The 72,089-nt window shown below is 42.8% G+C and overlaps 2 long non-coding RNA genes across 2 annotated transcripts; one reads left to right on the top strand and one right to left on the bottom strand.

The window, feature by feature from the left end:
• Positions 1–23,787: 23,787 nt before the first annotated feature.
• On the bottom strand, positions 23,788–28,722 carry LOC129628946 (uncharacterized). Its single transcript, XR_008703015.1, has 2 exons — positions 28,585–28,722; positions 23,788–24,013 (listed from the first exon to the last, which is right to left on the bottom strand). It is a non-coding gene; the product is annotated as an uncharacterized LOC129628946 (long non-coding RNA).
• LOC129628947 (uncharacterized) lies at positions 26,298–64,522 on the top strand. Its single transcript, XR_008703016.1, has 4 exons — positions 26,298–26,422; positions 29,839–29,877; positions 54,821–54,951; positions 62,716–64,522. It is a non-coding gene; the product is annotated as an uncharacterized LOC129628947 (long non-coding RNA).
• Positions 64,523–72,089: the final 7,567 nt, after the last annotated feature.

The raw sequence follows: 72,089 nt of genomic DNA, 5'->3' as shown, positions 1-72,089 counted from the left end.
AATAAAAATGAGAAATGGGGGTAATTATGTAGGCAACTAAGATGATGTGTTACTGGTTAGGATTGTTAGCTATTTTCCAGTTGTCCCAGGATGCATAATTCCATCAGTGACATGCTTTTTAAAATTTCAAATTAAACCCCAATTAACATATGAAAAGCAATTAATTTTATCACTCTCCTAATAAACTATATTGAATATTTTTTGAAAGTGAAGTCATTTCACTGATAATTTTAGTAGAATAAAATTTGTGTTTTTAGAATTATTGAAACATTATAGATTTGCTGAAATGCTTTACCTTGTCACTGATTTAGTAATACTTTGTCTTCTAGACTGAGAATAACAAATCATTTCTAAAAAAAAGAGAAAATTTGCAATAGTGTGAAGGAGAGTATATCTGGCAACAGATCTGTATATATCTACTTTTAAAAAAATCCAATACCAAGTTTTTCTTGGTTGTAAATGCACCAAGCCTTGATTAATACTATTAGCTCTTGGCCTGACCTTGGAATTCCTAGAGGAAGAAAGTGCTTACCATAGCATACAAACTTGTAGTATGTTCACCTGAAGGTGGGGAGTCATCAACTGAAATCAGATGATTTTTTCTTCTTATAGTTTATTTGTTTGGTTGCCTCACTTTTCTCAAATCTGAATGGGACCAGGCAAGCAGGTCTATGTATGAGTGGCTTATATGGAAACCCTTTCATTTACTTTTCCAAACCTTCTCTCAAGCTGTCACTTTTCCAGCATCTACTGATGTATCTCAGGGTGTCTGTGCTCCTGTAGGATTTTAAGCCTATGAGGAAATGTATCCAAATAGCAGATAAAATTAAAGGGCTTCACTGCTGTCATCCTGCCTTCCACCCTGGTTGCAACTGGGACTCTACCTGTGTTCACTCTTCCCCCACTCTTTTTCTCTTGGCTCAGAAAGTAGAAACCAACTATGCAACCATGAGAATGAATACAGCACCGATTCTCCAAAATTTTGGTGTCAAGAGTGCTTTACACTCTCTGTGATGGTTTTCTTTTTCTTTTTTTTTGGCTGTGGGTGTTACAGGATCCTAGTTCCCCGAACAAGTATTGAACTCCAGTCCATGGCAGTGAAAGTGCAGAGTCCTAACCACTGAACAACCAGGAATTCCTAAAATATATTGTTTTGATTGAAGCAGATGAAGAAAACCCATCATCACACAGATGTGTAATTGGAAAAGGGAAGAGAATTTTAATAACTTTTTTCAGAGAAATGTAGATTGTAACCTTTGATACTGCACTGAAACTTGACCAGTGCAAATTTCTTAAAGATGGTTCAAATGTGGAATCTGAAAATTTAGCAGTGAATGCTTTTTATTCTATTACATTAAAATCAAAGGATCTACTTTGCACTTTGAAACTTTTAATTGCCCACGCATGATTTTGTAACATCATTCTTTGATAATTTGGACAATACTGGTTCCCTGAATTATGAAGATCTTTCAAGCGTTGATACATTTAGTCATACAACATCAAAAAATTATGTTTTAAAACCACTGATATCATAAAAGAGTCTTAAATTATATTGGAATGATGTCATGCTTATGCTGATGAAAACTTGAGTAAGTTTAAAAAAATTCTGATATTTGCTATTGAAAGTTAGAATGTTATTGTTGGCAACAAATACTGTCAGCTGTTTACTTTGCAGTGACAGGCTCACTTCATTCATTTTTGAGACAGTGTCTGCCAGATATGTAATGGTTTGCCTATTATTCTTTTAAGAAATAATGATGTTCCATGAAAAAAAGCAGCTAAGTCAGCTTGCAACTCAAACTATTGAAATACAAGTGCTTTTTCTCGAGACGATCACCATCATATTTCCGTATTCAATAGAAGTGCTTTATATATACTTCCCATTTTGTCAGACAGAATATTAAAAAGATATAAAGGTTGATATTTTAATAACATTAATAATGTTTACTGCTTCATTAAGGCTATTATGTGAAACTGACTCCACCCTGCCCCCCACCTCCGATCTGTGTCTGGTGATGAAGAATATAATGGATGCAAGTAGCAAGTAGGTGCCTAAGGCATCAGGAGTGTCATCCACAATGCAAATGTCAACACAGTAAAAAAGGCAAACAGCCTGTCAGTATTATTTGGAAAATAGTTTTTATCTCACAGACCTCAAATGAAAACAGCTAGTCCAAGATATGAGACAGTGACATAAATCTAGAGTTTAAGTCTTTGTGGCATCTGGGATCCTAGTTTGCCAACCAGGGATCGAACCCTGCCCCTCTGCTGTAGGAATGCAGGGTCCTAACCACTGGACTGCTAGGGAATTCCCTTAAGTCTTTTAATATAATTATCTTGAATTCCCCCAGCCTACTCTTCTTTATGTCCTTGTTGTGCTGAACTTGATTTTTTTTTTCTACTATATATATATATATTTTTTTTTTTTTCCCCTACTCTTATATCCCCATCCTCTTCTGCCTGTGTTGGGTGCTCAGCTTTGTCATTAACTGCCTTATCAGTTTGATCAGTAAGGCAAATGTTTATCATTAGATACAAATTTTTAAATGTACATCGAGTTATACTTATCCTATCTGCTTCATATCTTTCAGGAATCAACATTTCTTTGGTGGTAACAGTATTCCTCTTGATTTTTCTAGTACTCCTGTTTGTGTGTGTGTGTGGCTTAGTCGGTAAAGAATCTACCTGCAATGCAGGAGACCCAGGTTCTATGCAAAGATCCTCTGGAAAGGAAGTGCAACCCACTCCAGTATTCCTGCCTGGGAAATCCTGTGAACAGAGGAGCTTGGCAGGCTACAGTCCATGTGGCAGTAAGAGTTGGACACAACTTAGTGACTAAAACCACTACCACCTTTTTCTAGTACTGCTGTTTGTTTGCTTGTTTGTTTTTTCTTTTTATATCTTTGTTATTTCAATGGCATTTTTGGAAGGAGAAGTGGAAAAAACTTTGATTCCATTTATCAATGTTTTAAATCTAGAGCTATTCCTTGTATTTGGAAATACTGGGAATTTGGATTTTCCACTAATTTAGATGGATCTTTCTCCCAACTCAGTTCACTCAGCTCAGTTGTGTCCAATTCTTTGTGACCCCATGGACTGCAGCACACAAGGCCTCCCTGTTCATCACCAACTCCCGGAATTTACTCAAACTCATGTCCATTGAGTCGGTGATGCCATCCAACCATCTCATCTTCTGTTGTCCCCTTCTTCTTCCACCTTCTATCTTTTCCAGCATCAGGGTCTTTTCCAATGAGTCAGTTCTTTGCATCAGGTGGCCAAAGTACTGGAGTTTCAGCTTCAACATTAGACCTTCCAATGAATATTCAGGACTGATTTCCTTTAGGATGGACTGGTTGGATTTCCTTGCAGTCCAAGGGACTCTCAAGAGACTTCTCCAACACTATAGTTCAAAAGCATCAATTCTTCAGTGCTCAGCTTTCTTTATAGTCCAACTCTCACATCCATACATGACTACTGGGAAAACCATAGCTTTGACTAAATGGACCTTTGTTGGCAACGTAATGTCTCTGCTTTTTAATATGCTGTCTAGGTTGGTCATAACTTTTCTTTTGAGGAGTAAGCGTTTCTTAATTTCATGGTTGCAGTCACCATCTGCAGTGATTTTGGAACCCAAGAAAAAAAAGTTTGCCACTGTTTCCACTCTTTCCCCATCTATTTGCCATGAAGTGATGGGACCAGATGCCATGATCTTAGTTTTCTGAATGTTGAGTTTTAAGCCAACTTTTCCACTCTCTTTTACTTTCATCAAGAGGATCTTTAGTTCTTCACTTTCTGCCATAAGGGTGGTATCATCTGCTTATCTGACGTTATTGATATTTCTCCCAGCAATCCTGATTCCAGCTTGTGCTTCATCCAGCCCAGCGTTTCTCATGATGTACTCTGCATATAAGTTAAATAAGCAAGGTGACAATAAACAGCCTTGAAGTACTCCTTTTCCTATTTGGAACCAGTCTGTTGTTCCATGTCCAGTTCTAACTGTTGCTTCCTGACCTGCATACAGATTTCTCAAGGGGCAGGTGAGGTGGTCTGGTGTTCCCATTTCTTTCAGAATTTTCCAGAGTTTCCTGTGGTCCACACAATCAAAGGCTTTGGCATAGTCAATAAAGCAGAAGTAGATATTTTTCTGAAACTCTCTTTCTTTTGTGATGATCCAATGGATGTTGGCAATTTGATCTCTGGTTCCTCTGCCTTTTCTAAATCTAGCTTGAACATCTGGAAGTTCACGGTTCACGTACTGTTGAAACCTGGCTTGGAGAATTTTGAGCATTACTTTACTAGCGTGTGAGATGAGTGCAATTGTAGTTTGAGCATTCTTTGGCATTGTCTTTCTTTGGGATTGGAATGAAAACTGACCTTTTCCAGTCCTGTGGCCACTGCTGAGTTTTCCAAATTTGCTGGCATATTGAGTGCAGCACTTTCACAGCATCATCTTTTAGGATTTGAAATAGCTCAACTGGAATTCTATCACTTCTACTAGCTTTGTTCATAGTGATGCTTCCTAAGGCCCACTTGACTTCACATTCCAGAATATCTGCCTCTAGGTTGGTGGTCACACCATCGTGATTATCTGGGTCATGAAGATCTTTTTTGTATAGTTCTTCTGTGTATTCTTTCCACCTCTTCTTAATATCTTCTGCTTCTGTTAGGTCCATACCATTTCTGTTCTTAATCGAGCCCATCTTTGCATGAAATGTTCCCTTGGGATCTCTAATTTTCTTGAAGAGATCTCTAGTCTTTCCCATTCTATTGTTTTCCTCTATTTCTTTGCATTAATCACTGAGGAAGGCTTTCTTATCTCTCCTTGCTATTGTTTGGAACTCTGCATTCAAATGGGTATATCTTTCCTTTTCTCCTTTGCCTTTCTTTTCTCTTCTATTCACAGCTATTTGTAAGGCCTCCTCAGACAACCATTTTGCCTTTTTGCATTTCTTTTTCTTGGGGATGGGTTGATCCCTGTCTCCTGTACAATGTCACGAACCTCTGTCCATAGTTCTTTAGGCACTCTGTCTATCAGATCTAATTCCTTGAATCTATTTCTCACTTCCACTGTATAATTGTAAGGGATTTGATTTAGGTCATACCTGAATGGTCTAGTGGGTTTTTTCCCTAGTTTCTTCAATTTAAGTCTGAATTTGGCAATCAGGAGTTCATGATCTGAGCCACAGTCAGCTCCCAACTAGGTGGGTTTAAATAGTGAGGTTTGGGGAGCTTTGTGACTTAGAGATGGACTTTTCACCTCATTGTCAACTTTGGACATGCTATTCCCTTCTAGAGTTTATTTCAAGGTCAGGGAGGGTATATGAGTCAGAGATGTCGTGGTGTATCAGCCTTTCTAGTTGGTTCAATCCCAGAGCAATGTTCTGTTCTTACTCCAAACAATTCTTCATTGAGTTTGGCAACAGGCACTGGGCCTGGCTCTTAAGGTCCCATTAAAAAATGTCTATGCTCTTCAGTAAGTTTTCATGACTTCATATTTTCTGGCATGAAATTAAAATAAAAATATCTTTTTTTTTTTTTTTACTAAGTTCTAAATCAAACAAAAGAATGGAAATCTTTGTGGGAGAGATATTTATTGGAAAGGGGATTACAAAAGGAGAGGAGGCTATGTATCATCAGTTGACTGAATAATGCAGAGTCCAGGATAATGTCATCATTCATAACCAGTTTTTTCCTTGTGTGAAGATACTAGCAACACACCTAAGTCTGTAGGCCAGGGAAGATTAGGCTCTGTATTGGATATTTTTTACTTTAGCAGAAATAAAGTTCTCTAAGATTCCATCTGAGGTTTGAAGTTTTCTACCATAAGTCAAAAATTCAGATGTCAAGGGATTTTTCTTTTAGGAAGATTTTCAGGAAATTTCTGTTAATTCAGTCTGTTAGTGGTGACAGATTCACTTTTTGTGCTTTTGTACATCATGCAGACATTTAAAAAAGTTCCTAATCCAATACAGTATATTAATGCATATATATGGAATTTAGAAAGATGGTAACGATGACCCTATATGCGAGACAGACTTTTGGACTCTGTGGGAGAAGGTGGGGGTGGGATGATTTGAGAGAATAGCATTGAAACATGTATATTATCATATGTGAAATAGATTGCCAGTCCAGATTCGATGCATGAGACAGGGTGCTCAGGGCTGATGCACTGGGATGACCGTGAGGGATGAGATGGGGAGGGAGGTGGGAGGGGGTTTCAGGATGGGAAACACATGTACACCCATGGCGGATTCATGTCAATGTATGGTAAAAACCACCACAATATTGTAAAGTAATTAGCCTCCAATTAAAAAAAAATAAAAAGTTCCTACTCAGCACTTGAATAGAGATGGTGTCTAAGCAAAAGTTCTTCTTGAGGTGATAATGTTGCTCGGCTAAGAATAAATTAATAAATCAACACTTGTTGACTAGGTAAAATAGTTTTAAAGAATTTACATTTCTGTATGGCTTTTAATAATTATAAACACAGTGAGAAGATTAGTCTCATTCATTTGTAATACAATGAGCATGGTTAATAAGAAGACATTATTGTTCAGCATCCACAGTAGTAATAACAGCACCATTATTCAAAGTTCTTCTCCAAGGGGGCTGGGGAAAGTAGATTATTGTTGGGCAAATATTCATTCCCTCCCCTCCAATCCTTATGGTTTGGGTGAGTATTCTTCCCTTTCCCATTGATGTTGGACTTGGCTGTGTGATTTGCTTTGGCCAGTGGTATATGGGCAGAAGGGATAACATACAATGTGTGAGCCTAGGCCTTAAGAGGAACTGTGTACATCCCTTCATTGCTCTTAACAGCTTTTGTCCTCTGGCATGAGAAGAAAATGCTCTCCTTGTTCCTTCTGCCTGAACATCTCAGCTTCCCTGCAGACCTGCAGCCTAAAGCAGGATGTCCCACTCAATTTGAAGATCTGTGAGCATGAGAATAAATGCTTATTGATATGTTGATTGTTAATTGCAAGATATGTTAATGGCTTGACCAGAGGGATAATAGTGGAAATGGAAAGAGATGTAGACTTTTGAGATATATTTTAGATTTAGAGTGGACTTACTGATGGGCTTATGTAGGGAATGGGAGAGAGGACTCAAGGATAATTTTTTTTTATTTTTTGCTTGCATACCTGGATAGCCTTTCCTGAGACAAGGAGAGGAGTAGAAGGTCTTTTTTGTTTGGTTGGTTGCTTGGAGTGAAGAATAAATCAAGAGTTTTTTTGTTTGGCTTTGTTATTTTGAAATGCCTATTTTAGGCAACCTTTCAAGAAGGAAGGAGTGGGCAGTTGGGTTAAATGTATGACACCAAATAAGATAAGGATCAAGATATGATCACTGGATTGGCATTGTGGGAGTCCTTGATAATTCCGAAAAGAGCAGTCTCTGGGAGGGGGAGGGGGCAGAAATGTGATTGGAGTGGGTGGATGAGAGATTGTGAGATGAAGAAGTGAAGACAGTGTATATAGCTAACTCTACCAAGAACTTTCTCTGTGGAGGGTTTGAGATTTGGTTGGTAACGATTGATGGAAATTGGGAGTTTTAAGGACGTTTTCCTGTTTAAATATGATAGAACATAATTAGCTTCCCTAACCACTACTAAATACCACTAGGGCTCCCCAGTGACGGTGACAGTCAAAATGTATCCTCATTCATTTCCTAAATCTTCCTGGAAGGGAAAATCCTGCCTTCCTCCTTGCCCAACTACAACTTGTATAACTATGCAAATGATTTAGAAGGGAGGGAAAATGCAGAAGAGAAAAAGGATAATTGTTAAAGTGAAGACAATACAAGAGGGGATGGAATCGAGAGGTTGCCCATATAGCAATGAGGAAACAGTGAGAGACCATGTGCTGAATAGGTCGGTGGTGTGAGGGGAGGTTACATGTTGTCTACAGGGGCAGGAGTGTTGGGGTAATGGATTTAAAGAGGGAGAAGAGGGAAATAGTTGTTTTGGACGGTAGACAGTGAACATGCTAGGGAAGTGTTATCAGATTGAAAAGAACATTGAGTATCCATGTGAAACTCCATTGCTGTTGAAATTCCAATGGTCTGTTTCTGCCATTCGACTCTGAGCTCGGTGAGTGCAGAAACTGTATCTCTTTTGTTGTGCACCAATGTACCTGTAGCACGTGGTGTAGGACCCAGTGCTTAGTAAATACTCAGTAAATATTCAATGATTTAATGTTGTTTGACTCTGTTGAAATGGCTACCTTATATGACAACTGTATTCTTTACCAGTATTCCATAACCCTTGCTATTCAGATATCTTTAACATTCATTCATCCATCCATTCATTCATTCCATCCCTCCATCCCCCAATTTTGAGAGCTCTGTGCCTTCTACTGGTCTTGAGCAGATCGGCTTTTCCAAGTGGCACATCCTAGGCATGACTTCACTTGCTCATCAGCTTGTTGTTGGCACTTTTCTAGGGCTTCCATCATGGATGTACTTGTCATCTAAATACTTCCCTTGCCATCTCCTCCTTTAAACTCACACATTCTTTGATGAGCTCCTTGATTTTTGCATTCTTCTCTCCCCCAATTTCCTTCAACATACCTGCTCTCCTCTTTCTAAGTATCAGATTGCTTCCTCCTCAAGGATTCCAAAATCTACAAGATACATTAGCATTTTTCAACTTTTCATTTTTAAAATTACATATGTATCATAGAAAAAATTAAGAAAACAGCCATAGTATCTTAATATTGAAAGTATCTTTCTCAAACACTATCTGGTAGATTGCATTGATTGCAGTTTTTCACTTCCTCCTTTCCTGTAAGAAAATTATATGCTATGCTATGCTAAGTCGCTTCAGTCGTGTCCGACTCTGTGCGACCCCATAGACGGCAGCCCACCAGGCTCCGTCATCCCTGGGATTCTCCAGGCAAGAATACTGGAGTGGGTTGCCATTTCCTTCTCCAGTGCATGAAAAGAGAAAAGTGAAAGTGAAGTCGCTCAGTCGTGTCCGACTCTTAGCGACCCCATGGACTGCAGCCTACCAGGCTCCTCCGTCCATGGGATTTTCCAGGCAAGAGTACTGGAGTGGGGTGCCATTGCCTTCTCCAAGAAAATTATATATCCCTTCCTTATTAACTTGGGACTTTGCCATGTGGCTGATTTTGGCCAATGAAATGTGAATGATATGACATGCTATGCTTAAGCAGAAGTTTTAACATGAATGTCTAATTTGGCTTGGCCATTTGAGTTTCTGCTCTTTGCTCTGAGCATAGCATGTCCAAAATAAGGGCTGTTCCTTCTGTCTGAGTACTAATTTGAGAAGAAATGTGGAGTAGGCCCAATCCAACCCATAGTCTGACCCTCTGTGTAGTGAGAAATAAGTGTTTATGTTTATAAGCTACTGAAAGCATGTTTTTTGTTGTTTGTTATTGAAGTAAGAACTAATACACATTTCTTCCACTAAGATTTGACTTTCAAGCTCAGTCTTCTCAGTCACTACAATAGAGATGTCACACATGGTAACAGATCCTCCTCTTGTATCACTGATACAAGATCATTGGATCATTGATCCTCAATGATCTGGGAGTTCTTTCCCACTGAACCCAGATATGACCTCAGAGTGCTTTTGAATACAGTGTTCCAGAGAGCTACGATGAATCATGCAGAGACAGCTGGTGAGATGAAACCTTTTTGGCATGCTTCTACTACTCTATTCTGTCCTCTAAGTTTATTGATAGCTTTTGCTTAGATGAGTCTTTAAAAGCAGGAATGCCCTTGGAAATACTGATCAGAGATGCCTGCCTCTCAGAATCATTTTTTCTTTTTAATGCTTATCGTATCATCAATGTCTTGGAAACAGTAATACTAGATGAGAAGGAAATGCAAACTCATAAAGGTGTGACTTGCTCAAGGTCATACACTAAGACTTGGACTGTTTGTCTCTGATGCTCATAATCTTTCCATTTTGCCCATAGGGTCCAGGTGTGGCTGAAGTATTCCAGTGGCTAGAGCCTTTGGATTTCTTCTCTTGCTGGGCCTCAGATTTTTCATTTTTCAGACTTTAGAGGCACTGAAGCAAATGGCTACTTTAGATCTCTCTTTCTCCCATCAAGTTGGTATCCAAGTATCTTCTTTGCGAATAAAGAGAACTATGGTGGAATTGTATACCAAGGAGTTATTAGTAGGATTAGGAGAGGCACACAGCTGTCTCAAGAAACCTGTCTTCCTGTTGCCAAATCCTTAGTCCTGAACTTCACCCAAAGCAGTAGCTGAGGCATTATGGAGGAAGCCAACAGAAAAGCCAGATATCCTTAGCAAGTCATTGAAAGGCAATCTGTTAATTAAAAAAGCATAGTGGAGACTCCACTGAAACATGGGGTTGGTCCTATCTTCACAGCGACACCATTTACAATAGCCAAGACATGGAAGCAACCTAAATGTCCATTGATAGATGACTGGATAAAGGCGATATATACAATGGAATATTACTCAGTCATAAAAAGAATGAAATAATGCCATCTGCAGCAACATGGATGGACCTAGAGATCATCATGCTAAGCAAAGTAAGTCAGAAAGAGAAAGAGAAATACCATATGATATCACTTATATGTGGAATCTAAAATACAACACAAATGAATATATTTATGAAACAGATTCACAGATATAGAAAACAGACTTGCGACTGGCCAAGGGTGGGGGAGGAAGGGTTGAGATTAGCTGATGCAAGCTATTATATATATAATGGATAAACAACAAAGTCCGGCTGTATAGCAGAGGGAACTATATTTAATATTCTGTGAAAAACTATAAAGGAAAAGAATGTGAATAAGAATATATATATATGTATAACTGAAGCACTTTGCTGTACAGCAGAAATTAACACAACAATATAAATCAACTATATGTCAATATAATTAAAAAACTAAACAAAAATCCACATGGGGTTGGGGAATGAGGTGACTAAAATCTGTACTAATAGAAAACTATTTGTTTTCTCAGTAATGGTTTTGGGCTGAGATTCACTGGGGTCCATGGTTTTGCCTGCAAGGTGACTCATCCATGGCAAAGCCAGTCATTATCATGGGGGTTAGCCAAATACAAAAAAAAAATTCTCTGCTAAGATATAAGGACATCAGCTTCAGTGTTCTTCTAAAGCACTTATAGTTCTGCGATGAGGTTGCTATCGTCCCATTTTATGTTTACCCTTCAACTGATGTCATTTCTTTCAAAGTGGTTATGATTTTAGCCTTGTCATTTCTGCCACTAGGCGGCTTCCAAATTGTCCATTCTTGGCGATGTTTAATGCCTTGTCCCTTGTCTTACTGTCAGGGGCAGCTCATTTCAGCTGCCAAGAGGGCCTGCTTTACTGCTCAGCCAGCCGAGGCCTAAGTGGCTTTATGACATTTCGAAGTGAATTGATGATAGAAATTTCAATTTGTTTCAGTAGAGAGTTGTCAACAGGCCCAGAGCTCAGAAAATGAGCAGCCAGTTCTTCTGGAGGCATTGAGCGTCCATGGGTGAAAGTCAGTCTTATTGCTATTTTAGCAAAGGGTGAAGAAACTTATCCTTCTTTATGTGGTAAATGCTGCTTCTGAAGAATGTTTGGCAGTCTAACACTTAGTGATGATTAAAACTGATTAAAATTCCTTCTTATCTACTTTGCTAAAAACACTGATCAGAGGCTGTTTTTGTCTATTCTTGGCTGTTGACCACCTCTTCCACTCTCAGTACTTGTGGTTTAGATGGAGCTGATTTCACACCTTTGCTTCAGGGGTAGGCATGTGACCCAGGCCTGTCCAACGAGAAACATGGATTTGGTTTAGGGATGGGTATGTTAGCTGTGTCAGTCAGGATCACGGGAACAGATGAAACTCTCAAATAACCTTCCCATAGAAGTAAGGCAGAGAATAGGAAGACCTTAAGAGGCAATGTAGTTCCTGGGGTTACTCATAGTGGGTCATTGGTACCACCAACAGCTTGTAGAGGCAAGACTGAGGAAACACTCCTGGATCTCAAAGAGGGAAAGATGGATGAAGAGAGCAGGGTAGGACCTCTGACTATTGGCCAAGAGACATAGCTACCCCATGCTGGTCCTTGCAAAGGGATCTGGGGGAAAATGAACATTCTGGCCTTACTCTTCTCTCTTCCTCTAGTCTCCCGCTGGTCTTCCCACTGACAATACCCAAAGGAAGGAGCCATTGGAACATCTGTACAGGCTAGTCTCCCAGTTACTGAGCAGGAAGAAGGATGGAGAGTGGATTTGAAGATCAAGCTGAAGATATTCCCCACGTGAGCCAATTTTGGCCAGTGGAGAGTCAGTCCTGGGACTTTTAATGGAATAGTTGGGTAATACATATTCATCCACTGGAATCTGTGTGAAAAACAAGCCTAGATCTACTGGTGGTCATCTTGTCACCCCTCTGAAGAGAGGAAAGCAGAGCAAAGAGATGGGGATGAATTCCTAGTGACATTAAGCACTTGGATCTAGTTACACTTGAAGACCACCCTCAGAATTTTCAGCAAAGTGTTAAATTCCCTCTGCTTCCACTAGTGAGGTTTCCATCATTTGTACCTGAAAGAGGCCTGAGGTCTGCATGGTGTGCACAGGTCAGCATACTGCAGCACTCAGCTCCTGGAACCACCTGGATGATCCCTGCCACCCAAAGCAGTGGCTCCTTAACCCATTTGTTTCACTGAATATGAGCTTCTTGATCTGTGTGAGTCCCAGCCCCTCTCTTTCCATAAATTCTACCCAGCTGCAGCTTGTTCCTAGGTAGTCCTAACTATGACAGCCAGAATATCAGTGACCCAGAGGCATCACTCATTGAGCAACATCTGGAATTTCATGAATTCAATGTGTTTGGGAGAGACAGTGTTCTAAAATATGAAGGAAAAATAACATGGCCCCTCCCCACCTCCAGGTAGGGGAGGAAAAGGCTGGAATTAATATATTCTGAGGTTAGATGACTTAATTCAGATATTAAAATGCAGGCAAAGTTGGCAAATGTTGGGGTAGATCAAGTAATTCCATTGGAGAGCTATTGTAACAAGGATAGGCCCAATCCCTAGTCCATGTGCTCAGGCTCAGTAATTCCTGTTCTGAGAGATACTTAGCCTCAAAGGACATTTGATAAGTCCTTTTTCAGCATCTTTGATAAGTGGTTGATCCTCTCTATATAGTGAGCCCTCCTTGGAGTCAGAGAAGGCAATGACACCCCACTCCAGTACTCTTGCCTGGAAAATCCCATGGATGGAGGAGCCTGGTAGGCTGCTGTCCATGGGGTCGCGAAGAGTCGGACACGACTGAGCGACTTCACTTTCACTTTTCACTTTCCTGCCTTGGAGAAGGAAATGGCAACCCACTCCAGTGTTCTTGCCTGGAGAATCCCAGGGACGGGGGAGCCTGGTGGCTGCCGTCTGTGGGGTCACACCGAGTCGGACACGACTGAAGTGATTTAGAAGCAGTAGCAGCTCCTTGGAGTGTGTGTGTATGTATGTGTGTGTATAAAACAAAGTCACCTATAATATCATGCTTTTCCCCAGCAAGAAAGAAAAGGGAAAGAGTTTGTGGGCAGAAGGCCAAAAGGTTTCGGTCCTCTGCAGAGAAGCCCTGTAGCTCACCCTCCCCGCCAACACCCATCTCTACCTTTCACCCTGCAGAGGGTGGAAATCCCATCTGCAATTTCAGGGCTGGGGGAAGGGCTGGAACACGGTGTGGTGGAGCAGACAGAGTGTAAGGTTGGACCCAGTTTCTCCCATTTGTTAGCTGTGCGAACTTGGATGAATCTCTCTGAGTTCCTACTTCTTCATTTGTAAAATGGGGATAATAATATCTTCCTCAGAGCATGGCTGTGAGGATTAAATGAGATCAAGTGAACAAAGCTTCTAGTGTACTGCTTGGTGAGTGTTTTCACAAACGGCCAAAACAACATCAACGACAACAAAATGGGACCAGCTGGATCACAGCCCGTCAAGGATTCAGTTTCAAGTTAGCATCATGCCTAACACTCAATGGCATATGCTAATTCCTTTCTCTTTCTTCCTGCTCCCCTCTCACCTCCATCCCGGGAAACAATAAGAAAACAATTTATGATTTAATGTTAAATCAAAAGATACATACAGAATTACAGTGCCTAGACTGTGGCACACTATGGCTCGTATCCATACGAGGGGCACCGTTGGGAGTCTCTGACCTCTAGGTGCTTTGTTTTTGTTGGGGTGAAATAGTGTTTCACGTAGTGTATCATCTGGGTAGTCAGAATATCGTCGTGGTATTCCAGATGGGCCTAGGAAGCGTTGGGTTTTTGTTCAGATGGGGAGAATTCTCTAGCCTCTTACAACTTAGTTTTTGACCAGATGTGAATATTTATTACACACAAACCTTACCAAGACTAGTAGAGAGGGCATTACAAAATAAAAACAATATGATTCTTTGGAGAAACAGGAGTGTGCATTTCAACTCCTGTTGATGGGCACAAGAAATGTTAGGGATAATTTAAATTGGAATTATGGAATGATCCTCCATTCTTGTTTTACTTTGCTTAGGAAAAAGGAATCATTGGAATGTCACGTATTTAGAATAAGGCCTGACATAGAGTAATCAATAAATGTGAGCTTGTAGCAGCAACATTTTTGACACAAATGGCACCATTCCTGCAGAATAAACTCATAGAATCCTCCTAACAATGCAGTGAGGGAGGGGCTATTAGCACCCCGGTTTTGGAGATGGGAAAACAGGCGTTGAGAAGTTAAATCACTTGTCTGGGCTCATGTCACTAGTAAGTGGCAGAGCTGAGGGCACCCGGGGTGGCATCTTGCTCCTCAACATTCACCCATGTGTGTGCTCATGAAGCAGAGATGCTACTTGTAGGGCTCGTGGAAAGGAAAACTGAGTGGCTGGCAGACCTTTTAGTGGAAGATGGTCTTTGGGTTCCTGGGCTTCCAGGGAAGGGGATGATGAAGGCTGGAGAGGAGAAGGAGGGGAGCAAGGGCTGGTTCGTGGTTTCTGCACCTTCTGGAGTGGAGGGAATGGAGAGGTTGCAAGTGGAGGAGACTGGGTGGACTCCTTTGTTCTTTGGTGGAGAAGCTGGAGGATCAGATATGTCCCTAAAGTCAAGGATGGGATCTGGCAGACAAAGAAAAGGAATGAACCACATGGGACCACTGTTAGCTTCCAGGATCTTACAACCAGAAGGCTAAGATATCATCTGGAACAACACACTCCCCCACCCCCGGTGCACAATTTAGAGGATAGGAAGCAAGGGCCTGAGATGGCAAGGGCCTTGCATTCTACTGCCCCATTAGGCTTCTCTTATGGGTAACCCTCAATCTGTAAATGGAAGTGTTCCCAGAGAGAGGAGACAGAGGCAAAACTCTCCCCAGGCTCTGCACCCCGTCCGGGATCCACTTGAGGCAGCGCTTCCCTCTCCTCTCAGACCCTCACTCCCACCAAGAACCTCCCCTACTATGGTCTCAATGAGATTGTGGGTGGCGGTTGGGGGTGCCTGGTGGAGCCCCGGCAAGGCCAGGATGAAATCAGATGCTGAGCTCAGGGTAGAGCTATCTCTGGTGAGGGACCTAAGTGGGGCCAGCAGCCAGAGGCGTGACTGGGGAGCTCTCCCAAGTGCTGGAATTGGAGGGCAAAGCAAGGCCGAGGGCAGGGAAGCAGGCAGGGACCTTAGGAACAAATCCTGACCCTCTGCCTTTCCTGGGAGCCATCCTAGCTGAGGGGGTACCCGGAGGCTGGGGCTGAATCATGGGTGCTCACCTGAGACCAAGAGTGAAGCCAGCACTGCAGAAGCAAGTTGAGTCAGAAACATGTGAGAGGCTGTGGTCTAAAAAGGGAAATCCGAAGGGTCACCAAAGTGAAGGGACCAGAGGCAGCCATGGTAGCCGGGGTAGGGAGCCAGGAATCTGAGAACCAGAGAGGTGAGAACAAAAATAGTATGTCCAGAGTAAACAGGATTGGCCTAGAACAGGTGCTGCTGGTAGCTCACTACGGTGGGCCAGCTGGGCACGGTGGGAGCGTGGGCTGCTAAATTTAAAGGGCCGGAATGGACACCAGTGTCCAGGAGATCTTGAACCCATCTCAGCCTAGGAGCCTCTTATGATATTGATCTCAGCCTGGGTCTGAGATGGTCTAGGCAATTTGCCCTGGCCCAGGAGCTGGTGGACCTGGATGAGGGTCTGAGGCAGAGGAAGGCAACCTGCAGATAAGGACTGATCTTGATACGATGGGCCCTCAGCACCCTGGGGCCTGCATGCTTAGGCCTGCATGAGAATGTAGGGCTGCAAGAGAGTGTGATGAGTCACAAGTCCCAGACATGGAGCAGATGCTGCGGCGGGCAGCTTGGGGCTGCTTGTCAGCAAATTTGACCATGCCTGGACCAGCTGCCGGGCTCAGGCCACTGGTCCCGTTCCTAGCACAGAAAGCCTAAGAACTTTCTCCTTTGTTAGCGTTCCCTCTTGGAAATGTCCTGAAGCCGCACAGAACCATGTTTGGGTGAGCAAGTGTATTCTCAGAGCTAGGCTTTACAAGTTGATTTTATGACGCATCCAGGCAGAAGGCGGAACGCCCCAGTCATTAACTCATTTCCCTTTGTGGGTGAATTCCGCAATGAGTCGTTCATCTGAGCTGCGGAACGGGCTTCTCCAGTGCACACAGACCTGTCTGTCTGTGTGCATTTGGCTGCTCAGATAAATCCTTGGCACCTCACAGGGTGTCCCTGGTTCACCTCTGAGACCATGTGGTCTCTCTAGTAGGCAACTTCCCAGGCCGCTTTCTGGAACAGGCCAGGACGCAGGGATGGTGTGCTGTGGATAAGTTTACGCCATCTCAGGCCAGGCCCAGCCTCACATCTGGATGCTTAACCCTTAGCATACCATGGCAGCCAGATGGCTTAACCCATCCTCTGCTTGGGTCTGTCCCTTTGTTATTGTATTGTTGTTATTGTTTTTTAGTTCTTTCTTTTTAAAAACTGAAGTATAGTTGATTTCCCAGGTGGTTCAGTGATAAAGAATCTGCCCGCAATGCAGGAGACAAGGGTTACACGAGTTCAATCCTTAGGTCAGGAAGATTCCCCTGGAGAAGGAAATGGCAACCCACTCCAGTATTCTTGTTTGGGAAATCCTATGGACAGAGGAGTCTGGTGGGCTACAGTCCATGGGGTCACAAAAGAGTCAGACATGACCTAGTGACTAACAGCAAACAATATAGTCAGTTTACAATATTGTGTTAGTTTCAGGTGTACAACAAAATGATTTAGCTTACATATGTACAGATATATATTCAGATTCTTTTACATTATGTTATTACAAGATAATGCATACAGTTCCCTGTGCTACAGAGTAAATCTTTGCTGTCCATCTATATCATATATAGTAGTGTGTATCTGCTAGTCTCGTACTTCTATTTTATCCCTCTTTCCCCACCCCCATTTTCCCTTTGGTAACCATAAGTTTGTATTCTTTGTCTGTGAGTCTGCTTTTGTTTTGTAAATAAAAACATTTGTATTACTTTTTAGATTTCACATGTAGGTGATATCATATAATATTTGCCTTTCTCTGTCTGACACTTCACTCAATATCATACCCTCTAGGTCCATCCGTGTTGTTGTAAATGGCAATAATTCATGTCCTTTTAAATTCTAGCTGAAAGGCCACAGGTTTTAGGCTACTTCTGTTGTCTTAAAATAGGGCTCTGACCGTGTCTCTGAAGGAGGGCCCCCGGAGCAAATGTGGTGGGCCAGCTGCCAAGGCTGGCAGAACGAGAGGCAGAGCTGGAAATAAACGCAGGGTGTTTGCTTACAGATTCTTCTCCACCACATCATGGGTGAGTCAGATGACTTCTCACCCCAGATTCTGTTTTTACCCACTTTCCTACTCAGAGGCAGGGTGGGAGGATTGGATAAAGCTTAAAATATATCCCCCAATTATCTCCTTTTGTCTTTTGGTTTTAATGCAGAATCAGGATTCTTTCATTCTTTGATGCAGTCAGGAATTATTTTTGACTTTCTTACTGGCATTCTGTTTGAATTCATACTTGGTTGCAGAGAGAGCACTGTGGAGTGAGTCAAGAGGCTTCAGTCAAATGTCTGCTCTGAGCGCCCATCACTGGGATTTGGGGCAAGTCAGTCTGCCTCCCTGAGCTGCAGTTCCCTTGTTGGAAACATGAGGTGTCAGTTCCCCCAGGAAGCTATGTGCATCCCTCAGGCAGGACCAGTTCCCCATCTCTGTAGCCCTGGAGTCCGAACCCCACTCTTCGCTCTTTACCTCCCAGCTTGTTATGACAGCAAGTTAGATCACTCCTGGAAGTGCTTGGAAAACTAAGATGCTACATTCCTGACAGCAATAATTATTACTTTACACCATGTTAAAAAAAAAAAGAGAGAGAGTTTCTCTTCCCTTTAGTCCTCAGTATCTCAGGCAAATCACTTTACTTTGGTCACTCGAGGCTGGACCAGCCTCTTCCCCTCCTTTATGATACTTCTGAATCATTTTTGTTTTAAGAGTGATCTATGAGTTCTTCTATTTGTATTGTGGTGAAATAGATGTAACATCAACCTACCATTCTAACCATTTTTAGCTGTAGAGTTCAGTGGCATTAAGTATGTTCCTACTGTTGCGTCATCCTCTGCCTCCAGAACGTCTTTCACCTTCCCAAACTGAAACTCTGTTCTTGTTAAGCTGCTGCTGCTAAGTCGCTTCAGTCGTGTCCGACTCTCTGCGACCCCATAGACGGCAGCCCACCAGGCTCCCCCGTCCCTGGGATTCTCCAGGCAAGAACACTGGAGTGGGTTGCCATTTCCTTCTCCAATGCATGAAAGTGAAAAGTGAAAGTGAAGTCGCTCAGTCGTGTCCGACTCTTAGCGACCCCATGGACTGCAGCCCGTCCATGGGATTTTCCAGGCAAGAGTACTGGAATGGGGTGCCATTGAAGCAACACCTCCTATTTCCCTTCCCTAGCCCCTGGCAACCACCATTCAACTTTCTGTCTCAATGAGTCTGACTACTGTAGGGACTCACACAGTATTTGTCCTTTTGTGGCTGACTTCTTTCATTTAACATAATGTCCTGCAGATTCATCCACGTCTGTTTCTTTGTGTATAGAGAGATCAAATTTTAAGCAAGAGAAAAAAATTTTTTTTTCTCCCAGAAACAATTGTAAATTAGGGGGGAAAGGCTGAATGGACATATGCACTTATTTGTTTGTTTGTTTTGTAGCTGTGAAGTTACTTTCTTAAACAGGGAATAAAATACATTGTGAATGGGGGCTTCCCAGGTGGCTCAGTGGTAAAGAATCCACCTGCCAATGCAGGAAACTCGGGTTCAGTCCCTGGGGTGGGAACATTCCCTGGAGTAGGATATGGAAACCCGCTCTAGTGTTCTTGCCTGGGAAATCCCATGGACAGAGGAGCATGGCAGGCTACAGTCCATGGGATGGCAAGAGAGTTGGATCCTACTGAGCAACTGAACGCGCATCTGTACCTGAGTCTCAACTAGGGTGGGGCTCAGTGAGAGGGCAACACTTGGTATGTGTTTCTGGGCAATGCCCTTCCTCCTGAGTGTTAGTTTGTATTGGATGATTCATCTGGGAAGGGAAGAACTCCTGAGAAAGAACACTTAACCCATGCCCACTAAAGGATTTCAGGCATATGGTGTCACAGCTGATAGTTTGCAGGGTTCTGATTGAAGCCTTGTTTCAGAAAGGTTTCTCCCCTCCAGGGAGAATTTGCTGAAAGAGAAGAACACAGGCTGGCATGGTGAGCCAGATCCAACAGTGGGGCCTGAGCATCTGCGGGGAATGGCTTGGAGACTCCTGAATACTCTGGGAGGTGCAGAGATGTGAAAATTAGAAGGCCCATTTAACTAAACTCTGTAATGCTTTGGGACCTAAAGCAAACCTTCTGGGGGGAGTTATAGCAGCTTGAAGAGGACCATTTTCTTCCTTATGGAAAACACAGAAGCACCTCATGGGCATCAGTGGTTCAGCAATCTGGGCTCAGAGATAGGGTCTCCATCCAGGTTGGCAGAGCCAGCGCCGTGACAGTAGTGGGCTAAATCTGTGACGATGGGATGGGGGCAGGAATCCTAGATGTCAGGTCAGGTGCAGGGCGCATTAGCAGCTGTCTTTTGCATGAACAGAGGCTGCAGCCTGGGGAGGCCAAGCTGTTTCATGTTCGTATGCCAGCCCCCTTAGAGACTCTGGAAAGTTCTGGAGAGAACTTTGTGCTGTGCTGTGCTTGTAGCTCAGTCACGTCGGACTTTTTGCGACACTATGGACTGTAGCCTGCCAGGCTCCTCTTCATGGGATTCTCCAGGCAAGAATACTGGAGTGGGTTGCCATGCCCCTTTCCAGGGGATCTTCCCAACCCAGGGATTGAACCCAGGTCTCCTACATTGCAGGCTGATTCTTTACCGTGTGAGTAAGACATTGCAATTCTCCACTGGGATTCAGATATTAACACAAGTGCAACCATAGCTGTACCTCCTGGCTGGTGAGACTTTGGGTTACATATGTTTTGATTTGTTAATAGCACAATGATGATGTGGTTTATTCCAACAGATTACGTATTTAACAATCTCATCTAATTTAAAATGTTTGTTTTAAATTATGGATGGATAAAAATATGGACGGACAATGCCTCTTAACTTTTGGCTCATTTATGAAACAGGGACTTTGAGAACAGATGAAATCATCATTATTATAAACTGATTTTGGAATTAGTCACATTTTCAGAAAACAAAAAGACACTGAGAAAGTAGGAGGCAAAAGAGTCTTGAAACCTATGGAATATAGTTTTCCGTGTGGAAGTTTGTCAAATCTTTCTCTGCTTCTGAGTGGCTGTGCCATCAGCAGTTTCTGATTCTTCCAAAGTCCCATTTATCATTTTCTTGGACTGCTGGGATCTGGAGGGTGTTTGCTCAGAAGTGATAAGGTGTTTTTTTTTTTTTTTTTTTTTAGCTAATATAGGTTAGTTTCCTTCAGGAATGTGTGGGGATTTCTTTATGTCATGTGGGTGGGTTTTTAACAACTCCTGATCCCAGAAGAAATCGAGAAATGGTTCTATTCAGTTCGACCCAAGCACAGGCACTGGAGGCCAGGATGTTTTAAATCCCCATTGTCCCCTCAGTGGGGTTCATAAGTGTCCTGAGCCACTGAAAATAGGATCTTTCTCATTAAAGAAAATACCAAGGCATGGGTGGGCATTGTCCCTGTTGGACCATGAAGAGCCGCACAAAGGCAACTCCTAGGGGGATGCCCTCCCTTGGGGACAATGAGTGCAGCAAAAGGGGCTCATTGGCATAGGCAACAAATGTTGGCTGAATTCTGGTCATTGGCTGAGCATGTGGCACGTTGCGCTCGCCACTGACAGTGCTCACTTGGGCCCAGGTAATGTGACTCTTACCTTCAAGTGGCTCCTCCAGTCTTGGAGGCTCCACTGGCTTTCATTCCGGTGCTCCCCCTGTACCCCAACAGCAACTCCAATTCCACCTCTTGGGGCTGGATGGTCTAGGTCTTCATATGACTGTTCTCTTTTCAAGCTATTTTTTTCAACTGTCTGTTCCAGAAAATTTCAAGCATAAGGAAGAACAGAACCATGACATTTGCATATACGATATCTTGATTAAACTTTTGTTAACATTTTGCCATATTTACTTTAAATAGAAAGTTTTATATATGAAGCACTTTAAGTGGTAAACTCTTCACTCCTAAATACCTCAGTATTCAATATGCATCTCCTAAGTAGAAAGTTATTCTTCTATATAATGATACCATTATCATACCTAAGAAAATAAATAATAATTTGCTAATATAATCGAATTTAAGTTACATATTCAAATTCTCCCAATATGAATTTTTAAAATGGATACTTTAGAACCAGGATCTAATCAGAGTAAATGCATTGCATTACTTTTTGTTACGGTTTTTTAATCTTTTTGTAAAACAATCCCCTTACTTTTTTCTTTTATATTACATTGGTATTTGATTTGTCATGTAGAATGTCTCATCTTCTGATTTGCCCAATCATTTCCTTGTGGTGTCATTAAACTTTTTTTTAATATACTTTTTTCCCTTATAAGCTGGAAATTAATTTTAAAGGCTTGATTACATTTGGTTAGCGATTTTAGTAGAAGGCTCACATTTTTTTCATTAACAGACAAACACCATGCCTTATTGCCTTAATAGTTTGCCCTTTGAATTTCAACAATTTCTCTTCTCTTTTTCTATCAAATAGCTTAGCTTTGGCAAAATGCTTTTTTTGTTATTTTTGTTCCTGCAGCTATGACTACCGAATGATTTCATCAACCCATTTTGGAGTCTTTCTTTTTGTATTTCAGTACAACAATCTTAATCTTCCCTGCGGGCAGTGAACAAGTCTCTTGGGGAGAGGTGGAGAACACGGAAATGCAAATGAGAAAAGCATCTTGATGACAGTTTAAGGATGACTGTGCCATACCCTTAAGGACGCTGTGGAGGATGAAGCTTCTGGAGCAGGTGAGAAGTAAGAAGCAAGCAGAAGTCTTGCCCCCAAAGGTCTTGCTCCACAGAGCCGGAGGGGCACTCTGTGTAGGATCCCAGGCTTCACTCTTGGATCTGTGTCATGTTGAAACATGGGAACTTTTTCAGCACCAGGTCCCAGGGATAAGGCTCCTTTAGTAGTCATTCACACTTTTTTCACAGCACCATCATCCTTAGCATTAAAAAAAATGATTTATTTATTTTGGCTGTGCTGGGTCTTTGTTGCTGCATGGGCTTCTCTCTAGCTGTGGTGCACAGGCTTCTTACTGTGTGGCCTCTCTTGTTGTGGAGCACAGGCTGCAAGGCACGTGGGCTTCAGTAGTTGTGCCTCCCAGCTTTGAGAGCACAGGCTCAATAATTGTGCAGGGGTTTAGTTTTGGGACTCTTCTCAGACCAAGGATCAAACTCTCTCCCTGGTTTGGCAGGTGGATTCTTTGCCACTGAGCTTCCAGGGAAGCCCCATCCTTAGCATTGTTTTTCTGTTGACTTTGATCTCAGAGATTCATGGAAGGATCAATTAACTGTGAAATTCATCTTGATTCTGAATAGAGTCTTACAAATAGTTTCTATCCTGATGTGACTTTTCCAATAGTTTTGTAAAATCAACAGGGAATAGACTGTTTGTTTCCATTACAGAGAAAAAAGAATCAATCTTGAACTTTTCTTTTTCATTACAATAAATGTTTATTGAACCCTTACTGTAAACAGGAATTGTATTATACAAAGTTAGCTAGAGGTTACATGTTGCTAATAGTGGGGAAGATGACACAATCAGATACCTTTCCTTTAAATGTCAGAGATAAGTACAAAGTGTCAAGAAGTCAAAAATGAAGGGCATATCTCAGCCTTCCTGGAGGAGATGAGGCTGAGCTAAGCCTTGAAGGATGAGCAAAAGCCAGATCCAAGTGGTGAGAGGAGCCCTCTTGGCTTATTCGCTGTGGTATTTCTAGCACCTAGCACATGGTAGACATTCAATCCAGTGCGTTTATAAAAGAAATCTCAGCAGAGGAAATGTTATAAGCACACACACACACACACACACAAAACATGGGAAACTATAAATAAATCAGAATTACCAGAAGATTAATCCTTACCCTTTATGGGGTCACAAACCCCTTTGAAAAACTAGTGTGAATCATGGATATACTCTACAGTAAAATAAATATACACTCAAAAATTTATGGATAATTTTAGAAAATACAGATATTAAGAATCTCGGTTGTAGAAAAAAGAAAAGGAACAAAAAAAGAATCTCTGTGGTAGGGAATTGGGAGCATTGAGATTTTTAACAACATGCATTTGTTTTATTTTGTTCTATTGTAAACTAGGAAATTACATAACTGAAGATTTACTTTGGATGCATCATGAGGTGTTGGAGAATTCTATGGACGGAGGAGTCTGGCAGGCTCTAGTCCACAGCGTCTCAAAGAGTCGCACATGACTTGAGTGACTATCACTCACTCACTCATTCATCGTGAAAGGTAGGGTAGGGCTTCCCAGGTGGCTCAGTGGTAAAGAATTCGCCTGCAGTGCAGGAGACAAGGGTCATGTGGGTTTGATCCCTGGGTCAGGAAGATCCCCTGGAGAAGGAAATGGCAACCCACTGCAGTGTTCTTGCCAGGGAGATCCCATGGACAGAGGAGCCTGGCGGGTTACAGTCCATGGCGTTGTAAAGAGTCGGAGATGACTGAACACGCACCCACTACCACATCATGAGAGATTGGGTTAGGGAGAAAGGAATCTGAGAACCAGGGAGGTGAGATAAAAAAAATATGTCCAGGGTCACTTGGAGCAGTGCGTCTCAAGCTTTACTATGCATATGAAGCACTAGAGTGCAATGGACTGAATCTTAGAGTCCCCTTAAAATTCCTGTGTTGAAATCTTAACCCCTAAGATGATGATATTAGGTGAACTTCAGAGTTGCTTAGGCCTTGAGTGTGAAGCTCTCATGAATGGCGTTAATACTCCTTAGAAGAGATTCTACAGAGCTCCCTAACCCCTTCTAGTGTGTCAGGATACAGCAAAAAGACAACTGTCTGCGAACCAGGAAGAAGGCTCCACCAGACAACAAATCTGCTAGGACCTCGATTTAGATTTCCCAGCCTCCAAATCTGTGAAGATTTTCTGTTGTTTATAAGCCACTCAGTCTATGGCACTTTATTATAACAGTCTGAATGGACTAGGACACTATCATCTTTCTATTTAAAATAAAAAAAAATTTTTTTTTCAAGTGGACCGTTTTAAAAGTATTGAGTTTGTTACATCACTGCTTCTGTTTTCTGTTTTTGTTTTTTGAATGCAAGTTATGTGGGATCCTAGCTCCCTGATCAGAGATCAAACCTGTATCCCTGCATTGGAAGGTAAAGTCCTTAACCATTGGACTGCCAGGGAAGTCCCACTGTGTACATTTTTAAAATGCAAATTCTGATTCAGTAGAGCTAGGATGGGACTTGAGATTCAGCACTTCTAACAAGTTCCCAGGTGACATTGCTGCTGCTGGTCCAGAGACCAGCATGTAGGCGGAAGTGGCCTGTCGTCGGCTCTGCAAGCCCAGAGTAGTGTAGTCGAAACCTCTCATCAGTAGTTGTGAAATTCAGATGCTCTGAAAACCAAAAGCACTTTTGTAATTTCTTTGGAGGCAAACTTGAACTCACGTGAGACTATGTATAATCCTATTTTGTATGAATATTCATGTTTTCATTCTAAAAATATCAATGTGTTTGATTATGGGAAGCTGCTTTAGACTCTGTTGGGGGTGTGATGTTATATGAGGTACATGACCGTACTAGAATATAAAAATTCCAAATTTCGGGGAATGTAAATTGGCACAGCCACTATGGAAAACAGGGTGGAGGTTCTTTAAAAAGCTAAAAATAGAATTGCCATATGATCCAGCAATCCCATTCCTGCGTATGTATCTGGAGAGAACTCTAATTTGAAAAGATACATGCACCCCAATGTTCATAGCAGTGCTATTCACAACAGCCAAGACACAGAAGCAAGTTAAATGTCCATTGACAGATGAATGGATAAAGAAGACATGGAATATATATATGGTGGAATACTACTCAGCCGTAAAAAGATGAGATAATGCCATTTGCAGTAACATGAATGGACCTAGAAAGTACCATACTAAGTGAAATGTCAGACAGAGAAAGACAAATATCATGTTAGCACCTATATGTAGAATCTAAAATGATATAAATGAACTTATTTATGAAATAGAAGCAGACTCATAGACATAGAAAACAAATTTATGGTTACTAAAGGGGAAAGGGGGGGCAGGGAAAAATTAGGAGTTTGGGATTAACAAATGCAAAATACTATATATAAAATAAACAACAACACCCTACTGTATAGCACAGGGAACTATATTCAACATGCTGTAACAAACCATAATGGAAAAGAATATGAAAAAGAATATATGTATGTATGTATAACTGATTTACTTTGCTATACACTGGAGGCTAACACTATACATAAACTATACTTCAATAAAAGTAAACTCCAGAAAGTTCCAAAAAGAAAAAAATATTCCAAATTCTGAGACATCTCTGACTTGGAGTTTGTGGCAATCTGAGGGATGCTTTCCCCACCCATTCACATAATCTTCCTTCTCCTGGAATGGTTCTCCATTTCACAGAGCTGGGCCTAACCTGTCCTCCTTCTCCCAGCTCCCCCTACCAGTCACAGAGAATTTGATCAGGGTGGATACCTGACCCAGATTGGGCCAATTGGATTCGGTCTGTGGGAATTTAGAATTGGCACACACCAGTGCTTGTCTCCTTTGGTTGCTGGCACTGAGGCAGGTGAGAGGTAGCCTTTTCCAGCTGCATGTCTGAGAAGCAGAAAAAGCTAACCTGTAGAGAGGAAAAAGTGAAGAAGGTGTGGGACAGGAACGAGGTCCGTGCTGCCTTGCAGCGTGAGAAAAAGGTGGGTAGCCTTGGGAATGTGAGATGCAGACGATGAGCAAGGGCGGCAGATTTGGTCCTCGGTGCTTTCTGGTCTCTGGTTCTAGTTCTAATTGCCCTTTCTGCCCTTGAGTTCTCTGACACCCCATTACCATCTTGTAGTAAATTCCTACTTGTGTTAATGCTACCTGAAGTGGGTTTCACTGAATTGCCTTAACTAAGACACTAACAGAATTATTTGTTAGTGCAGTAAAAAATTATTTTAGACTCTAAGAATGGACCTGCAAATCAAATTCCCAAGAGAAGTTTGATTAATTAATTTCCATACAGACTGATTGCCAGTGGGACCAGAATCCTCCCACTTACAGGTCAGCCTGTTCTCTCCCGGTGGGAAAATCTACATGGAAAGCCACATTATAATGAGAAGGCAGCTTGATGAGTACAGACAGAGCCAGATAATTAGGGGATCTGAGCGGGCTGTCTGCACGCGAGGATGGTCGGAGGCACTTTCCTGGTAGGTCCAGGACGTGCTGAACCTGCCATGTGGTGTACATGAGTACGTGTGCTAGGGCATGCTTGGAAAACAGACCAACTCACAAAAACCAGTTCACCCATAAGTCAGGTCAGCATATGAGCCATTAACCTAGAATGAGTATTCGTTAAAAAACATTTCATATGTGATGGAATGGTTTCCACAGCTTTCTGAGTATTTTCCTCCTAAGATGACTGGCAACTCTTTTATGTTGTACAGTTCTGTTCCATCTTTTTTCCTTCCCTTTTCCCTTTCTCTTCCCCTGCCTCCTTCCCTCTCTTCCTTCCTTTCTGCTTTTATCCCCACCTCTCCCTTCTTTCCTCTCTTTTCTACCCCTATTTAAGATCACCTCTATCCACTCCCTCCCACATCAACCCTGTCCCCATCATCTCCTAGAGCCTGAGACTGGAGATTGGGTCTTCAGGGGTGAGCTAGTTAAGACCAGGAATAATGTCCAATGGAGAAAATGGGTGGATGATGAGAATGATGGGTGGGGATTTTGGAGGAGGAGCTGAAGGTCAAGAATCAGACCCTCCAGGTGACTTGAAACACCAAGATCAAAGCAGCAGGTACAGGACCTGATAACAAGAAGTCAAACCAGGAGTTGAGGATGGGACAAGACACTGAACTGAAGGGAGAACAGGCTGAAAGCAAGTGAAGCGATAATAACAGTTGGTCTGTATTTCCATTGCTCATGAACTATCTTAGAGTCCCCTGTTTCTTTAAAATCATATTATGTATCTTTTGGAAAATTTTGTACAATGTTGAATTTGCATAAATCTGGAGTTGCTCAACTAAGGGAGTGTTTTACTTATGATTCATCGTCTTGGTCCCTTTTTAAAAACTTCTCCTTCATGCTGTTTGTTGCCTGTTTCTCAGACATTTGTGTACTAGATTTCAGTATTAAGGAAATTATCCCAAATTAAATGTTTATTGCTGTGTAGTGAGACATTTCTGTGTTGATAGGGAGAGTGGAAAGATGAGACAAATTCATCAGAAACGTATTAAGCTCTACTGCAGTTTCTGACGTCTAAATGATGAAGTAATGTTACTGGACTGCAAATATTACCCCACACATTATTTTAAAAGCTTTAAGAAAAAAACTGATTTTTAACCAAGACAATTTGTTTTCACCATAAACACGGTATATACTTGTATCTGTTTCCTGTTGCTGCTGTAAGTTATTACCATCACTTAGTGGCTTATTTTCACTTTTCACTTTCATGCATTGGAGATGGAAATGGCAACCCACTCCAGTGTTCTTGCCTGGAGAATCCCAGGGATGGCAGAGCCTGGTGGGTTGCCATCTCTGGGGTCACACAGAGTCGGACACGACTGAAGTGACTTAGCAGCAGCAGTGGCTTAAGATAATGCATATTTATTATTTTATAGTTCTAGAGGTCAGAAGTCCTAAAATCAAGGTGTAAGAAACTTCCCTGGGGGTCCAGTGGTTAGGACTCCATGCTTCCACTGCATGGAGCATGGGTACGATCCTTGGTTGGGGAACTAAGATCCTGCATGTCACGCAGCGTGGCCAAAAAAAGAATAATACTTAGAAATAAGTTTAACAATGTGCAAAACATAAAAATAAAATAAAATCAAGGTAGGACTGTGTTTCTCCTGGAGGCTCTCAGGCAAAATCTATTTCCTACCTTTTCCAGCTTCCAGAGGTGGCCTGCATTCTTTGGCTCATAGTCCCTCCCTCTGTCTCCAATGTCAGCAGTGAAAAATCTTCAAATCTCTCTGGCCTCAGCCGCTGCTACTGTTACCATATCTTTCTTTCTCTAACACTCCTGACTTCCTCTTATGTGATTATATCGGACCAGATAATCCAAGATAATCTCTCTCTTGAGATCCTTAATTTAATCACATCTACATTGTCTTTTTTACTGGGTAAAGTAACATGTTCACCGGCTCTGTGGATAAGGATATGGATATCTTTGAGGAGTCTACAATAATACTCATTTATCCTATTTGGCCTACCATAATAATCACTCATAGGTATTAATAAAATACAGTCATAAAAGTAGAAAGAAAAATATAATTCATGGTTCAACTACTGAAAGGTAAACATAATGAACATTCGTTCCATCTTTTTAAAATGAACAGTTTTACATAATTATGATTATACAATGTATATGTATGTACACAATTTGGAACTGCTCTTTCACAAAATATTATATCATAGTACATTTTCCATGTTTGTGTACAGCCTGACCACATAGCTTTATTGACTACATGGTATTCCATTGAATGAATATACCATATTTCACTTAAGCCTTTTCTTATTGTTTTAATTTTAAGTTGTTTTTAATTTTTTAATATTATAAATATCTCTGTGACAAGTATTTTTGCTTTAAAGATTTTTTGCTTATATTTTCCCTTAGGGATAGATTCCAGACATGGAGTTACTTTATCAAAGTCTTTTTACAGCAAATGTTTTTCCAAGAGTTTATGTAAATTTTCAGAACCATCAAGATATATGTTAGTACCCATTTTACTACATTCTCACCAGCACCAAATAAAACAGAAATCACAAAAATAACTTTGCCAATCAGGTAGGTAGAATAGATAATTTCTTTTTGTTTTAATTTGCATTCATTTGTTTACAAGCAAAAGCGAACATTTTCTCATGGGATCATTTGCTAGTTATAGTTCTTTGATGAATTATTGATTCATGCCTTTTACATTTGGGAGTCAAAATAGTTTTTAACTTAATTTGTCTATCTAATAGCTATACATTTTAAAAGTTTATTTAATATTTGTGATATTTGCTATAATATTTTCTCTTGTCTCTCATTTATATCTTTTATGTCTAGAAGTTTTAAATTTGTACATTGTCTAACCTATCCATCTTTTCTCCCCTCATTTTCTTTGCTACTTTAAAAATCCTCCTGTTTCTGCAGCAACATGGATGGACCCTAGAAATTACCAGACTAAGTGAAGTAAGTCAGACAGAGAAAGATGAATATCATAGGATATCACTTATATGTGGAATTTAAAAAGATACAAATGAACTTATTTACAAAATAGAAAGAGACTCACATACATAGAAAACAAACTTATGGTCATCAAAGGGGAAAGGTGAGGGAGGGATAAATTAGGAGTATAGGATTAACAGAAACATACTACTAAATATAAAATAGATAAAAAATAAGGACCTACGTATAGCACAAAGAACTATACTCAATACTTTGTAACAACCTATAAGGGAAAAGAATCTGAAAAAGAATATTTAAATATGTGTAAACTGAATGTGCTATATAACTGAAACTGACATGATATTGTAAATCACATATACTTCAATTAAAAACAAAACTAGGCTAGGTTATTCTAAGAGACTGGCAAGAGCCAGTCAGGTCAACCTCTAATTTTTAAACTTAATTAATTAATTTTTGGCTGTGTCTTTGCTCCTGCGTGGGCTTTTCTTTAGTTGCGGTGAGCTGGGGTTACTCTTAGGTGCAATGTGTGGGCTTCTCGTTGTGGTGGCTTCTCTTGTTGCAGAGCACTGGCTCCAGGCCTGCAGGCTTCAGTGATTGTGGACATGGGCTCAGTAGTTGCAGCTCCTGGGCTCTAGAGCACAGGCTTAATAGTTGTAGTACATGGGCTTAGTTGCTCTGCGGCATGTGGGATCCTTCTGAACCAGGGATCAAACTCGTGTCTCCTGCATTGACAGACAGATTCTTTACCACTGAGCCACCAAGGAAGTCCCAGGTCAACCTCTAATTTGAGCCTAAATGCCAATCTATAAATTGGTGGCCTGACTCTATACGTGAAGGAAGGAAAGTAAAATGTGTCCTGGGTTGAGCATCTGAAAACAGAGTCAAGCCTTCCTTTAAATATTGGGTTATTTTGTTGTAATTAAAAAAAAGTTTCTATTGGAGTATTGTTTCTTTATGACATTGTGTTAGTTTCTGCTGTACAGCAAAGTGAATCAGTTTCTATCTACACAAATCCCCTCTTTTTTTAGTAAATATTGTTATTTTTATATCAGTGAATTAAGATATACTTTTATTATGTTTAAAATCCTCCTGTCCCAATGGTTAACTGTGTAGTACCTTTAATATTCTTCTTGTTTTTCTTATGGTTTTTAAAAGTGTCTCCTTAATCCATCTGGAATTTATGTTGGTATGAAATCTATGGAGAGGATCTCACTACCTGCTAAATGTTACCCGTAGGAGGGGCCTGATTTGCACTTTCTGAGCTCTTTGCACTGAGTCATCTACCTTTTCTCTGTTCACTGAAAAGAAAGGAGAGTGGTGATGGAATTGGTGTGAAATTCTACATTGGTTTTCCTAGTGATAGGGAATAACCTCCCCGTTTTCTGAATGTGTTGAATTTTCTTCAAATATTCTCACCTTCTGATTAGTATTTAAGCTTAAAATTGAGACAAGAAGCTTTAGATAAACTATCTGAAATATATTGAAAGTACTCAAAACTGGGAAAATAGAAAAAAAAAGTCAGTCTTTTAAAAAAGCACTGGAAACCGTTCTATCAGACATGAAATATTGTAAATTTAAATTCTAGATGAGTTAGTTTAGGTAATTTAACCAAGAACTGACACTCTTTCCTCTGGACAATAATTAGACCAGCACCATCCAGTGGAAATAAAATGTGGGCCATGTGTGGAGTTTTAAGTTTTCTAGCCCAACAACATTAGAAAAGTAAAATGTAGCAGGTGAAATTAATCTAAATAATGTATTTTATCTAACCCAATATATCTGAAATGTCATTTCAACACATAGTCTATGTTAAAATTCTTGAGATAGCTTATATTCTTTTTTCCCCATACTAAGTCTTTGAAGTCCAGTGAATATGTTTCACTTACAGCACATCTCATGAATGTGGATTAACCTCATTCCAGATACTCAATAGCTGTGGGACTAGTAGCTGTCTTATTGGATAGAGCAGCTCTGGACACAGTGACACATTGTGGCTACTGGATTTTTTCCCTACACTCCATGCTGAACAATCTTTAAAAAATGTCTTTTCTCAGGGCTGAATATAGCTGATTAGCTTTTGGTGTCATTTGATTATCAGCTGCTCTGGAGGCTAGGTGGTAAAGCATCTGTTTGCCAATGCAGGAGACACAGGTTCGATCCCTGAGTTGGGAAGATCCCTTGAAGAAAGAAATGGCAATCCACTCCAGTGTTCTTGCCTGGAAAATCCTATGGACAGAGGAGCTTGGTGAGCTACAGTCCATGGGGTTGGAAAAGAGCCAGATACGACTTAGCGACTAAAAAACAATCCTTTGATTACACTCACCTTAAACATAACTCTTCTCTCATACAGATGATCAATAAGAAAATGAAAAGATATTCATCATTGTTAACTATTAGAGAAATACAAATCAAAACTATGATGAGGTACCACCTCACACCAATCAGAACAGTCATCGTGATAAAGTCTACGAATAACAAATGCTGGAGAATGTGTGGAGAAAAGAGAATCCTCCTATACTGTTGCTGCTGCTGCTGCTAAGTCACTTCAGTCATGTCCAACTCTGTGCCACCCCGTAGACGGCAGCCCACCAGGCTCCCCCGTCCCTGGGATTCTCCAGGCAAGAACACTGGAGTGGGTTGCCACTTCCTTCTCCAATGCATGAAAGTGAAAATTGAAAGTGAAGTTGCTCAGTTGTGTCTGACTGTTAGCAACCCCATGGACTGCTAGCCCACCAGGCTCCTTGGTCCATGGGATTTTCCAGGCAAAGAGTACTGGAGTGGGGTGCCATTGCCTTCTCCACCTGTACTGTAGATGGAAATGTAAACTGATGTAGCAACTATGGAAAACAGTACAGAGGTGCCTCAAAAATTTAAAAATAGAGTTGCCATATGATTGAGCAATTCTACTCCTGGGCATATATCTGGAAAAAAACATAATCCAAAAATATATGTACACTCCTATGTTCTTGGAAGCACTATTTACAATAGCCAAGACTTGGAAACAGCCTTAATGTCCAGATTGACCAATGAATGTTAAAGAGCTGCCGATGGTGACTGTGGCCATGAAATTAAAAGACTCTTGCTCCTCGGAAGAAAAGCTGTGACAAACCTAGATAGCATATTAAAAAGCAGAGACATTACTTTGCCAACAAAGGTCTGTAGAGTCAAAACTATGGTTTTTCCTGTAGTCATGTACAGTTGTGAGATTTGGACCATAAAGAAGACTGAGCACCTAAGAATTGATGCTTTTGAATTATGGTGTTGGAGAAGATTCTTGAGAGTCCCCTGGACAGCAAGGAGATCAAACCAGTCAATCTTAAAGGAAATAAATCCTGAATATTCATTGGAAGGACTGATGCTGAAGCTGAAGCTCCAATACTTTGGCCACCTGAAGCGGAGAGCCGACTCATTAGAGAAGACCCTGATGCTGGGTTGAAGGCAGGAGGAGAAGGGGGCAAAAGAGGATGAGATGGTTGGAAGGCATCACCGACTCAATGGACCTGAGTTTGAGCAAGCTCTAGGAGATGGTGAAGGGAAGGGAAGCCTGGTGTGCTGCAGTCCATGGGGTTGCAAATTGTTAGACATGACCGAGCGACTGAACAACAACAATATATATGTGTGTATATATATACACACAACAGAATACCACTTAGCCATAAAAAGTATGAAGTAATGCCATTTGTAGCAACATGGATGGACCTAGAGATTATCATACTAAGTGAAGTAAGTTAGAAAGAGAAAGGCAAATACCATATGATATCAGGCAATTCAGGCTGATAGAGATCCAATCTTGTGTCTAGAATCACCTCATCTGGTAGAAGCAGACCTAGGAAATCATGCTTTGGCTCTTGAAGCTTCCACCTCACTAGATACAAGGCACTTTGGGTCACGTTTAATTCCCCAAAACAAACCACAAGAACACATGCAAGTTCCAAGGGAATAGAGAAGTACAAACCCATCATATACCAAGCAGGAGAACCGGGTTATCTGTGAGCTTCCCTAATGCCTGGCACATCTTGGAGAAAAGGAGCCACAACCAGTACATACTATTATTCTAATGTCACAGATAAAAAAAACCCCTGAGAGTTAAAGAAATAGCTCATGGTCACTAGCAAGTAAGTGGCAGTGCTGAGGTTGTGGTTTAGGTTCTTATGATTTAAAACACATGCTCTTTGTACCACATTAGTCTCCTAGGATCACCTGCAACATTTCCAAAAGAAGCCCAGGTTTTGGGGGCATATCTCTCCTTGGAGTCATGCCTGGAGCTGTTTTCATGCTCCTTGCTATCTGAATTGGCACATCAAACATGTCCCTGCTCCAAGTCCTTCATAGGCTTTCCTGCTTCACATCTGACAAACTCTGCTCAGAGTCAGTTCTGTGCATCCACAGTTCTGCCAAAGTGCCCACTGTGGTGTCCTCTTCCTAAGGCATGTATTTTGGCCCATCATTTGTATACATAGCAGTATCACTGCTTTATGGATGTTTTCTTGCAAATATCCTCTGGTCATATTTCAGTTCAAAAGAAATTTGAAGAACATTGTTTTGGACAATGGAGGTCTTGATAATTTACAAATATCTTGTCTGTCTATTTTGTTTCTTGACAATAATGTTCTAGGGGAAGGAAACTAAAATTTCTTGGGAACTCATTGGGTGTCAGGAACTGTTCTAAGCATTTTCATAAACTTTTATTCTCATTTATTCTTCATAACAACATTCTGAGAAAGGGGTTATTATTCAGAATTATAACTCCTGAATCAAAACTAAACTCTAATCAAAGAGGATGATTAAAGTAAAAAAGAAAAAAATGACATTTGGTCTCAGATATCTGAATAGGAATAATAACACTTTCTTTATCCCTTAATTACTCTCATGGGGAGTTTTTCACCCTTTGCAGTATATTTATAATTTCTCAAGGGTGTGTTTGACCATCCCTGTAGAATTGGAAATGAATATTTGGAAATTGATTGAGAGTTTATCATTTAGGACTCTCTTGGTTGCAAATAAAAAAACTCAACTTATCCTTGCTTAAGCAATAAAAAGGGAATTTATTGGCTTATGCAACTAAAAAGTTCAAGGATAGACAGATCTTTGGATATAGTTTGAGCCAGAGGCTTAATACTAGAAACAAATCTCACTCTATTTCTTGGTACTGGTTGTCTCTATACTGGGTTTATCTTCAGACTCTAAGCAGTGGAAAAGAAGGTTTAGAGCAGCCTTTTGTCCTGCATTTAAGTTCAGTAGAAAAGAGTATGTGTTTCTCTCTCAGAAGTCCCTCAAAAGGTTTGTTGTATTTCACTGACTGTGTTTAGGTCAAAGTTTATCCTGTGAGCAATTAGTATGGGCCAGGGACTATGATGCTGTAATTGATCAGGCCTGAGTTCATGCCCATCCCTGGAATTAGGGATTAGTCACCTTGCCCTTTGTACAGGGACTTCATGAGCGTGAGGGTGGGTTCCAGAGAGGAAAATTGGGGCACTGAAAAGAAAGTTATATGCATGCTGCATAGTGAAAACAACTGATGCCCAGGACAAACAGTACTTTAAAATCATCCACTCCCTTTTTGACCCCTTAGAATAGTCTACAGTATAAAAAGGGTTCTGCGTTATATTGAGCTTAACTCACAAGTTTACTTCAAGGATAAAGACAAGTGTCCTTTTGAAGATAAACATTTATCCAATAATCACTATGAAACATGAAAACTATATTTTCTCTCAGCTGTCAGAAAGCTTAAAGCTTTATTAGTATTCAATGACAGAGACTTTCTTTTTCCAAATTCTTACTACAATTGTTTATCTTATCGATTTTATTTTTAATCCAACACCTTTCTCTTACACCATGCTAGGATGATTCAGTGCTGAAAGCACATACAAATCAAGTTCTCAACGCAGCAAATATCTTATAATTCTTTCAACATTTTGTTTGTTTCTATCAAACTTAAAAAAGAAAAAGTAGTTTGGTATCCACTCTAAGTCCAGTTAACCCTTTGTTTGATTCTTCACACTTGAGTAGGACCCATCTTCCATTAGGGGCATTGTAGTAGAGGGATCAGGCCTGGGCTTGTCCTAAAGATCCCAGATGAGTCCTCAAGATGATACCTTATGGTGAACGATATCAGATTTGTGGTCTCCAAAGATTTAGCTTCGGGACCAGAGACCAGGCTTGATCACTTCAGACCTTCCGTGAAGCAGAGTTTTATTAAAGTATAAAAAAGGACAGAGAAAGCTTCTGGCATAGACATCAGCAGGGGGACCGAGAGTGCCCCCTATCTCATCTTTTTAAAAAATAACTTCTCTCTTTACTTTAAAAATACATTCTTGCAGAAAAATTGAAGAATATAGGGAAAAAACCTGGGATAATAATTTTTCTTTTTTTCCTTGTGTTTATGCCACAAAGTTCTTTCATGTGCAAAATTGGGATAATACCATGCATGCTATGTAAAAATTTTAATTTAGCAATATATTGTATTTTGTCATATTTTTAGATGTTATTATACATAATTTTTGGAGAAGGAAATGGTGATCCACTTCAGTATTCTTGCCTGGAAAATTCCATGGATAGAGGAGCTTGGTTGTCTACAGTGCATGGCCTCACAAAGAGTTGGGCACAAGTTAGCATACATACATGATTTTTAATGATTGCTTAGTGTTCCCCAATAGATGTATCACAATTTACTTACAAATGTGTCCCAGCATTTTTTCCCTATTACAAACATATCAGTTCAGTTCAGTTCAGTGGCTCGGTTGTGTCCGACTCTGCGACCCGATGGACTGCAGCATGCCAGGCTTCCCGACTCCCGGAACTTGATCAAATTCATGTCCATTGAGGTGGTGATGCCATCCAATCATCTCATCCTCTGTCGTTCCCTTCTCCTGCCTTCAGTCTTTCCCAGTATCAAGGTCTTTTCCAGTGAGTTGGTTCTTTGCATCAGGTGGCCAAAGCATTGGAGCTTCAGCTTCATCATAAATTTAGCAAAGTTCACCTGCTGTGTACAGCTGCAGTTAATTCCTTAGGATAAATTTTAGAAGTGGATGTGTTCCCCAGAAAAGCTGTACCACCACATACATTTTCATAGACACTTCTTTTTTCATAGCTGGCAGAAAAGTAAAAGAAATATCAGTATTTTATTGCTACTTTGTACAAGAACTCTATTCTGTGCAGTTGTATACATTTAGTAATTTCCTAGGAAAGCTCTCCTGATTGACAGTTGAGTTGTCCTTGAAAAGTCATTTGGCAGTTCTGACTTTCCATCTGCTTTCTCATTCAGTGGGCAAAGGGCATGTTTTCCTTAGATGACTATTCCTTTCCTATTTTGGAATTATATGAGGCCATTAATGCTTTATGACCAACATTTAGAGGGAGCAACCTACAAAGACTGGGAAAATTCTCAGGATGCAAGTCGGAGCAGACTTCCTGGAGGCGGCAAGTCTTGAGTGGGGAACTGAATTTCGGTAGAATCAAGTAAGCGGAAGAGGAGTAGATTGTATCACTTTGTGGGGTCAAAGGCCATTTGGAGCACTTTGCCAGAAATCAGCATAATATAAAACCACTGGTACACAAAAGGAATAAAACGCAAAACTTAAGCTATTTTCCCATTAGTGAACATGATGCTTTTTTGACCAGCAGTTTACCCTCCTAAGAGGCCTCTTTTTAGAGTGTGGGCAGTATCAGCAATGTACCTTCTATGGGCTAGGCTGACCTACATTCTTTTTATTAAGGAATGAGATGACTATTTTAGGACATCAAGAACTGGAGACTAGAGAAAGGAATATTCTTTGTTTACTTTATTCTCTATGAAAAGCATTGCCGAGCAGCGTTCAGATATGACCTGTGTTAGTTTGCATCTTTTTACCAGAATGGGGTTGTTCTGGCAGTTTTTGTATTCTAGGACCTCCCTGGCTGGAATGGCCCACCTGGTCTTAGGGAGTGAAGACAGAAGTCATTTGCCGGCAGCTCTTGCCCGAGTCCTCTGAACACTATCAGGCTATTACCTGATTACACTATTTACCACCCCTGGGAAACAAACTGGAGTGTTCCTCTGTTTGACATAGGCAGTCTCAGAGGGGAAGCTTTCTCTACCTTTAAAGAGAATATTTAAAGGAGAAGTAAATATAATTTTTGGACACAGAGAAATTATTGCAGAAATCTTGTACCCATTTCAAGTTCCACTGGTTACAAGAAGCATAGTCTTCTGAAAGTATGCCCACTGACTTGGTGTGATGGTTTCCCACGAGAAGGAAGACATTATCATTAACTACATGAGGAGTGTTAGCAGGTGTTGGGTCCATCAAGCAGAACTTGTTCAGGACCTTCCAGCCCTCTTATGTCAGGTTAAGCTGGTAACTGAAGAAACACCAACTACTTTCACTTGAATTGGAAGTGCTCCAAAAATATTGCTCCTAGTGAGTCATGCAAGGGTGTAGTCAAAGAGCAATTCCAGACAGGTGGGAAGGAGAGGCTTTCAGTCACTGTGCGGTTTGAGGTTCCCCTGGGATAAATAGCTAGCCTGGGATCAACAGCAGTGGCACTTGGTCTTGCCCTCAGGACTCTGTGGGATCTGGGTCTCAAGAGTCAACAAGGTCCAGTCCTAAAGTTCCTGGTAAAGATGGCTCCTGGAGGGAAAAGTGGACACTCGTGGGCTGCAGACTGAGCAGTCTCCAAAATAAGTCCTTGTTTGTCTTTGAGGTCCTCTTGCTAAGGAGAGGACCGCTGTGCTCTTTATTCCTGCCACAGCACCTGGCCTACAGTAGTTACCAACATCTGCTGGAGGGATGAACGGATGCGCGAGTGAGGCTAGGCTAGGGGCAGTCCTAGCCATCTTGCTTGTCTGGTCTTCACACATATGTGTGCAGCTCTTTCCTTCAGCAATGAAGGATGATGTGACAGAGGCTGCTGTCGAGTACAGAGGCTATGAGCATGGGATTTGGGTCCTAATCCTAACTCTGTCCCTGGTTTGCTATGTGACCTCAGACTAGTTACTTGATCGTTGACTTCCATTTCCTCACATAGAAAATGGATATAATAAAATATTCCCATTTGGCTCAGGAGAGTAAAATAAGATAATGCCCATCAAACAGTCAGCTAAGTCCCTGGTACACAGGAAGTGCTCAGTGGGCCGATCTGGGATTCTCTGCATTTGCAGATGCAATGCTTATAAACCTGGAGAGTTAGCCTGGTGGGTGGGGGAGACGGCACACATCACTGTTTCTAGAGGGGATGACATGGTGGGTTCTGGACCCTGTGGTGTCAGCCAGTGTAGAGCAGGGCACTCAGGATTTTCATCATGTGTGTAGACCACAAATCATGAGTGAAAGGCTCTGAGGCCATATGTGTGGGGATGAGGCCAGGGTTAGACTTGATGGAGTCACACTGAGCCAGAAGCAGATCTGCTTGATTCCCTGGATAAGAGTTATAACTGATTTCATAGGAGATGAAGAGCAAAAGGGAGCTATAGCTGGATTTAGCTCAGGCCTCAGCTTTGGGCTTCCCTGATAGCTCATTTGGTAAAGAGTTCACCTGCAATGCAGGAGACCCTGGTTTTATTCCTGGGTCGGGAAGATCCCCTGGAGAAAGGATAGGCTACCCACTCCAGTATTCTTGGGCTTCCCTGGTGGCTCAGCTGGTAAAGAAGCTGCCTGCAATGCAGGAGACTTGGATTCGATCCCTGAGTTGGGAAAATCCCCTGGAGAAGGGAAAGGCTACCCACTCCAGTGGAGAATTCCATGGACTGTATAGTCCCTGGGGTCACAAAGAGTCGGTCACGACTGAACAACTTTCACTTTCAGCTTTGATGGGGCTTCCTCATGAATCGAGTCATGTGTCTGCTCATGGAGGCCCCTCCCTGTCCAGCATTTTTATAGGGCCATGATGACTGTTAAACTTGATTCCAGCAAGATGCACCACTGGGTAAATTTTATTGTGAGATCTCCATGCCAGGAACTTCTACAATCTGTCACTTGAGAGAGCCCCAGAACACTGATATAGGAGCCAAGCTCTGCCCTGTCAGGGTGATGGCTGTGTCTGTGAAATTTTAATTGCTTAGGCATGAGTGATGGTGCTGTGAGTGATTGCTGAGTTATGCCATTGGTAATCAGTCATTCACTCAACAAACACCATTTTCCTTCCTTGCTTTCCTCCTCGGTGAAACTGTAGCAATGAAAGACCACTTATTTGGACCCACAATATGCCAGGAGCATGGCATGATTCTATGCAGACTTTTTCCTCCTGCTTGCGTCCATACACAGAAGTGACTCTACATATGAATCCCAGGAGGGTTGGTGACTCTTTACTATTCCCAGACCTACCTTTTAAAGCAGTGAGGTTACTCAAAATTCCAGCATAGAGGTTGGATTTAAATGCCGAGCAGGAACACTTGAGAGAAGATGTGTATTATAGCAAGTGTTTAGCATCTTTGTGCATGAACGATTCTATCAGAAAACGGAATAATTAAATACCACCCACTGTAGCTTAGTGGAGCTCCACCCACTTAGTGGAGCTCATGCAAATAAATACACTTTGAGATCAAATCCCAATGTCCCTGTGTATGGGGTACAAGTCTCTTGGAGTTTCTCTTTCTCCAAGGAGTCAGAATGACATGGTGAATGCTGAGTTTTGAATTGGAGATTGGGATATTGGGGTTCAAAATTCTGGCTCTGTCACTTACCTGCCAAGGGACTCTGTGAGGAGTACTGTTTCCTTGTCTGTAGAACAAGGGGCAGTCCCTAGGATGACTCTAAGTTCTAACATTCTAGGAAATGGAGTTAGCTTGCAGAGTCTTAGGAAAAGGAGTACATCAAGACTGTATATTGTCACCCTGCTTATTTAACTTATATGCAGAGTACATCATGGGAAACGCTTGGCTGGAAGAAGCACAAGCTGGAATCAAGATTGCGGGGAGAAATGTCAATAACCTTAGATATGCAGATGACACCACCCTTATGGCAGAAAGTGAAGAGGAACTAAAAAGCCTCTTGATGAAAGTGAAAGAGAAGAGTGAAAAAGTTGGCTTAAAGCTCAACATTCAGAAAACTAAGATCATGGCATCTGGTCCCATCACTTCATGGGAAATAGATGGGGAAACAGTGAAAACAGTGTCAGACTTTATTTTTTGGGGCTCCAAAATCACTGAAGATGGTGATTTCAGCCATGAAATTAAAAGACACTTACCCCTTGGAAGGAAAGTTATGACCAACCTAGACAGCATATTCAAAAGCAGAGGCATTACTTTGCCAACAAAGGTCCGTCTAGTCAAGGCTATGGTTTTTCCAGTGGTCATGTTTGGATGTGACTGTTGGACTGTGAAGAAAGCTGAGTGCCGAAGAATTGTTGCTTTTGAACTGTGGTTTTGGAGAAGACTCTTGAGAGTCCCTTGGACTGCAAGGAGATCCAACCAGTCCATTCTAAAGGAGATCGGTCCTGGGTGTTCTTTGGAAGGAATGATGCTAAAGCTGAAACTCCAGTACTTTGGCCACCTCATGTGAAGAGTTGACTCATTGGAAAAGACTCTGATGCTGGGAGGGATTGGGGGCAGGAGAAGGGGATGACAGAGGATGAGATGGCTAGATGGCATCACTGACTTGATGGAAGTGAGTCTGAATGAACTATGGGAGTTGGTGATGGACAGGGAGCCCTGGCATGCTGGGATTCATGGGGTCGCAAAGAGTCAGACACAACTGAGTGACTGAACTGCAGAGTCTTTAAAAAATATGGAAACAATGTAACAACTGTTCAAATTAGAGTATTTTTGGTAACTCTGGGGGTGGTGGTCACAGACATTTGGCACTGGATAGTAAAATCTCACTTTCACTTCACTTTCATGCATTGGAGAAGGAAATGGCAACCCACTCCAGTGTTCTTGCCTGGAGAATCCCAGGGATGGGGGAGCCTGGTGGGTTGCCATTTATGGGGTCGCACAGAGTTGGACACGACTAAAGCGACTTATAAGCAGCAGCAGCAGCAGTAAAATCTCAGAGATACAGAACTCAACTCAAGTGCAAAGTCCCTAAAACCACTCAGTTGTCAGGAGTTTTTAGTGTGAAATTCTTTGATGGACAATTTCATGATATTGGTAGATAATGACTTTGATTAATGCTCTTTGGAATTTGTTTGCAAACTCCAGTCTTATTGTTATTTTTCATTAGTAGGAGAAAAGAATAGTATCAACTATGCATTCAGTGTTTACTGAATGCTGGTGATACACTAAGCACTTTGTATACTGTGTAAACCATTACCTCACTCAGTTCAGTTCAGTCGCTCAGTCGTGTCCTACTCTTTGAGATCCCATGAATCGCAGCCAATACCTCTATTATTGCCCCCATTTTACAGATGAAAAAACTACAGCTCAGAGAGGTTTAGAAGATTTTTCAAGGTCTTATCATTAGTAAATAGATATACTAAGGATTTGAATCTGGCTCATTCTGACTTCAAATTCACACTGTTTTTTTCTGGCTAGAAAGCTAGAGTTTTGTAACACATATGAACAGCATCATTATAATCCACACACATTTGCAAACTGTCAGCTGTGGGCAGAAGGCAGGGGAGGAGAAATCAGATTTAGTCCTTGCCTTTATTGTCATCAAATTTAGAAGATGGAGCATGTCTGTAAATGATACAACAGTATAAAGCAATAAGTGGTGTTGATTGTTAAAAGTGGAAGGGCTCAGAGGTAGGAAAAATCCCTGAGGGTTCTGAAAAATCTTTATTGACAAACGGGGACTTCATTTGGATCCTAAAGAATGAAAAGATTTGGAGAAGGCAGAGAGAAGAAGAAAAATAATGGAGGCAGCGGGAAGGATAAGAGCAAACCCCTAGAGATGGGAGTGTACTTGGTGTGTTCTAAGAACACTGGGGAGGCATGGTTGCCTGACAGTAGCATAAGCTTTGGGGAGCAAGAAGGAAGCTGGGTCACCAGCTAAGGACTCAGTCTCCTCTGTGAAGAGAGTTCCCTTAAGCAGGTCCACATGTACTGGCTATGTCTTCTTTGTAAAACAAGAAATTAATAACTTTTACAGAGATAATAAATTGTTTCTTCTACACAAAAATGCTGACTCAGATAGTTTAAGAAACTCTGCTAATAAACAAGCAGCCACTTAGAGGATATTTGTAAATCTCATCAAAGACTCACATGTGTTTGGCCATACTAATGAAGAAAATTAATAAGCTGTCTTCCATACTGCTCACGTTAAATGGTTACACATTTATGAACAAGAATTGGAAGCAAACAGAATGACTGAAAAAGCTGTGTTAGGATGGTGGCTTTATAAGTGATTTTCTTTTCCTCTTCAAACTTGACTTTAAGATTACTGTTAAATGCTAATTGCCCTTTTTTTTTTTTTTAATGAGCTCAGTCATGTTAGGATCCTAAGGAAATTTCTGAATTGAAAATTACGTTTTTTGCAAATTTTAGTGGCCAGAAATTTAGATGTAAAAAGTCCATTAAATGGTCTGGAAGGATTAATATTGTTAAAATGGCATACCGCCCAAAACAATATACAGATTTAATGCAACCCCTATCAAAATATCCATGACAATTTTCACAGAACTCAAACCAATAAATATCCTAAAATTTGTATGGACCCACAGAAGACCCTGAATAGCCAAAACAATCTTGAGAAAAAAGAACAAAGCTGGACATATCACACACTCCCTGACTTCAGATTATGCTAACAAAACTACAGTCATCAAAACATTATGGTACTGGCACAAAAAAGACACAGAGACCAATAGGACAGAACAGAGAGCCCATAGAGAAATCCACACGCATAGGGTCAATTAACCTTTGACAAAAGAGGAGAGATTATACAAAGGAGAAAAAGACTGTCTCTTAAATAAGTGGTGCCGGGAAATCTAGACAGCTATATGTAATAGAGTGAAATGAGAACATTTTCTCACACCATATACAAAAATAAATTCAAAATGAATTAAAGATGTAAACATAAGAATGGACATCATAAAATTCCTGTAAGACAATATGGGCAGAACACTCTCTGACATAAATTGTAGCAACAACTTTTTTGGATCTGTTTCCCAAGGCAAAGGAAGCAAAAATAAAAATAAACAAGTGTGACTTGATTAAACTTAAAAGCTTTTGCACAGCAGAGCAAATCATCAACAAAATAAAGACAACCTACTGATTGGGAGAAAACATTTGCAAATAAAGTAACTGATAAGGAGCTAATTTCCAAAATATAGAAACAGTTTATACAACTCAATATCAAAAAACCAAACAACCCAGTTTAAAAATGAGCAGAAGACCTGATAGACATTTTTTGAAAGAAGATATACAGATGGCCAATAGCCACATGAAAAGATGCTCAACATCACTAATCCCCAGAGAAATATAACTCAAAACCATAATTAGATATCACTTTACATTGGTCAGAAGGAGCTATCATGAAAAAGTATACAAATACCAAGTGTTAGCAAGGTTGTAGAGGAAAAGGAACCTTTGTATACTGTTGGTGGAAATGTAAATTGCTGCAGCCGCTACGGAAAACAGTATGCTGAGTCGCTTCAGTCGTGTCCGACTCTGTGCGATCCCATAGACGGCAGCCCACCAGGGTGCCCCGTCCCTGGGATTCTCCAGGCAAGAACACTGGAGTGGGTTGCCATTTCCTTCTCCAGGAAAACAGTATGACGTTCTTCAAAAACCTAAAAATAGAACTGTCGTATGATCCAGCAATTCACTGCTGGGTATTTATCTGAAGAAAACAAAAATACTAATTTGAAAAGACACACGCACCCTAATGTTCATAGCAGCATGATATACAGCAGCAAAGATGTGGAAGCAACCTAAGTGTCCATCAACAGATGAACGAATAACGATGTGGTGTACATATACAATGGAATAATACTCAGCCATAAAAAGAAATTCTGCCCATAGGGGATTATGCTGAAAGACATACTGGATGTTATCACTTACATGTGGAGTCTAAAAAACAGAGAATGAATATTACATAACAAAAACAGACTCAGAAAATAAACTGGTGGCTATCAATAGGGAGGGGAAGAGGAGAGGAGTAAGGTAAGGGTAGGGGATTAAAAGGTGCAAACTACTGTATATATAATAAATAAGCTACCAGGATATATTGTACTACTCAGGGAAAACAATCACTATTTTATAATAACTTTAAATAGAGTATAATTTACAAAAATATTAAACCACTGTGTTGTACACCTGAAACTAATATAATATTGTAAATCAACTATACTTAAATTTTAAAAAGTGCTTGCTACATTATAGGTACTTAGTAAACAAATGTTGTTGGAGTTTGAATAGCTTGGGAAAAAATTCATTAGAGAAAAAATTTGCAAGAAATCAAAGGAGATTGGACACAGCATTTGTTGGTCTGTGTTGCCTTTGTGTTCTTTGGCTGCCAGGGGAGCTCCTATTCATCTTTCAAACACCCAGCAGGCTTCACCTTCTCTGTGAAGCCTCCGTACCCACTCTGTCCACCTATACCCCAACCCCCCTCACCCCTCTATTTGTCCTTAGTGTTTTATATCAGTAGGGAGCAGTGATTTGGGGTCAGTTAGGCAGTTAGGAATCCTAGCTTTGCTATTTGTTAGCTGTGCAGTTAAGTTATATAACTGAGCCTCAGTTTCCTTATCTGCAAAACGGAGATGAAACCTTTTGTGCAGATGAGGATTGAAATACGATGACATAAAATGCTTTTGCCAATTTACAGCATTTGGTCATTGCTCATAACGTGCTCAATGTTTCCTTTCCTAATTATCCATTTTTATGAGTTCATTTATCACATTGTATTTGCCGTTTAGTTGTTTTTCTCTCTCACCAGCCCATATAGGGCAGGGACAACCGTTCTGCTTATCTCTGGCACCCAGTACCTGGCACACACTGGGCTCTCAGTTAAATGTTTACTGAAGACGGGAATGGAGTGAGCTGCCTGGAGATCTGGGGTAGGGGCTCCTTGAGCTCTCCTCTTCCCCTGCAGCCCTAGCTTTATGCCTACTGGCTAAGCCCCCAGTGGACCCCACTATCACCCATAAGCCTGTTTGGAGTCTTCTGACAGCTTCTGCCCTGGAAACAAAGGCTTCTGCCGGCATCTGGTGAGGGCAGAACAGTCCTGAACTCCCTGCAGCTCCCGGCCTTCTCGGATGGCCCAGCCCCTGTGGAGCCAGTTAGGCCCTATAGGCCCGGGGAGGGCCTAAGGCTGTGGCTCAAAGTGCTGGAGTTGACGGCTTCTCTGCAGGGCTGGCAGGGTGGCTGCACTCCATATGGAGGCCCCTTGGCTTCTCAGTTGGGTGGCCTCCAAGCAGGGACCGGCCCCTTTGGCTCTGCTCCAGGATTTCTGCTGTTTGTCTGAAGGCAGCAGAGGGGGCCAGTGGAGGCCCCCGGGCCTACATTGGCAGGATCTGAGGCCCAGCCTGAGGAATAAGATCCTCCTACCACTGCAGGCAGCTGGGGAGACAGAGCTGCGGGGCAGGTCGGGGAGAACAGTCCCCAGCAACCTGAGGAGGCAGCCCTCAGGAGGGAGGTGGGGCAGGATTTGGCAGGAGAAGCCTTTAATGAGGACTCAGAGGAGAAAGAAGCCTAAGGGATACAAGCGGGGAGGCTGGCAGGAAGGGCCCAGAGGCCCCCAGGCCTTGAGGTTCTGACGCAGAGAGGAGGGAACCAGGGCAGCCAACTGACCTCCTTCCAGGAGTTGGGGAGAGGCCAGGGAGGAAGTGATGCTGGGTTCCGGAAGGGAGAGCGACAGTGAAGGCTGGGGAGAAGAAGAAGAAGGGAAGAAGTGGGGAGAAGAGAGGAGAAAGAGAAAGACAGAGAGAGAAACAGAAAGACAGGGAAACAGAGAGAGACCAGCAGACACACATATGCACGCACGCACGCACGCACAGCACACACAAATCAACAGAAAGAGAGCTAGCCGCAGAGAGGGAGTGAGGTGGGGAAGGGAGAGAAGGAAAGAGGCAGGAAAACCTAGAGAGAAGTGGGAGGAGGATAAAGGGGGAAGGGAGGGGGAAGAATGCTGGGAGGGGAGCAGAAAGGCAGGTGGGGTGAAGAGACTGAGCCAGAGCGGGAGGGGAGACAGCTGTGAGGCAGAGGCTTGGCAGGCAGCCCGGAGGAGGAGGAGGAGGAGACTTTGAGGAGGCCTGTCTGCAGTTGAGACAGAGAGCACTCCCTCTCTGCTAAGTCACTTCAGTCGTGTCCGACTCTGTGCGACCCCATAGACGGCAGCCCACCAGGCTCCCCCGTCCCTGGGATTCTCCAGGCAAGAACACTGGAGTGGGTTGCCATTTCCTTCTCCAATGCATGAAAGAAAAAAGTGAAAGTGAAGTCGCTCAGTCGTGCCTGACCCTCAGTGACCCCGTGGACTGCAGCCTACCAGGCTCCTCGGTCCATGGGATTTTCCAGGCAAGAGTACTGGAGTGGGGGGCCATTGGCTTCTTTGCTCCCTCTCTGGTATCGCCAAATAAAAAGGCTCAGCAGTCCAGCAAGTCATGTTCCTTGGTCTGCGGGGTCACTTGGTCAACAACAGGGCGGATTATGCCCTGATTGCTGAGTACTTCCTGGAGGTGGCAGTGGGAGCGGGCAGATTCATTGCCTGGGTGCTGGCTGAGGGTCACGGATGGAAGGAGGCGGTGTTCGTTTATTCTTTTATTTGCTCGACAAACATTTACTGAGCAACTGTGCTGGGCACTGCCCCAGGCTCTAGGGCTTCAGAGACACAGCCTCAGCCACATCTTGTGAGCAGTCTAGTGGGGGATACAGATGAAGCACAAGCCCCAGCAGTACAACCAGGGTCCAGTTACTTAACTGCTCTGTGCCTCAGTTTCCTCATCTGGAAAATGGGGTTTATTAGGAGACCTATTCTATAGGGTTGTTTTGAGGATTGAATGAAATCATCTATGTAAAGAACTAACTTAGTGCCTGGCACAAGATTATACTCTGCAGTCTGAAAGGGTTTACCTATCAGTATATATATATATTTAAAAATTTTATTTATTTATTTCATTTTTGGCTGTGCTGAGTCTTCATTGCTGCCCTTGGGCTTTCTCTAGTTGTGGTGAGTTGGGGGCTATTCTCTGGTTGCAGTGTGAAGGCTTCTCATTGCAGTGGTTTCCTTTGTTACGGAGCTTGGGTTCTAGGCACGCAGGCTTCAGTAGTTGTGGCTCACTGGCTTAGTTGCCCCACGGCATGTGACATCTTCCTGGACTAGGGATCAAACTTGTGTCCCCTGCATTGGTAGGCAGATGCTTAATCACTGGACCATAGGGAAGTCCCCTTATCTGTGTTTTTGAGCTGTTGGGTCTTGAAAGAGAAGACAGTCAAGGGGGAGCAGAAGGGGAGGAACCTCCCAGGCAGAAGCCACAGAATCCATAAGAAGGAAGGGTGACCAGGATGTGACCCGGATGGCTGTGGGGCGGTGGGAAAGTGAATCACCTGCAGTAGCATTATCCTGGGCGAGGGGCTCGCTAAATATTCAGAGTCTTGGGCCCCTCTTTAAGCCTACTGGGTCTGGGTCTTCTGGGCAGGGCTTGGAAATCTGTTTTAGCTTGCTCCCCACCTCCCCGCACCCCCGGCCAGTTCTGGTGCATCCCTTCCCTCCATACTAGCCCAAGGCCTTGTCCTAGTTCAGGGGTAATTGTGTGATTTACAATAAACAGCTTTCTAGTGGATCCAGCCCTGTTGGAGTCTCACCTGTAATCTGATCCTCCTTTAAAAGAGGTCTTCTGTGGGAGAAGGTGAGGGTGGATGATTTGGGAGAATGGCATTGAAACAGGTATATTATCATATGTGAAACAGATTGCCAGTCCAGGTTCGATGCATGAGACAGGGTGCTCTCGGCTGGTGCACTGGGATGACCCTGAGCGATGGGATGGGGAGGGAGGTGGGAGGGGGGTTCAGGATGGGGAACACATGTACACTCGTGGTGGATTCATGTCAATGTATGGCAAAAACTACTACAATATTGTAAAGTAATTAGCCTTCAATTAAAAAAAAAAAAAAAGGAGGTCTTCTTAGTGAAGCCTTCCCTGACTGCTCAGGGCAGAATTAATGGCTCACTTCTGTTTCCACTGCACCTTGAACAGCCTGTGTTATAACTTATGAAACTATCAGAGTTGTTGCTCTATGTGTCTATGTCTCTCCCTAAGCCTGCCTCTGACAAAAAGTTGAGGCCTTGAGGACAGAGGAACGGCACCATTTATCTTCTGTCCCCTGGCCTGACACAGCAGAGGGTCTCATGAAGACTCGTTCTCCAGGTGGGTGTCTGGCTCTCTGGAGGGTATCATTGAGGGAGAGTTCCCTTACATCCTCTTCTAGGGGGTCTCTGAGTTTTTCTTCCCTGTTTTCTTTTGTTCATTGGGCCTCACTTGGCAGCAAGATGGTTTCCTGTAGAGAAACTTCTGGCAGAGTACACGGCAGATTTTAGGCAGTTACAAGTCAAGCTGACCTTGACTGCATCTCAAGGACCTCGTGAGGTACTGTGTCCTGGAGAGAATCCTGTTTGTAGCCACATTTTTGAGTACGTTGTGTTTTAGAAGAAGGCAGTTGTAGGTAAGCTCCTTTTTTGGCTTGTAGGTGAGGAATCTGGGGCCTGCTGCAACTGGCAGGAGCGGGGACCAGGGACACACTGCTTGATATGATGCTGAGGAGTGGGGACAGGGCACCTGCCCCCGAATCCCGTTTGCCTGTCCCAAGGTCCTAGTCTCTGAAATCTCAGCTGCCTCATTTTACATTTTTCCAGCTATGAGACATGCTTAGACTTACAGTTTCAGGGCTCCCATCCAAGAGAGGTCCTCAGTGGGCATCAACTGTGTGTGATGGTTCCCATGAGGACGCATTTAAAAAGAATGATGCTGATAGCGGGGGTATGGCCTGGTCCTGTGTTGAGAGTCTCCTCACATATTATTATTTCATTCTCATAGCAGCCCTATTCAGTAGGTCATAGTCTTCCCTCTCCCCATTTCACAGATGAGGAACCTGAGATACAGAAAAGTTAAAAACATGCCCACACAGCATGGATCACACAGCTAAGTAAGTAGCAGAGCTGGGTTTTGAAACCCTGCCCGTGTCATTCCCGAAATGGGGCGCTTAACCACATGCCTGCTGAACGGTCGAACGCCTTTTCGTTTTATTTCATTGCAGTAACATGTTAGTGACTGTCACTGAAGAGAACAGTTGCTAAAACCTCGAATTAGCATGGAAAATACTGATGATCAGAGAGCCATGGAAAAGAAAGGGATGCTTCATGGAGAGGGTATTGTGGTTGTAACTGTCAGAAAATATTTAAGTGTAGGAACAAATAAAAATAATCCCATTAACATGTTTGTGGGTTCAGTTTTTTTTTTTTTTTAACTTTCACCACATATCCTCAGGTCATTATTTCATAGTCTTTACAAAAAGATCACCTAAAGAACAGAAGCCTGGGAACCCCCTGCTAGTCCGTGTACAGGCCTTCACGCTCTTACTGCTGAGGACCCAGGTTCATTAAGATCCCCAAGGCCCTGTGGTCCCGCCAAAAAAGAAAAAACAGAAGCCCCTGGCTTGGGGTGTCATACCAAGTATGGCCACATGGTGTCCCTCCAGCTCAGTCTAAACCTTTCAGACTTCAGACGCAGTTTCCACCTGGCCGAGAGGCAAGGGCTAGTTGGAGCTGAGAGGACTCAGCCATTAAGCCAGCTTCCAGCTGCTGGAGCAGGAAAGGCACTATGGCCTGAAGGGCAGAGGTGACAGAAGGCCAGGGGATGGCAGTTTGTTTGCTTCTGAGTATCTCAATGTACAGTTCTGATATTGACAGTTCATTAGCATTGTCTGAAGAAAGGGAACAGGAAGGTTTTAGATTTGCATGCTAGAAGGGCTGTTTTCTGGGTCTTGTAATTGGAGGGAACGCAGGAGGGAGTTGGAGTGGGGCCTGAGAAACAGGCGGGTCCAGGGTTTTTGTAGGAAGGTGAAGAGGTGGCAGTGTGGTTGGAAGGGTCGACTTTGTTTCGAAGCTGTGTTTACACAGCAAGCACACTGTCACACATCAGTAGGAAAAAAATTTTGTCTAAAGAAACCCCTTACCCCAATATTTTATTTTTGTTTACTTGCCAGTTGGTTCCAAACTCTGGCTTTTCACCCATTAAAACTGGCCAATTGTTATTTTAACATGATGGCAGACATTCAACCTTTTAAGTAGCCTTTGGATTTTTTGTAGGGCAGTTGGGTGGAGGTGTATTACACTCAGACTGGTGTGTATTACTGTCACCTGAAGGGCTTGTTGAAACAGATTGTTGGGCCTCTCGGCCCAGAGTTTCCAATTTAGTAGATCTGGGGTGGGGCCTGAGAATGCAGTTTCTAAAAAATTCTCAGATGATGCTGATGTTGCTGGTCGGAGACCACCCTTGGAGAACCACCACCAAAAGTGAAACCACCACCAAAGAATGACTTTCCTCACATGGTCTGTCACTGTACTCTCTCATTTTAAAAGTCAAAGGCCAGAGAGCTTAATTTTTTTCCCACTGAGTGCCCACCTTAAGAGTCGGTGGGCTGTGACCTTTGCTCAGCCAACGGGGCTGAATTTTTTTCAGTGAGTCCCAGAGCAAATGTCGGGCAAGGCTAAGTTGGATTGGTGGGAGGTTGTTAGGGGCAACAGCAGCCTTCTGCTGATTGGGCCGTCAGTATCACGTGTGTTGCCTAGGTTTTGGTGGCTTGGCTACCTTAGGTCCTAGCAAGTCTAGTCCAAGCCGGGTGTTCCAACATCCCCTGATTCTGATCCTGCAATCGGAGCAGTAAATTCCCTTCTGCTTAATTCAGCCAGTCCTTTCTGTTGCTTGCAGCCAAGATCTCTGACTCAACCTCTCCTCTGTACTGTCACTCACTAGAGCAGCATGGAGGGAGCTGAGTGAACCAGGTCACACTCAAGTTAGCTACAGAGCTGAGAACTGGAGTCCCAGATTTCTCTCTCCCTTTCCAGGGCTCTTCCCTCGACGCCTACAGCCCCACCTCTGACCCACAAAACAGCCCTGCTTAGACAGGCATTTGCGATGTGAATATGTTAAACCTTTCTGAAATACGGTAGGGCCTCCAAATGTAATATATAAATAAAACCAAGCAGTAGGCACTCAAAGTTTGCAGCCTTAAAATGCTACAATTCCATGACTAATGTTTCTCTTAAATAAAAAAGACCCGCCCCTTTTAGTAATTGCAGGCAGTTTATAAAATGGTAGCACTCACACTCAGCTTTTAGGTGGGTCCGTTTTTCAACTGTTCTAAGATTTCAGAATTTGTTGCTATGGATAGTCATTTACTATAAAGTCATTGGGACTTCCCTGGTGGCTCAGTGGTAAAGAATCTGCCTGCAGTGCAGGAGCTGCAGGTTTGATCCCTGGGTAGGGAAGATCCTCTGGAGGAGGGCATGGCAAACCATTCCAGTATTCTTGCCTGGAGAATCTCATGGACAGAGGAGCCTGGAGGGCTACAGTCCATGAGGTCGCAAAGAGTTAGACATGACTGAAGCAACTTAGCACGCACATACACACATAAAGATGTTGGAGGCTGGGGAGCAGGGTCCACCTTGGAAAATGCTCTTATGATCAAGTTGCTTCCCTGGATAGCACCCTGCAATCCCTAGGAAGAGGGCTGTGGAAGAAGGGAGACAGCTCAACAGCAGCACTGATCAAGACGAATGCACGGAGAACCCGCGAAAAGATTCCAGCCCCTGTGGAAAGCTAGGATGGGCTGGTGGCAAAGACAAAGGTTTTAGTTAGGCGTCTTCATTTAAGAAGAAAAGGCTGTTAATCTCTCCTTGCTTCTCTGCTCTCTTCCCAGTGGTAACCTAGCAAAGTTATCTAGGGGGAAGCCAGTTGAGTGGTTCTGAGTTTATCAGGACAGTCATGAGGGTCTGCCTTATACCAACGGATGTTCTTTTGTCAGACCACAGTGAGGCCAGGCCATGCCTCTGAGCTGTCTGAGCTCTGTAAGGGGGACGCACACCCCTCAGCATCTTCTGTTTTCAATGAGTGAAGTGGGTGGTGGAGGGGGTGTGGGCCATCTTCCCTGAGACATGCCCTGCCCCCAGCCTCCCAGAGAGAGGAGGGGCAGCCATCAGTCACCCAGGGCAGCAGCCAGACTGTTTTTTAAAAAATATATTATTATTTTAAAGGCTAAATAATATTCCATTTTTATATACATATATATTTATGAATACATATACACACATATATTTTTGTATACATATACATATATATTCCATGTTTATATATATCACATTTAAAAAATTAATTAATTTAAATTGGAGGCTAATTACTTTACAATATTGTAGTGGTTTTTGCCATACATTGACATGAATCAGCCATGCGTGTACATGTGTTCCCCATCCTGAACCCCCCTCCCACCTCCCTCCCCATCCCATCCCTCAGGGTCATCCCAGGGCTCTGGCCCTGAACACCCTGCCTCATGCATCAAACCTGGACTGGCGATCTATTTCACATATGGTAATATACATATACATCACATTTTTAAAAAACCTTTTTTGTATTGGGGTATAGCCAATTAACAAACAATGTGATAGTTTCAGGTGAACCGCAAAGGAACTCGGCCGTACATATACATGTATCCATTTTCCCCTAAACTCCCCTCCGATCCAGGCTGCCACATAACATTGAGCAGAGTTCCATGTGCTATAAGGTAGATTCTTGTTGGGTATTCATTTTACATATAGCAGTGTGTACATGTCCATCGCAAACTCCCTAACCATAGCTTCCCCTCATTCTTCCCCCTGGCAACCATAATGAGTTTGTTTTCTGTGGGTCTCTGTTTTGTAAGTAAATTCATTTGTATTATTGAGCAGCCAGACTGTTAATTAGCTGGGGACACGTTGTGTGAGGCAGTAAGAGAGCACCTTTTCCAGAGCTACTAGCATGAGGATGAGCAGGCTCCTTTGAGCTGGAAAAAGAGGCCTTCTGTTAGCTGTTTCATCTCTAGACATAAAGCAGCGCCTTCGGGGGCTCCACGTGCCGTTGGTGCACGGAATCTGCCAGGTTGAGGGATTTCAGGACTGACTCTGGGTTCTGTCCTGCAGACAGTGTTCCCTTCATTCTCATTTTCTATAAGGGCTATGGGATATGTATCTATTAGGGCTTATTGTATGTCAGGTACTATGTCCACCCTTATGTTACTTACATGCATTATCTCAGTCTTCCCAGTGGTTCTGGGAAGCAGATACTATTACTTTCCCATTTTACAGATGAAGATATAGCGACTTAGTCTGGTTAAATAATTTGCTCAGTATTATTTGCCCAGTAAAGGCTGAGCCCAGATCTTGTCCTCTGATGACACTGCCTTTTTACCAACAGATGGGGTAAGGGGAAGATGGGTGGGGCAGAGGAGAGCAGGGGACGCGTGCACACTGCGTCATATGCACACAGTGTAGTCTGCCTCTGCCCTCCAGCCCTGTGGGGTCCAGCCTGCTTGACCCAGGGTGAGGAATGGCAGTGGGGGTGGGGTTGCAGTTGCTACTCAGGGGCCTGATGGTTCACCTGCCAGGGGGAACCCTGAGGCTCCAGAGCCCCCTAAGTCAAATACCGTCTCACCCATCACATGGCTTGTCCTTGGTCACTGAATTCCCACTTCTCTCACTTCATGTTTGCCCTCCCGACCCTCTCATTCAGGCAACGTCTTCCCCATTAGATCCTTTGCAGGGTATGGGCTTCCATACCCGGGAGTCCTGCCCTAGCATGATTGAGCCGCGTGGTTGGGTCCTGATTCTCTGCCTAGTTCCCTCAGGGGTGGGGGTGCATAATTCCTTGGAGAGTTTGGACTCATCCTCTCACTCCCCAGCCCCCAGCAGGGCCCTGCTGAACTGGCGCATGGCTGACTGCTCGATATGCTGTGGCCTGTGGCTGTGGTTCTTGGATGGCCCTGCTGACCCTCAAGGGCCCCTAACTGTGTGTTGTTCCCGTCTCTGTCCTGCTGGGCTATAGATTCTTTCTCTTCCTTCTGTAGGGGAAGCTGTTTAGCTTCTATGCAGTTGCCAGACTGAAGCCAAGAGGACACTGGTTGCTGAGTGATTCCACCTCTTCTGTAATTCAGACACTGTGCTGCATTTGGCTCTCACCCGCCACGATTTCTCATGCGTATGTATGTTAGTGGTGTCCGCGTGGGTGTCCAGATATTCTGTGTGAATACAAAGCACGGGCTCCTGGGAGGAGCAGAGCAGGAGCTTCGTTATGATCTCAATTCAGAATCTGCATCCTGAGATACGCACTGTCCCCAGGGAGGTGCTTCAGGCACTCTAACGAGCCTTCCTGTAGATCTCAAGCGACACTTGCTGAATGGCTGTGTATTAATTGGGGATTCGGATGTGGAGTTGATGTGGGCCGGATGTGCCCCCTTTATAGTCACCATCAGACACCAGGAGTCTCTTTAGACTTTACAGATGAGGAAATCTGGGCTCTGAGGGGAGAGGGCTTATGTAACCAGGGCCTGACTGCAGCTTCCATAGGACTCCCTGGATTGCGAAGCTGTCAGTCAGGGTGAGCACAGGACGATTTAACAGAGAAATGCCCAATCCCACAGCCACCGGTGAGTCAGCATGTTATTATATATTCTAGAAGGACCAGAAGACAGGGTGTCCCCTTGCTTTGCCTTCCAGATTCACTGAGGGTGACTAGCTTGGGAATGACATGCTTATCTTTTCTGGGAAAGATGTGCAGTTTCTCCTTAGTTATTGCCACAAGTCCTGGAGGGGGAGGGAATAAAGGGGCAGCTACGGGTAGAACTGTGTCATCCTAAATGGTATGTTGAAGTCCACAGTACTCTGGTACTTGGGAATGTGACCTTATTTGGAGATAGAGTCTTTGCAGATGTAATCAAGTTCAGATGAGATCATTAGGGTGGGCTCTCATCCAACGTGACTGGTATCCTTATGAGAAAAGGAGAATCCTGTGTGGAGCCAGAGTCACAGGGAGAACACCACATGATGCCAGAGGTGGAGACTGCGGTGATGTGCTTGCAAGCCAAGTCATGCCAACGATTGCTGAGCACCACCAGAAGCTGGAAGAGGCGAGGAAGGACTCTGTCCAGAGTCTCAGAGGAAGTGTAAGCCCTACAGACATCTTCATTTTGGACTTTGAGCCTCCAGAGCTGTGACAGAATAATTTTCTGTTGTTTTAAGCCACCTTGTTTGTGATCCTTTGTTACAGCCTCTCTTGGGAACCAGCGCAGGGTCCAACATAGAGAATCCTTGCTCTGCATGTCCCTGACCCTGAGGCTTAGGGCCCTCGTCAGTGGGGGCAGCCCGTCGTGGCTTTGATGCCCTTAGAGAGGGAGGCTGTGTGTGAGGGCTGGGAGAAGAGGTGGTGAGAATGGCCTATGTGAATGTCCTCCTTCCCTCCTCTTCTCTTTCCTTTCCTTTCTCCATCTCCCTCCCAATCTAAGTTCTAACCCTTGTAGCCTGAGCTCTTAGGATGGAAATGATGAAACTTAAGGTGGCTGATAGATTCACACTGTTTGTCTCCCAGGGGAAAAGTGTGTTGACCCAGTTGCATCTCCATGTAGTGGGCTGTTTGGGTCTTGAGTTGGGTGGGTGGGAGTGACAGTGGGGACTTCCAGTTTCTCTGAGGCTTCAGGGGGTTGAACCCTGGCTATTAACATGAGCTCTTCTCTTCTAGAACCAGCTCTTGGCCTTCTGGCCACCCTTTGCTTAGACCTTCTGTCATGAACACTGCATTATTCCCCAACCTCCACAACCCCCCTCACTCCTGTGCGAACATTGTGGTTTATGAAATATCACAGCTAGTGTTTCAACTTTTATTTTACTCTTTCTTCATTGTTAGGCTCCAGGACCCCTTCCTCAAGGAAGCCTTTCCTCATGCAGGGTCTAACTCCCTGTCACTTACTCGTATGTCTGTGGTTTACATGAGTGGTATTGTACTGAGATAATCTATTTCTACATCTCCCCCTCACTGAGGGCCTCTGGAGGCAGCTGTTCAGACTGATTTATTTCTGTATCCTCAGTCCCTCATTTAAAATAGGTGCTCAGTAAATAGTTGATAACTGAGATATTACAGACCATAACTCTGTGATTCTGTTTAATATCTTTGGCAAATTTGTAGAGATTTTCCAATACTTAGAACCTAGGAAGAAAGGCCAGCATTTTTCTGGAACTCTCAGCTTTCAAAGGGTTTAGGAACTAAAGGGGCTGGCTTAGGAGGATTGGGTCTGACTTTCCAATATTTAGAGATCAAGATTATTTTAAACGTGTATGGAGGAGGATAACAATTCTCAGTTTTCATAATAACTGGGATGGATTTTGGATGATATTTCATCTTATGCATTAGCTCAAAGATGTTGGTTCTTTAGTACAACAAGGAAAATTAGAAATTGGTCCAGCCTTCCAAGGGCTGACCAGCTGTGGCCTTCTGTTTCCACTTAAGTACGGTTGCAGTCATTACTTAGTGATGGTTTCCTGCCCCTGCCTGGCCCAGGCTTGGGGGCACTCTGAGTGTGCTCCCCTTCACTCAGGTCTGAGCTGAGCTCCTGAACAATGGCCTGACTACACTCACACTGGTTATGGAGAAAATGGGGACATACCATCCAGGTATGAGCAGGGGCTGCAGACTGTGGCTTGGGTAGATGGCTTTCCTTAGGGCTGAGGTTATTTCGTGAGGGCTTTCTTCCTGCTCTTGGAGGCCTCTGGCTCTGAGATGCTGTGGCCCCAGAGATGCTCCCTGGGTCCTTTCTCCTCACCCTACTGCTTCAGCAAGTTGACGGGACTGCTGATGATCTGCAGGAAGACAATCACAACATTCTTTTTTCTCTTGCTCCCTTTTATGTTCCCTAAATCTATTTCTGCATTCCTAAGAGTCTAGTAGTGATTCTATTCTGGAAGTCAGGCCAGTATGGCCCCATGTTAGCCTGGTTCCTTCTACCTGGGCTCCAGATCCCAATGGCACCTACCCCTTGCCTGCTGCAGTTCAGACATGCTCTCCCTGGCCTAGTCTGTTCAGTAAGCCCTCCTTTCAGCAGCCCCCTTGTCTGCTTCACTAATAGGCTCCAACTGCTGACAGCAGTCACCAATCTCGGGTCTCAGCTGTGGGACTTGATTCATCCTCTCCAAACACATGCTTTTTGAGGGGGCAGACAATATTGTACTTGTTGAAGAGCCATGTCGCATATGCTTACAAAATGTCCTCTAATTCCACATAGGAAATGGGCTCCATAAAACCTTTGTTCATTGAATGTGCTAGGGACCACAACCAAAAGACTTAGAATTAACCAGAATTGGACAATCCAATTCTTTGATTAAAAAATGCAGGGAAGGGACTTCCTGTCAGTCCCATGGTTAAGACTGTGCTTCCAATGTAGGGGGCTTGGTTTTGATCCCTGGCTGGGGAGCTAAGAGCTGGTTGTTTGGACAGTCAGGGTGGCTCTAAAATGGGCAATGTTGTAATTTGAATAAACTGCTTGTCTGGAAATAAACACTGTCTGTGAAGAGACATAATAGGGGGGGCATTATGAGCCTGTCTATGCTCTCCTTGGCCCGCCATTTTGGTAACCTATTGCAAATGAGGAGGAGGCCCAGGGGTGGCGGTTTGACAGTTCCTGCAACTTTAAGGTTTAATTTTGCAAGACCCTTTGGTTATTTCTGGAGAAGGCAATGGCACCCCACTCCAGTACTCTTGCCTGGAAAATCCCATGGACGGAGGAGCCTGGTAGGCTACAGTCCATGGGGTCGCGAAGAGTCAGACATGACTGAGCAACTTCACTTTCACTTTTCACTTTCATGCATTGGAGAAGGAAATGGCAACCCACTCCAGTGTTCTTGCCTGGAGAATCCCAGGGACAGAGGAGCCTGGTGGGCTGCCATCTATGGGGTCACACAGAGTCGGACACGACTGAAGTGACTCGTCAGCCGCAGCAGCAGCAGCTGGTTATTTCCTCCAGGAATTCATATGCCATAAGGGCACATGCTACCAGGTGAATTCAGTGCCTGAATTATGGTTATTGAATTAGATTATTCTTATATGTTTGAACTGAGAGAGACACTTGGGACATGATCCCGTATGGTGGTACCCCAATTTTTTTGCATGTTAGAATAACAATGGGAATGAAAAAAATTCTTATGACCATGCTGTACCCAGACCAGTTAAATCAGCATCTCTCAGGGTGAAACCCTCTCTGGTATTAGTACTTTTAAAAGCTTCCCAGGTGATTGAGAGACACTGGTCTAGTCACTCTTCTCCCATCAAAATCCTGTGTTAAAATAATTGAATTGTTACTAAACATGCATGAAATGATAATTCAGAAATAAATATAACTATGTTAAGTACAACATAGAGACTCTCATGCTAGGTTTCAATTGCTAGCGATGATTGCTCTCTGTAAGTCTGGTTTTCTTTATTATTCTTTAAGGAAGAACCTTGATCTTTCTCTCCCTCTTGGTGTTAAAATGTCCTAGGCTATTTATTAAAAATGGGTCAAGTGCTGAAAGCTGAGAGGCAAGTTCTGCCTTTGTAGCAGAGGTCGAATTTGGAAAAGCACTCTTGGGATTTAAAGAAAATAGGAGTTGAAAGAAATGGAAAAGATGATAACAGGTGTGGGAACTGAAACACTAATAAGCAGATCAGAGACTGTTATGAAAATTACATGAAAAATGATTGACTAATTTTTAAAAATGCTGAAATTAAAGATAAACTGTCTTTGGGTCATGCAGTTCTTGGATGAACTGAAGTGAAGTGAAACTTGCTCAGTTATGTCCAACTCTTTGGACCCCATGGACTATACAGTCCATGAAATTGTTTAGGCCAGAATACTGGAGTGGGTAGCCTTTCCGTTTTCCAGAGAATCTTCCCAACCCCAGCTGAGCCACAAGGGAAGCCCAATTCTTGAATAGTTTCACAGAATTGAAGTAAATAAAGCTAATCAATAAAACTGATCAACACCTAAGTGCTGGCAATCAAACTGGACAGAGATTGGTCTGGACATTAAAAGCCTTCAATGAATGACTAGCTGCTGCTGCTGCTAACTCGCTTCAGTCATGTCCAACTCTGTACGACCCCAGAGATGGCAGCCCACCAGGCTCCCCCATCCCTGGGATTCTCCAGACAAGAACACTGGAGTGGGTTGCCATCTCCTCCAATGCATGAAAGTGAAAAGTGAAAGTGAAGTCACTCAGTCGTGTCCGACTCCCAGCGACCCCATGGACAGCAGCCCACCAGGCTCCTCCATCCATGGGATTTGCCAGGCAAGAGTAATGAATGACTAGAGCTGCTCTCATTTATGTGAAGGGAGCCACATTCTGGGTTTACATGCCTATTACTTAAAAAAAATTAATTTTTATTTTAAGAAAGCAATATGACTATATAGTTTAAAAAGCCAAAGAATACTATACAGATTTTAAAGAAAAACAACCACTTTTGCCTGCTCCCAGAAACTCAGGCCTGATTTCTGCTTCCCAGAGACACATTTAACTCTAGCTGTTTCTACAGGCACGTATATCCTTATTTTTAAATAACAGGCTTATTCTGTCATGTCTTTGTCACGCTTTCAATTTTAGACATTCCCTATTAACATCCCACAATGGAGATGAAGTAATCTTCCAGTTCTCGTACTCCTTTTCTCCCTCCCACCCAAACTTCTCTCCAAAGAGTTACCACACCATAATTCTTAGATCAACATTCAGTATTTACCAGCTTATGACCACATAATTATACCACAGGTACCCATTCCAGTGTTCTTGCCTGGAGAATCCCAGGGACAGGGGAGCCTGGTGGGCTGCCGTCTATGGGGTCACACAGAGTCGGACACCACTGAAGCGACTTAGCAGCAGCAGCAGCCAATAGGTAATCTATGAATACTTTCAAGGCATTTAGTTTTCCTTGGAGTTAATAATTTGTCTTATTTTTTCAGTTTCCAGGGATTTTTTGGTGAACATTTTCCCCATTTGCACCATCTCTTCCACAGAGCTATAAAGCTCTTCAGAGTAAGGTCAAGCAAGCACACTAGGGAATCTAGCAGTTTCCTTTCTTTCCCTTGGTACATATTCTGTCCTCTTGACGTGGTTTGGACTAGTTGTTGTCTAGCTTCAGGACCAGCTGATTCTTTATTGAATTCCTCTTTCTCATTACCACGCTGGGTTTTTATTTCTAGAACTCACTATTTTCCTCTATCTTGTTTTACTCTTGTTTTGCTGGAGTATATCTCCCAGTTTCTTTTTCAGAAAGGGTGCAGACAGCTAAATTCTTTGAGACCTTGTGTGTCTGCAAAGGTCTGAAGAAGAGCAGAGGTGGCAAGGGGGAAGCTGAGCAGGGCCAGGGCACCAGGCACCAGGCAAGGTAGAGGCCCAGAACCATCCCAAGGAGGCAGAGAGGCAGAGAGGGATGGAACTGTGCTGAGGATCCAAGTCCCCTACTCAGCGCGCCATTGGAATTTACTTACAAAACACAAACTGAAAGATCAAATTATTAAGAATTTCAAGGTCAGAGCATTAAACCAGACACATAGTGAGGCCCCATATGACTGCACAAGTAAAAAACACATCTATGACACCAGCCCTGGTGAGAAGAAAAGGATTGGCTTGTGTATTATATTGTGTTCTCCAACTGACCCTATCCATCCAAAAGAAAATGGAAGAGAACTCTACATATTAAAATAAATTTCAGATGGGTCAAGCATTTAAATGTAAAATATGGACAAAATAATACAAGAGCAAAATTTAAGAGAGTGTATTTAGGACTTGGTGGCTTGGGAGATCTTTAAACCAAGACAATAAATGTAGATAGTATAATGGAAAGATAGTCATATCTACTTGACAAATGATAGACTGGGAAAAAGTGGCAACCTATAAAACAGATAAAGGATTAATGTTCAAAATATTTTAACACCTTTGCTGCTGCTGCTGCTAAGTCGCTTCAGTCGTGTCCGACTCTGTGCAACCCCATAGACGGCAGCCCACCAAGCTCCCCCGTCCCCAGGATTCTCCAGGCAAGAACACTGGACTGAGTTGCCATTCCCCTCTGCAATGCATGAAAGTGAAAAGTGAAAGTGAAGTCGCTCAGTCGTGTCCGACTCTTAGCGACCCCATGGACTGCAGCCCACCAGGTTCCTCCATCCATGGGATTCTCCAAGCAAGAGCACTGAAGTGGGGTGCCATTGCTTTCTCTGTTAAACATCTCTACAAACTGACAAAGAAAAACATCCCAGTTGGAAAATAAACAAAGGATGTGAATAGACAATTCATCCAAGACGAAATCCAGATACAATGTGAAAGATGTTAGGGAAGTGCAAATCAGCAGTACAATGAGATAAGACCTCTCACACACCCTGCTGGGAAAAATTAAACAGGGGTAATAATTCATAGAGGTTTTTGCTGGGGAAAGGACTTTCTCGTATTACTTGTAGAAATACTTGTTAAAGGCACTTACTGAATGTGGGTGGGAAACATGCTCATGATGCAGCAGTTTCATTTCTAGGGGTTCATCCTGCAGAAATTAAGAGACCAAGAAATAAGGTTTTGTCTGCAATTGTATTTATTGCAACAAAAGTGAAGAGGTGGTAAAGAGGTGAGTCTGAACTCTGAGTAGAATGTAGATGATTGTATAGTGGAGAAACCTTCAGTGAAAGCTTACTCATTTGATCTGGGCTTTGGCTGTTGCTCTAATTTCTGGCACTTGGTTTCCAGGGTCACTAGAGTCATGCTATAATTCAATTTCAAGGATGTAGGAGTCCCAGAAGCAAATAAGCTGAAAAACTAAGGATAATTTTAGAGGAATCTAACTAATGTTAGACTTCTTCTCTGAAATAATAAATCTGAGAAGTCAATTGTACAAATGCCTATAGAAATAGAGATCTCTCAACTAATGCTATGAATTGAATGTTTGTGCATCCCCTATATGCAGAGTACATCATGCGAAACGCTGGGCTGGAAGAAGCACAAGCTGGAATTAAGGTTGCTGGGATAAATATCAATAACCTCAGATATGCAGATGACACCACCCTTATGGCAGAAAGTGAAGAGGACCTCAAAAGCCTCTTGATGAAAGTGAGAGAGGAGAGTGAAAAAGTTGGCTTAAAGCTCAACATTCAGAAAATGAAGATCATGGCATCCAGTCCCATCACTTCATGGCAAATAGATGGGGAAACAGTGGAAACAGTGTCAGACTTTATTTTTTTGGGCTCCAGGATCACTTCAGATGGTGACTGCAGCCATGAAATTAAAAGACGCTTACTCCTTGGAAGGAAAGTTATGACCAACCTAGATAGCATATTCAAAAGCAGAGATATTACTTTGCCAACAAAGGTCCGTCTTGTCAAGGCTATGGTTTTTCCTGTGGTCATGTACGGATGTGAGAGAGGGACTGTGAAGAAAGCTGAGCACTGAAGAATTGATGCTTTTGAACTGTGGTGTTGGGGAAGACTCTTGAGAGTCCTTTGGACTGCGAGGAGATCCAACCAGTCCATTCTACAGGAGTCCTGGGTGTTCTTTGGAAGGAATGATGGTAAAGCTGAAACTCCAGTACTTTGGCCACCTCATGTGAAAAGTTGACTCATTGGAAAAGACTCTGATGCTGGGAGGGATTGGGGGCAGGAGGAGAAGGGGACGACAGAGGATGAGATGGCTGGATGGCATCACCAATTTGACGGACGTGAGTTTGAGTGAACTCCGGTAGTTGGTGATGGACAGGGAGGCCTGGCGTGCTGCGATTCATGGGGTCGCAAAGAGTCAGACACGACTGAGTGACTGAACTAACTAACTAACCCCCAATTCATATACTGAGATCTAATGCCCAGTGTGGTGGTATTATTTGGAGGTGGGGCCTTTGGATGGTATTTAGGTCATGAGAATGAAGCTCTCAGGAATGAGATTAGTGCTCTTAAATCCCTGGTGGCTCAGATGATAAAGAATCTTCCTGCAATGCAGGAGACCTGGGTTTTATCCCTGGGTTGGGAAAATCCCCTGGAGAAGGAAATGGCAACCCACTCCAGTATTCTTGCCTGGGAAATCCCATGGACAGAGGAACTTGGTGGGTTACAGTCCATGGGGTCACAAAGAGTTGGACACAACTTAGCAAATAACAGTTTCAAGGAGACTCCAGAAAGTTCCCTCCTGCTGTGCACCATGTGAGGTTATATGAACAAAGAAGTAAGCCCTCACCAGACATGGAATCTTGGACTCCCAGCCTCTAGAACTGTGAGAAACAAAATTTCTGTTGTTTATAAGCCACCTAGTCTATGGTATTTTGTTGCAGCAGCCCGAATGAACCAAGACACCTAGCCACGTTGTCATCAATCGATGACAACATTCTCTCATCTCCAAAGGCTAAGAAAGGTATAACCCAAGTACTTTCTCTATAAAATGACTCAATTTCGCCTCCAAATTACGTGAAAATGAATCAAAGGAAAAATGTAAGATGGGGAATTTAGGATTGGAAAGATGCTGCAGAAAGCACAAAAACCAGTTAAAGAAATGTAAAGCTAATAAAAGCTTCGAATCACTAACGAGAGAGGGTTTGATACAGGTATGTGTAAATAATTGCTACCACGGTGACAAAGTGGACTGTAAAAACCTACAACTTTAAATATTTACTTATGTTTTTATTTGCAACAGCATTTTCAGGTGGTAAAAGAAAGTAATCTCATTGTAATTAATTTTAAAATGCAGAAAAAATTATAAAGAATATTTATATCCCATCATCCAGAGGGAATGTGGTTAATGGTTTTGTGAGTTTTTCTTTCTCTGTGTGTCTATCTGTGTTTAAAAAATGGAATTTTATTACTTATTCAGTGTAATATTCTATTTGGTTTACTTTATATTATACTACAAATATTTGCTCAGTTCATTAAGTATTCTTTGAAAAGTTGATTTTAAGGGCCTTTATGACATTTTATTGTAAGGAGTACTGTAAGCTATTTAACCATTTCTCATTGGACAACATTTAGTTGTTTCTAGTTTTCAGGAATAGTTAAGTAAAATTCTGCTACAAAGTGCCTTATTAATTATTCTTAACTGCAGAGCTAATGATTCTTTTACATAGTTTCTGAGAAGTGGATTTACTGGGACAAGAGATATAGACTGTTTTTAAGCCTCTTGATGGCTGTTGCCAAATAATTTTTCAGAAAGTTAGTTCTAATTCATACTTCCACTGCCAGTGCCTGACAGGGCTAATCTCTGTGTACCCTTTAGTGCTGGAGTAAGAAATGAAAGCTTTGCTGATTTGATAGGTAAAAGGTACCATTTGTTTAAAAGTTCTGTATAATCTTTCTTTTTAAAATTAATATTGTAGATAATTTGGAAAACACTGAAAAATGTGGGGAAGAAATAAGGATAATTACATGTATATTACTTTTGAAAATAGAGCTTTTTAATACATTTTTGATTGAGTCCTCCAGATGACTTCATGACATATAGCCTTTAGTGTTGCCCCACTTCGCAGTTATTCTTGATGCAGATCAAAAAGGTTACATGAGTCGCCTACATCACACAGCTGGTGAGAGGTGGTGCCGGGCACTAAATCAGGTCTTTTGATAGTTAATTTCATGCTTTCCCCAGGGGAAATGCACCTAATATATTCCTGGTCACTCAGAGCATTGCCAGTCCCAGGAGACTTAATGCAGAGTCCAGAAGTGCTGGAAAGAAAAACTGGGACCAGGCTTCCCAGACAGCACAGCGGTAAAGAATCTGTCTGCCAGTGCAGGAGATGCAAAGACATGAGTTTGATCCCTGAGTCAGGAAGTTCCCCTGGAGTAGCAACCCACTCCAGTATTTCTTGCCAGGAAAATTCTGTGGATGGAGGAGCCTGGAGGGCTACAGTCCATGAGGCTGCAAAGAAATGGACATGACTGAGTGATTAAGCACACACATAGGAATCAGGAGCCTTGGGTCCCGGACTCAGCTTGCCCATGGATTTGATGTGTGTCAAGGAAATCACGGCTCCTTTCTTTCTTTATTTTCTTTCTTTCTTTTTTAAAATTTAACTTCTGACCCTCTTTCACAGGAGACAGAGGAAGGCTTTCCTTGTCTTCTTTTGAAAAAATTAATTTATTTTGTATTTTTTGGCCACACTATGTGGCATGGCGGAATCTTAATTCTCCAACCAGGGACTGAACTTGTAGCCCATGCATTGGAAGGAAGGTGGGAGTTTTTACCACTGGACCATCAAGGAAGTCCCAAGGCTCCTTTCTAACTCTAAGTTTCACAGTTTTATAAATAAGGATTTTCACTGGATGGTCTCACAGGTTGTGGCTCTAAGGGTCAAAGCCTGGGTTGTAAAGAGGTTGGCCAGAGAGATGGGCATAAATGCTAGGGAGCAGTTGGCTGCTGGGTCTTTGATATTTGGTGTAGCTTGATCCATGTCTGCTTTGGAACCCTGGTGGCAGGGTCTTCATTCTGCCTTCAGCAGGGAGAGGCTGCTTCCTGGACCACCTACGTACAAGGGAACCAAGCACTGGGAATGACAGAGAAAACTCCTATTAGTGACCCTTAGGAGAGGTTGGGAAGGGCCACCATCAGTCTGTGCAGGGACCCTGGCAGTCCTGCTACCTGATGTTTCATTCTGGGATCCTCTCAACTTTGCTTCCAAAATGTGAAAATTTGGAAGGACATGAGCTGGATCACAAGAGATTGGCCCTGGTGGGAACATATGCTTCCTCTGGATTCATAAAACTCTTCTGGTTTATTGATGTAACAGAAGACCCAGAATGGGGAGATGAAGCCTGGGCCTTCCAAAGGTGCCTGTTTGGGAAGATCCTAAAATCTGCAGGAGGTAGCCTCTCACACTTTCCAGATCACATTGGCAATGAATCTGTTGTTACCCTCACTTGTGGCTTTCCCCTCTGCTTCCTACAAATGCATGGCTTAGATTCTCTGGCCTCCTTTAAATTTCTGCTTTCTCGACCCCAGGTGCGGGCTGGCTCTGGCTCCAGTCCTGCCTCCTCTTCACACCCTGACAAGCTCTCTCTGCTTGGTTCGGACTTTCCTTTTCTCTTGCCCACTAGACTCTCTGCTTTAGGACAGATCCACTGGGTTAGAGACACAAACAAGCTGAGAATGGTACACTGGTAACACCCTCCTTCCACTCTGGGTCTTGGGAATCTGGATTTCATTTTATTAGTTTCCCCCTTGTGTTCATACCTTTAATTTTAGCAAAGAGTTTGTGACTTATGCTTTCCTGGTGGCTCAGATGGTAAAGAATCTGCCTGCAATGGAGGGCACTCGGGTTCAATCCCTGGGTTGGGAAGATTCCCTGGAGAAGGGCATGGCAACCCACTCCAGTATTCTTGCCTGGAGGATCCCATGGACAGAGGAGCCTGGTGGGCTACAGCCCACGGAATCACCAATAGTCAGACACGACTGAGCGACCAACACCTTCACTCTCATTTGTGATCTGTATCCACATAGGACAGTCTTGGCAATGAAATGAACACTTAGGATGGTCTTAGATATTACATTTGGGGTTTTGGTTAGATCTGGCCATATACAAAGACAAGATATAGCAGCTGTTAGGGGTTGGTATGTTATAAAGATGTATAAAGTTAGGGATCCAGGAATTCCCATGTCCTAGCACTTGAAATTCCTAAGGGAACCCGTATGCATAAGGTGGTAGTCTGCAAACATCCATTTATCCAACAAATATTTATTGATCACCTATTACATGTCAAGCACTGTGTTGGCATATAGTAGTGAACAAAATATTGACAAAAATTCTTGCTCTTATGGACCTTATGTCACAGACGGAGTGGGGATAGGACACAAGGGGTAGGGGACAGCCAGGGGACCAAGCAGGAGGGTGAGGGGCCAACCAAGTAGTAGACTGTCTGCAGTTCACAGTCTAATGGGTATCCAGGCTGGCTGGCTCTGCTGCAGTATCATTTGGAAAACTGGCTGCTATTTCTTCATCTTAGATTATTTATAATCATAGCGGCCAACAGTGAATCTGTACTAAATGCCAGGCCCTGTACGTTATCACTCCCATTTTACAGATGAAGACACTGAGGTGCATCAACGTTAAATAATATTCCTAATGTCACACAGCTAGAGTGTCCATCTGACTCTAAAGATGTGCTTGAAACACATCTATGACTGCCTCTACCCATCTCTGAAAAGGCAAGCTCAGCCCTGGAAGGAATGACATTGGGCCTAAACAGGAAAGTGGAGGCAAAACCAAGTAAAGGGGGTAGCATGGAACTGGCTTACATATCATTCCCGGTCTTAATTTAACTTACTCATTTCTGTACCAAGGCTTAATTTAACTTACTTAATTTAACTTACTCATTTCTGTGCCAAGGCTACCAATAATGACTGCTTATAAAGCAATTAGAAGAACCCTCTTACAGAAGCTGCTGGGGGCAGCAGCTGGTTGCTAGGTGTTGCTAGGGCAGTTTAGCTGGGAGTCTGGTAGTGAAGTAATTAAGCAGGGAATTTAAATTACCTCAGCTGATGTTCCATGGAATAGGCAGTTGGCCTGCATGAAGGGAGGTGCCTAGGTTCCATCTTTCCTCCTGAAGACAAAACAGGAAATCTTTTAAAGATGTGTAGAAACACACTGTTGTCCAGGTGGTAAGCTCCTCTTTGTCCCCTGCCGACTAGCTGGGCTGGCCAGGTTGAGACAGCGGTGTTCAAAGGTGCGTGTGGGCAGATACCAACAATAGCAGAAGATGACAGGAGCCTAGGAATGGGCTGGGGGTTAGTGGAGGAGCCATGACTAGGGCTGATAGAAACTGTAGAAGAATGAGGAAAATAGCAGGAGAAATTCCCCCAAACTAACCACCCACTTTGGATATGAGGAATCACCGGCATTTATGAAATGGAATGAAGTTACAGCAGAAGGCTAGAAGTGGATTCTAAGCTGTGATAACAACCCTTCCACTCCTGATCTTAACAGCAATATTTACTAAGCAAAGTGTCAGGCCCTTTGCTAAGAGGTTATATAGATTCAATATAATCTTATTAAAGATAGGTAGTATTATGTTCTCATTTTACAGAGGAACCCAAGGATTACTGATCTTGTCCAAAATCAATCAGGTAGTCAAGAGTGGATTCTGGAATCAAACCCATTTCTGTCTAGCTCTGAAACAAAGACCATTAGCCTCTACTAGTTTTTAGTTACTCTATTTATGGGGATTTCTATATCCAGCTTGCTTTGACAGCACTGAAGGATCTCTGACACTGTCTGTCCTGGCTGGGCTTGGCTCAGGACTTGCCATGGACTGGAGTCTGCAGGTGCGAGCACCAGTGTGGCCAGCTACAGGTTTCTGGGGGAAGACCAGTGTACAGGGAGTTAGTTAGGGGCCAAAGTATACACACCACTGATGAAAAAGGCTGAAGAACGCAGTGAGTTCTGTGAGAGGTGAGACAATGCTTGGAGGATTCACAGAGGAAGGAGGAAGGGAGAGATTAGGGGCCCATGGCATGCCCTTGACATTTCCCTTTGTTCTCTCTTTTTCATTCTCCAGCAGTCTCTGTAGTTCCCAGTGATTGGGCTTGACTAGCTTATAGAAGATCTGATCAAGCTTCTGATCCCCTCATGTTCACTTTGCAATGTCTTTAGGGTCTTGCTATGAAGGCTGTAGTCATTCTGGTCTTTGAATATTTGGAAGAAAATTTTTTCCATGAATATGGTGATGACAGTCAAGAGAAGTCACAGTGTGTATTAGTTTGCTATTGTTACAATGGAAGATCGCTCCCAAATTTAGCATCTTAAAGCAACAAACATTTAATATATCACATTGTTTTTTTGAGTCAGGAATTCAGGAGCAGCTTAGCAGTGTGGTTCTGGCTTAGGGTCTCTCATGGGGTTATAGTCGTGATGTTAGCTAGGGCTGTGGTCTCATCTGAAGGCTTTTCTGGGGCTGGGGATCCACTTCCAGACATTTTGCTCCCATGAATATTGGCAGGAGGCCTTGGTTTCTCTCTATAGGATGGCAGGCATCTTATATAGGACTGCCTCTCATAATGGCAACTGGTTTTCCCCAGAGCGAGGGTTTGGAGAGAAGAGGGCAATGTGCTTTTTGATCTAGTCTTGGAAGTTCCATACCATCACTTCTGCCACATTCTATTCATTTGGAAGCTAATCATTAAGTTCAAGGGGAGGAGAATTAATCTGAGTAGAGGAGTAGCAGAAAATCTAGGAAACATAATTTTGAAAACTACCACACAGTGTAAACAAAGACCTGGGTAAAAACAATTACTTGGTCAACTGCAGAAAGAGGGAGTAGGCAAAGATTCTGTAGAGATGGCTGCTGGTGCCAGGCAACATACTTGCATTCTACACACATGGGGAGAGAGGGCTTGTGTGCTAGTCTCTGATGACTGCTACCATCCAGATGACAGTGATTCATTCCATTTTCTCTTTGTCTGAAGAGAAATCTCATTCTATGCAAGCCAAGCTGTTATGGATCTTTCTATCTATTCACCCATTCATATGGGACCCAGGGCATGATAACAGCTATTCAGACTGTGGAATGTTAATTAGATGGAAAAAAGTACACATCAGCTATCTCCATTTCAACTGAGAAATCTGGCCAAGGTACATAATTTGCTTCAATGTCATCTGTGTCAGGGTTTTGAAAGAGTGGCAATATATCACTGTGTTAGACAAAAGGCAGGGGATAAAAGGAGAAGGAACTATTCATGGCAACATGGGTTTCAGGATATTAATAAGTGCAAATATTTGCTTCTCTCTGGAAGCATTAAGCTCCCTTCTTATTCTTGGTTCTCATGCCCTAAGTTATTTGCTTTCTGCTACTGACATTGAAGAAGAATATTAGCTCATCTTTTGGCTCTGAAATGTAGCTTTTACAACAGGCAAATGCAACAAATAATCTCAGTGTTGACTAGTCCCCCCTCTGTCTTGGCTGTGATTTGGGGAGTCTGTAATGAAAGGAGTGAGTGATAGTCAAGTGTGATATTAAACAGACTGTAGAGGGATACTGCCTAAGCATCTTCACTTTGAACCTACCTCTCTCCCTCTTTTCCTCTCTTCCTCCATGGTAGAGTAGCTACCCTGATGAGTAGGCAAGTGCCTGGTGACTCTTCCTTGCATGAGGAGTCGTTGGTTTCGCCTTTGAGCGCCTTGATCCTAAGGCAATCTCAGTCACAAAAAGCTCAGACACTTCTGCGGATGAGGACATTGCCAAGAAAGTCAAAATGGCTTGCCAACTAGAGGAGGCGATGCGGGCTCCCTGTGAATGGACAGGCTGTTGAGAATTTCTGGTGACTTACAGTGGGCAAAACATGCTCAAGGAGGACATGTTTCATAGAACCAAACACTATGCTATATAGATTCCTCTCTATTTATCAGGGAATGTGTTGAACTTCAACAACATCCCTTTTCTAGTTCACAAATAGTCCACAAACAGGAGAACAGACACCTATTTCCCCATCCCACACTGTTCTCTCATGCATCCCATTAATACAGCAAATATGAGTTTATATTGTGAGCAAGCATTAGTTTGGGAGGAAACTGAGCCTTGGGTGGCGAGATGTCTCATTTTAGACACACCAGAGGAGCTTCCACTGCAGCTCAGAGGAACTGACCTGCCTCTGCTTCTTCTACCCACTGGCATCACTGGACCAGAACCCACCCTCTCCCTCCCAGGGGAGTTGGTGGCCTCTGTGTAAACTTGGTGAGAGAGGGAGTCATGAGCCCATGCTACTTCCATCTAATTTCTAAAGCCAAATCATCAGAAGTAATGGATGTGAAATAGCTTTTGCACAGTGGGACCTTGGTCAATATTTGTTGAATAAATGAACGAATAAACTTTAAGGTGGTGCAAAAGTGCAGCAATCTGACTATAGCTATTTATTTCATTGTCAAAGCATGAAAGGGCTCAGGTTCATTCCGAGATCACCTTCCTGTTCTCTTCAGTTGCCACTCCAAATCCAGGGAAAACTTTATTTTTAAGTTTTAATTTTTGTTAGGATTATACCTGCACACACATTCAATGGCTGCTCTAGGGTTTGTTAAGGCAAAGAACAGCCCCCAGTCACCTCCTCCGTTTCTCCTCCACAGAGGCGACTGTGTTCATCTTTTCTAGATGTCTGTTGGTCATTATCACCTTATATCCAACAGTCTATGTGTATGGCTGTTTCTTGATCCGGGAGAGGGTTGGTTTTTGTTGTTCTTCAGTTGTGAGGTTGTGTTCAACTCTTTGCAGCCCCACGCAGTGCAGTGCCCCTGGCTGCCTTGTCTTTCACTATCGCCCATGGTTTGCTCAAAGTCATGTCCCTTGAGTCCATGATGCCATCCAACCATCTTATCCTCTGTCACCCCCT

Source organism: Bubalus kerabau, chromosome 15 (assembly GCF_029407905.1).
Source record: "Bubalus kerabau isolate K-KA32 ecotype Philippines breed swamp buffalo chromosome 15, PCC_UOA_SB_1v2, whole genome shotgun sequence".
In the NCBI taxonomy this organism is placed as follows: domain Eukaryota; kingdom Metazoa; phylum Chordata; class Mammalia; order Artiodactyla; family Bovidae; genus Bubalus; species Bubalus kerabau.
Note: the sequence above shows the minus strand (reverse complement) of the source record. Positions and strands in the feature narration are given on the sequence as shown.